This window comes from Mus musculus, chromosome Y, assembly GCF_000001635.26.
Source record: "Mus musculus strain C57BL/6J chromosome Y, GRCm38.p6 C57BL/6J".
In the NCBI taxonomy this organism is placed as follows: Eukaryota; Metazoa; Chordata; class Mammalia; order Rodentia; family Muridae; genus Mus; species Mus musculus.
The window spans coordinates 51,116,002-51,188,090 of NC_000087.7; the positions used below are offsets into that span (position 1 = coordinate 51,116,002).

At 37.9% G+C, this 72,089-nt stretch overlaps 1 protein-coding gene across 1 annotated transcript; it reads left to right on the forward strand.

The window, feature by feature from the left end:
- The first annotated feature begins 10,644 nt into the window (after positions 1-10,644).
- Gm21117 (predicted gene, 21117) lies at positions 10,645-35,285 on the forward strand. Its single transcript, XM_017318800.2, has 7 exons — positions 10,645-10,762; positions 16,100-16,166; positions 16,839-16,873; positions 31,764-31,881; positions 32,652-32,751; positions 34,798-34,896; positions 35,256-35,285. The coding sequence occupies exons 1-7, from the start codon at positions 10,645-10,647 to the stop codon at positions 35,283-35,285; spliced, it is 567 nt and encodes a 188-aa protein (XP_017174289.1).
- Positions 35,286-72,089: the final 36,804 nt, after the last annotated feature.

Sequence of the window (72,089 nt, forward strand, 5' to 3'; positions counted from 1 at the left end):
TGACCAGGGGCAAATGACTCTGCACTAAAAAACTAGATCTCATTCCCCATATTATTATCTGTTAACAGTGTGCACAAGAAGACCTGAGACCTAACAAAGTTGTCCTTTAGTTCCTCAGTTTGCTCACATCAGCATCTGTAAACCATTGCCAAGTTCAGAGGCTAAGAATCTGCATAGTATCTTTCACAGACCAAGTCCTCATCGATGACAGAAACTGTGGCTATGTACTGTGTTTATACTTTATTCCTCATGATGAAGGAAGAGCTGAAAGCAAGAAACTGATGCTCTAAAGGGCTTACCAAGAAACTTCCCTGGACAATATTGGTATGAATTAATACAATTTGACTAAAAGAGCACTTTGTCCACCAGGCTTGGAAGATGTAGAAAATGTAAAAATATTAAAGAGAAAAATGTAAAGCTGTACTTGTAATATAGTTAACAAAACACCCATGGAAGGAGTTACAGAGACAAAATTTGGAGCTGTGACGAAAAGATGGAGCATCTAGTGATTGCCATATCCAGGGATACATCCCATAATTAGCTTCCAAACGCTGACACCATTGCATACACTAGCAAGATTTTGCTGAAAGGATCCAGATATAGCTGTCTCTTGTGAGACTATGCCGAGGCCTAGCAAACACAGAAGTGGATGCTCACAGTTACCTATTGGAATGGGTCAAACGGCCCCCAATGCAGGAGCTAGAGAAAGTACCCAAGGGGCTAAAGGGAACTGCAACCCTATAGGTGGAACAACAATATGAACTAATCAGTACCCCAGAGCTCTTGTCTCTAGCTGCATATGTATCAAAAGATGGCCTAGTGAGCCATCACAGGAAAGAGAGGCCCTTTGGACTTGCAAACTTTATATGCTCCAGTACAGGGGGACGCCAGGGCCAAAAAGGGGGAGTGGGTGGGTAGGGGAGTGGGGGGATGGTATGGGCAACTTTTGGGATAGCATTGGAAATGTAAACGAGGAAAATACCTAATTAATAAAAAGAGAAATAAAAAAGACTTTATGGTTAATGAGAGTAAATTTTTGTTAAGATTTGTTCACATAGCCTGTCTTCCACTTAGCTCTATTTCCATAGCCAATGGAATGAAATTCTGCCAGGCCTTGTCTATCATCAATATGAGTGGATGTGCAACTACAATAGCCAAAACTAGAAGTTATCATGGAAGATCTCTTTTCTGAAGAAAAATTGAGGAAGAGTGGATTGGGGTAGCAGGAGTGGAGGAGAAGTCAGGGAGCAGAGAAGAGAAGGAATACTAGGTTTGGGATGTTGATTGATTAACTAATTTAAAAAATCAGCTCCAGGACAGATTATTTTCTGGTGTTAGAGAAAACTCAGCTCAACAATTATTATTAAGGAGAATTTTATTATCTGAGATCCTACAGTGAATTCGTATTGGTGTTTGTGTCTGTGTCTGTGTGTCTTGGTGTGTGAACCTACTATGTTGCTTAAAGTAGCTAGCAAAATATAATTTGTCTTTCATGAACTCACAAGCCAGGATTCACTTCTCTGACTACACGGCCATCTTAAAAAGTATCCTCCTGACCAAGCAGTTGTTATTTCAACATAAACCTGGGATTCAATCTACCCTGCTTCTAATTGGGACCAAATGTATAAGCCACATGTGTTTCTCTGCCAGACTACTAGTGGATGAGACCCTCGAGTATCAGATGCATACCATGTTGGAGAGGGTACAGAAGCTCCCATGCACTGACCTTATCAATAAATTAATGCTCAAACTTTTCTATAGAGAAAACTGCTATACTCATTTAAAATTAAGAAATCACAAATTGTACATCCCTTTAGGCACAGGAGTGGTATGCAATCATTTAAAAATTCCAGTGTGTGTAATAAAAGCCAAAATAATCAAAGTCACTTTACTGCTCTCTTTTACTTCCACAGAGATGGATAACTAGTATGGACAGTGAGATCTGTAAGTGGACTTCAAATGCTTACAACTTTCTTAGGTTTGTGCTGGCTTTCAGGTCTTCTTGTGTTCCCCAAGCTTCCTTGAAAATAGACAATGTCAAGGGAGAAACTGAGGTGACAACTACCATGCTTACACTGAAGGAAGACACAGTCTTATCATCTTGTTCATAAATTTACCTGAATCTTTGTTTTGGTATTCTATGACGGTCAACATTATAGCCACTGAAACTATGCCATGAATATTAATTCTTTCTGACTTCAAGGGCCATAATAGCATTTTACATCTCTTCTGAGAAAAGTGAAGAATTAAATCATAGTCCATGGTACCTGAAACCAGAGGATAGTGTCTAAGAAAACATTGCTATGGACACAGATGTCTAACAAAAACATAGGTATGGATACAAATGTCAAACAAATACTCATTTCTTTTATTACTAATACAAAAAAAAATGTGTGGATAACACAGATAATGAAAGACAGTGGGAAACAACGTAGAATTCTATTGTATCTTTTTTTATGATATGAAACATAACTCTCCCAAATTTTCTAGATTTTAAACCTTCTTTACATTCTGTCTCTGCAATATGCTATTTTTCCTTAGCTTGGCCATTCTGTCTGAGTTTTCTGACTAAGTACATTCTGGTGTCTGAGAAGCCTTGATCATCTGTTAAACATTTTCTCACACAGGTTACATGTATAGGGATGGTCAGCAATGTGGGTCAGCTGGTGCTTAATGAGGTGACATTTTTGAAGGAATGGTCTCCCACATTCAATACAGTTAAACAGGATTCTCTCCTGTATAAAATCATTCATGTTCAACTAAATTTGTATTATGATTAAAGGTTTTCTGGCAACAGGAACACAGATGTAGTTTTATTTCTTAGTGAGTCAGATAATGTATTTTAAAATCTGAACGGTGTTTTTCTGTGTGTGAGGGTGCATGTGTGTGTGTGTGTGTGTGTGATATGTATTCAGAATCCAAAGAGACCAGAAGACTTAGAGACACAAGTAGGTTTTTATTCTTGTTTTTTTTTTGTTCTTTTGTTTTGTTTTGTTTTGTTTTGTTTTCTAGACAAAGTTTGTTTGTTTACCCCTGGCTTTCCAAAAATCCACTCTGTAGACCAAGGTGGCCTCAAACTCAGAAATTCGCCTGCCTATGCCCCCACCCCCCAAATGCTGGGATTGAAGACCTGTTCCCACACTGCCTGACATTAGACAGTTTTTTTGTTAAACTATATTTGGTGCTATAAACAGAACGGGAAGTTTAACATGTACTGTTTAAGAATTGAGCCATCTCTTTCTTCACAATGCAAAGAATAACAAGAATGAATAAAATAGAAAAATATTGTATAATAGATATGAGGGCTTATCTATAATTGTTTAAGAGTTAAATAATAACAACAAAAAGTCAATCAGCTCAGTCTGGACATATGTATAGAAATTGCCAAGTAACTTTTAACAAAACACACAAGCAATTCAATGAAGGAAGGCTATAAATGTCAATAAATGATGGGGAGCCAATTGGACAATGTGATGAGTGTTCTTGGGTTTGAACTTTACTGCATCAAGAATTAACTAAAATCCAACTGACTGGGCAAGACATTAATGGATTTTTTTCTTAATAATTTGAGATGGCAAGATCCATTTTGAATCTGAATCTTTCAAGTGGGAAAAGTCACTTTAAACCTGGCACACACTTATATAAATGTTCTGCAACCTATATGAAAGACATGGAAGAAGAAAGTTTGTTTTCTTTGCCTGTTTGCCCTCATTGGGAAGCCCATTTCTTCACTGTCAATACAAGCCATTTTCAGTATTCCATAATACACTGGAGACTACCTGAGACAATCCACTTCATTAACTGAATAACTATGAGGTTCTTAGAATATCAGTTGGTAGACAGCTATTGTTGGATCACACCCTGTAATTCACTTTAAAGTATATTTAAACTACATTTAAAGTATATTATATAACAAAATATTATAAATGATAAAATATATTACATATAAAATAAATTATATATAATATATACACCATAGTTTTATAAAATTATGCATATATATAATTTGTGCTGTATGTTTTGTTTCACCCGAGAGCAGTGACACATAATAGGTAAAAGAGTCAGCCTCACACTCAATCTCAACTTCATACTGTATGTAAAATAATTCACAAGGGCAGGTAAGAACAAAAAAAAATTAGGAAAATTGGAGTATATGTATGATTAAGAGAGTTAAGAGTGCTAGATTTCATGGAAGAAATATTCATTCTAAGAGAAATAATTGATCCTCACTAAAATTAAGAACTTTCACGCTGAGCTGGATGGTGGTGGTGTGTGTTTTAAACCCAGAACTTGGGACACAAAGGCAGGTGAGTTTGTGGTAAACCTGCTGTACAGATTGATCTTGAGGACAGCCAGGGTTATGCAGAGAACTTGTATGTTAAAAAAACAAAGAAAACAAACAACCCCAAAACAAAAAATAACATAGAAAATATTTTATTTTTCTGTAGCAGTTCCTGATTCAACAGTGAGGAAGCAATCTAAATCAATTATAATCCAAAAGGCAATATCTCCCAGAGTATATTTTTCACTGTTACAGTCCAGGTTACACAATGTATACACAAAGGAAAGGAGTTATAGTTAACCAGTTAAACTAGTCAGGTGGTTAGCTTGTAGATGGCCAGCATTACAACACTGTAGAGTGTCTTCTTCCATGGGTTAGCATAGCCCATTCTACCTCAGATAAATAAATTTGTATATCGTCAAATATTAACATTCCTGAAGAAGAGAAAGGACTTGAATTTAATACTGAGTCAGAAGCAGTTGTTGTACCTGTCTGTGAATCATGGCAGGCTGCATACTGAGGAAATTATCAGTAACGAATTTAGGTGGAGAAACTGGGATAACCAGAGGTAGGCAAGTGGACCAGATAATTGGTTGTAAAATATCCAGTTTCCACTCTGATCCTGACAAGTCTAGTCGCCTGGAGATAAGTAAGGTTGAATGTACCAGAGAACACTAGTGGTCTTAGCAGCAGGAAAAATCTAAAATGAGACTGCCTGAATTCAAAAGGGAAATGTTAAAATAAAATAAAACAATAACAAAAAGCAATCTGACTTTCTCCAGCCCCTCTATGGTCCAGTAGCCTCCATGGCTTTTTAACACCAACAAACCACTCGTAAACACTACTGTTGGGCAGATTTGTGTGTTGCTATAAAGCTGCCTTGATCATTTGCTTTCTTGGGTGTTATCCTTCATGAAGTTATTTCTCTCTTTTCCTTCTCTGTAAAATATATAAGACTAAACTTAAAAGCATTTTCTGAAGTGATACATGAGTCCCAACCTCTCTATATAAGATCTGTTTACCATGAGTCAGCCAAAATAAACTCTGCCTGACATTCTTAGGTTGGATTCTGAAAGAGGTGGTTTCTGTTGTCACTGGGGTGTCACTTATTTCCCCATTCACTAGCAGCACCTAGAACATGGCACTAGGGTACAAAGGCCAGTGGAAGTCCTCCTCTCTCAACTCATGGATGTATTTTCATAAAAAAGATATTAATCCCAGCATCTATTCCACCTCTAGAGAACATGAATGCCAGCCTAGGCTCCTATACCTAACAAAACTCTCAATCACCATAGACGGAGAAAACAATATATACAACGACAAAGCCAATTTTACACATAATCTTTCCTTAAATCCAGCCCTACAAAGAATAATAGGTGGAATACAACAACACAGGGAGTGAAACTACACCATAGAAGAAACAAGAAAGCAATCTTACAACAAATCCACAAAAACATGCTTCCACCTCTAAGAATAAAACTAATAGAAAGTAACAATCACTTTACCTTAATATCTATTAATATGAAAATTAATATTACCATCATAACCTAATTGAATGAAATTCAAAATATGAGGAATTAGAAATTGTCCGTTTTTCATTATGTTGTTCCTAATTTGGTAAATAGGATTAATAAGTCCAATATTGTATAATCCATATAGTCTTTCTTCTTGTTTATACATAACACTGTATTGCTGTGTGCCACATAATGGTCTTGAAAACATGGTTCCCCTATCTCAGCCTCTGTATTAGTAGGATTGTTTATTTGATATTTTTACACTATACTATGGTTTTCAGAACAGCTTAAATTTTTCAAAACTCTTTATAAACCAAAATAAATGTAGACAATTAATTTGGGAGGTGGCTTATAAGAGAACAGCAAAGAGTGAGACTAAAGGCTTTGCTTGATATTTATTATTATTGTATAAATTCTGAAGAGGACTTTATAAGTTACTATTATTCTAAGGTGAATGCTTTTGAAAAAACATCACATCCAATAAAACTGAATTCTATCATCAACTAACTTCTGTGACACTCTCCAAGCAGAATAATTCTTCATTGAAACAGTTGATCAATGACTTCATGGATAGACCATCTTAATAAACACCCATTCCATAAGTGAATGTACCCTGTTACATGTGGCCTGAGAATGACAACAATCACTCAAATCAAATAGCTTTGAACATAGCAGGAAATTAGTATCCAAAAATCATGCCTACAGTTCATTCCTTGCCACAGCAGATATGTCAACTCTACCCTTAGTACTATGGAGGTAAAATACTTTGGTGATGTGAGGGACATTCAAGTACAGCCTTATTACAATGAAATCCAGTGTCCATAAATTGTTCTTCTTTTTTTCTTTTCTTTTTTTTTTTTGTATCACAGTAAGCCAAGATTTTTTTTTAATTTTACAATTATTATATACTTTCTTTGTTTACATTCCAAAAGTCCCCTCCCGCCTCCCCCCTTACCTCTCCTTGATCCCCAACATACCTACTCCCACCTACATTCCCTAGCAGTACCCTGAGCTGAGGCATATAACCTTCACAAAACCATAGGCCTCTCCCCCCACAAATGGCCTACCAGGCCATCTCCTGCTACACATTCAACTAGAGACATGAGCTCTGGAGGTACTGGTTAGTTAATATTGTTGTTCTTATTTAGGGTTTCAAACCATCTCAGTTCCTTGGGTACTTTCTCTAGCTCCTCCATTGGGAGTCCTGTGTTCCATCCAATAGATGATTGTGAGCATCCACTTCTGTATTTGCCAGTCACTGGACTATCCTCACACAAGACAACTTCAGGGTCCTGTTAGCATAATCTGTAAGTCAAGAATTTTAAGATCTCCTAAAAACACAACAAACAAACAAACAAATAAACAACAAACAAACCAAAAGACTATTTATGTTCACCAAAAAAACTAATAGTGATATATTATTTTAATATATCATACAGTTAATATATTTGGAGTTATTTATAATTTATGAGAAAATAGTATTTTCAGTATTGCTGCAGACAAATATATAAATTGATTGTTGTTTCTATCAAACAACATTTTTAATATTCATTTTTATTGTTACAATATTTTATAAATATTAAGGAACATGATAAAAAATGGAAGGTTTGATAGGTTTTGAGTGGGCATCAGCTGGAGGAGTTGGGGTACAAAATAAAAAGAAGAATGTGATGTAAGTCTGTTTACTCAAAATATGTTTTTAGATGTTAACAAATTCAGATAAATTGAAATTATGTATATTTTCTTATCATAATGCAATAAAAATTAAATCAAAATATATTTCTAGAACTGGTGGGATTGCTCAGCAGTTATGAGAACGGGCTATTTTTTACAGTTCCTGAGTTCAATTCCCAGCAACAACATGGTGGCTTACTACCATATATAAAGTGATCTGATGACCCCTTCTTTCATGAAGGTGAACCCATAAAAAGAGGACTCATACATTTTAAAAATGATAGACTTAAACACATTAAAATGTTTCTATTATTATTATTATTATTATTATTATTATTATTATTATTATTATTAAAGTGTCTAACTACTTCCTTTCATTTCTTTCCACCAAACCAGCCTTGGAAATCTAATGCACAAGTAGGAAAACACTGCAAGTTAATGGGCGGAATGCTCTTGGGTACATGAAATACACACTAGACTAGTTGAAAAAATGGAAAAACTAGCTGTTAAGGGCAACTTTTGGTTAGGCAGTGGTGGTTCATGCCTTCAATCACAGCACTTGGGAGGCAGAGGACAAGGATTTTTGAGTTCAAAATCAGCCTGGTGTAAGTTCCAGGACAGACAGTGCTACACTGAAAAACCCTGTCTTGAAATTTAATAATAATAATAATAATAATAATAATAATAATAATAATAATAATAATAATAATAATAAAAGCACCTATTCTATGCAGAGGACCAGGCACAAAGCACCCACATTGTGGCTCATAACATATGCACAATCACAGTTTCAGAGAAACAGTGCTCTCTTGCAGCGTCTGTAGGCAACAGAGGCATGAGAGAGAGGGGCTGCTCAGCCTAGCACATAAGTGAGAGAGGGGACCTGTGCAGCCAAGCATATAAGTGAGAGAGAGGCCCTGCCCAGCCTAGCACATAAGTGAAAAAGAGGGCCTGCAAGGACTAACATCTAAGTGAGAGAGAGGTCCTGGGAAGCCTAGCACATAAGAGAGAGAAGGGCCCTGGGCAGTCTAGCACATAAGAGAGAGAGAGGACATGTGAAGCCTAGCACCTAAGAGAGAGAGAGAGAGAGAGAGAGAGAGAGAGAGAGAGAGAGAGAGAGAGAGAGAGAGAGAGAGGACCTGCCCAGCCTAACTCCTAAGTGAGAGAGTGGGCCTGAGTGGCCAAGCACATAAGTGAGAGAGAGAGGGCCTGCACTGCCTAGCACACTCTTCTATCAAGCTGAGGACTAGGAAAGTAGAGAAAGGAGAGTACCAGGGGTTGTAGGAAATCTGCATGTTCCCTTCTGAACTCTTAGGGCAGCATAGACTCTTCTGGTGTGCGTGTGTACATGCAGAAGTCCACATTATTAAATGTTTATGCACATAAATAAATAAAAAACCAAAAATGCTTACAAGAGCCTCTACAGCTGAAATTAAGTAGAGCCATTTGCTGTATTTCATATGTTACATATTTGTTCTGGATTTTCAAGTTTGTAAGCACTTGTCAACCAACAAACTGGAAATCATTTGTCTTAAAGCCAGTAGATTACTCCCACCTTCTAAAAACTCCCTTCAAAGTACTTGGTATTCCGTGAACGCATGCGCAGGGTGTATTCAGCCAATCAGCACAGTCCTTTGGTGAGACCTATTTGCTCCAGCTGGCATCACAAAGGATCCTCTGAGGCTTCTGTCTGGGTGTGGCCCCTGACAACGGTTTTTTTTTTTTTTTTTGCCATTGAGGAGCTAAGCACAGAAGGGTGCGGTTTGGAAGGTGTTCTCCTCTTAGATGAGCTGTAAGTGATAGTCTGCCCTGATCAGGGTTGTTGGACAGTTAATCGAGGTGTGACAGGGTGGGGAATCTCAGGCCCAGGAGGCCACTATGTGAGGAAAAGCCTCCTGATCGCCATTTTCTGTGGAATCTGAGGGTGAATGGAAGGTGGAGGACCGTATTCATGGAAGAGGATCGAACAGGTCAGGGCCATAGAGAATTGGGAACCCTTGGAAGAGAAAAGCTTGGGGCCTGGGGATAGGATCAGAGAACCAGCTGCAGGACTGTGGGTCAGGGAACAGGGAGCCATTGGTGAGATGCCTTGGCGATTGTCCTGTGTGATATTCAGGATCCCTTAGAAACACACTGAGGATTCGTCCCTCCTCATTGTCTTCTCTATGGTGTGTTCCTTTGGTATAGACTGTATGAACATTGCAGACAGTAGAATGGCATAGGAAGATGAATGAAAAGAAGAAGAGGAGATAATTGTAAGAGATTCATAAGTCATTGGGGATGGATTCTGACCACAGATCTTTCTGTCTCAGTCTCCCATGTATTGGGATTAAAGACTTGCACCACCAAGTTCAGCTTTTTCTCTCAGTTTAGTTTCTGTAGGATGGGATCTATCTTTGTAGTTTCAGCTGGCCCGGCTTGGCCTGGCCTTGAACTTACAATCTTCAGATGTTTGAAATCCTCGGCTTCCCCAAATCCCTAATTTCTCCAATATAAGGTCTTTCTGTGTGGGTGGTGGTGGTAGTTCATGTTTTTTTGTAGACTTAGTGGTGGATCTTTTTGATATGAATATACAGTTACCATGTTCTTTATCTTTCTGGATAGAACTGTGAGTTTACGTTAGACTGAGATAAACTGGTAAACAGAATTGCTGATGTTTTGTTTAAAAATATTCTGTGGGAGATAGGACCAAAATTCAGATACCTCAAAGGTTAAAGGATGTTGCTCATCGTTTTTTGGGAGGAGGGGAGGACTCATAGGTTGAAGGTTGGCCAGTTTTTGTCTCTTTTTAAACTGAGAAATTGCAGACTAATAATTTAGGTTCTAAAGGAGGTTTTTAAAGAAGTGAGTTAAAGAAGTTTTTAAAACAAGTTGTGAGGGAGAGGGACATGATAAATGGGATACACGGAGGAAATGGTACGGGTAAGTGTATATATATATGCATCACCATATTGAATATGTACACAGAACTCTCTGATAAAGGCAATTGATTAAAAATATACATGTTAAGTAAAAAAAGAAATGATCTTTCATTGAGCTAAAATTATTATTTGATTTTTTGTTATTTTTAATTTTTTAAATGATAATTTTTAATCAGGTAACTAAGTTCTTTTTTTTTCCTTTTTATTTTTATTGTTTTTTTTTTTTTTAAACTAAGAAGACTACTGTGTTCTTATGAGAAGAATGGCTCTTAAGAAATTGAAGGTGATACCAAAGGAAGGTTACTTATTACTTTTGGACTTTGATGATGAGGACGATGACATAAAAGTTTCAGAGGAGGCTCTTTCGGAAGGTATCGCATTTCCAGTATTAATTGTGTCCTGCAGTTCATTAGACTTTACCTAGTCACCTGAAATGGAAGAAGTCTTTGTTAAGAGTTTACATATACTTCATTTCTAATTTTACCTATATCTCTCTATTCCTATATACAAGGTTTTGCAGCACATAAACCTACTCTTGGAACTATATCAGCATATGTTGAGAGAGAAGAACTTTCTTGATTTCGCCTCAAGAAAAGACATGAACATTGTTCGTATAATATGTTTGCCAAACATGAATTTATTTCATAAAACTTGCAAATAAATTATTTCCTTTCTTTTTCTATTATAACTTTTCCTTATTTACATTTCAAATATTATCCCCGTTTCTAGTTTCCACTCCAAAAAATCTCCTGTCCTCTCCCCTCTCCCCCATCTCCCCAACACATCATCTACCAATTCCTAACCCAGGTATTCCCCCATACTGGGGCATAGGATCTTTACAGGAACAAGTGTCTCTCCTCCCATTGATGCCTGACTAGTCCATCCTCTGCTACATAAGAAGCTGGAATCATATATCCCATTATTTGTTTTCATTGATTGGTGGTTTAATCCCATGGAATTGTGGGGTACTTGTTAGTTCATGTTGTTTTTTCTTTTATGGGCCTGCAAACTCCTTAAGCTCCTTAGGTATTTTCTCCAGCTCCATAATTGGGGACCCTGTGCTAAGTCCAAAGGATGTCTGTGAACATCCACTTTTTTATTTGTCAGGCATTAGCAGATCCTCTCAGGAGACAACTATATCATTCTCCTGCACCCAATCCCTTGTTGGCATCTTCAGTAGATTTGGTGGTTGTATATGGGATGGATCCCCAAGTGAGGCAGTCTCTGTATTCTTTTATTCTCAGCTCCAATCTTTGTCTCTGTAACTCCCTCCATGATAATTTGGTTCCCCATTCTAAGAAGGAACGGCATATCCACACTTTGGTCTTCCTTCTTCAGTTTCATGGGTTTTGCACATTTTACCTTGGTTATTCTGAGCTTCAGGGATAATATCCACTCATCAATGTGTGAATATCATGTGTGTTTTTTGTGATTGGGTTAACTCTCTTAGGAAGATATCATCCAGATCCATCCATTTGTATAAAAATTTCATGAATTCATTGTTTTTAATAGCTGTGTAGTAATTCATTAAGTAAATGTGCCATATTTTCTATATACATTCCTCTAAAGAGAGTCATCTGGGTTCATTTCAGCTTCTTGTTATTATACAAAAGGCTGCTATGGACAAAGTGAAGCATGTTTCCTTATTACAAGTTTGAACTTCTGGGTATAACCTTATCAGTTTATGAGGTCCCATTTGTCCATTTTTAATCTTATAGCACAAGACATTGGTAGTATTTTTTTTCAAGAATATCCCCCCTTTGCCCATGTATTCCAGGCTATTCCCCACTTTCTCCTCTATAAGTTTCAGTGTCTCTGGTTTTATGTGCAGTCCCTTGATCGACTTAGACTTGAGCATTGCACAGGGGATGAGAATAGATCAATTTACATTCTCCTACATGCGAACTGCCAATTGAACCAACACCATTTGTTGAAAATGCTGTCTCCTTTCCACTAGATGGTTTTAGCTCCTTTGTCAAAGATCAAGTGACTAAAGGTTTATTTCTCTGACTTCAGTTCTATTTCATTTATCTACCTGTCTACCACTATACCTGTACCATGTAGTGTTTATCACAATTGCTTTGTAGTGCACTTTGAGGTCAGGCATGGTGATTCCACAAGAGGTTCTTTTATTGTTGGGAATAGTTTTTCCTATACCAGGTTTTTGTTTTTTGTTGTTGTTGTTGTTGTTGGTTTTTTGTTGTTGTTGTTGTTGTTGCTTGTTTGTTTTTTTCAAATTCCAGGAGAATTTGTAAATTGCCCTTTCTAACTCAGTAAAGAATTGAGTTGGAATTTTGATGGGGATTATATTGAATCTATAAACTACTTTTGGCAGAACAGCCATTTTTACTATATTAATCCTTCCAATCCATGAGCATGGGAGTTCTTTCCATGTTCTGAGATCTTGTTTCATTTCTTTCTTCAGAGACATGAAGTTTTTATCATATATATCTTTCACTTTCTAAGTTAGAGTCACACCAAGCTATTTTATATTATTTGTGAGTATTGTGAAGGGTGAGTTTTCCCAAATTTCTTTCTCATCCTCTTTTTCCTTTGAGTAGAGAAAGGCCACTGATATGTTTGAGTTAATTTTATATTCACCTACTGCACTGAAGTCATATATATGGTTACGATTTCTCTGGTGCATTTTTGGGTCACTGATACATGCTATCATATATTCTGGAAATAGTGATATTTTGACTTCTTCCTTTCCAATTTGTATTCATTTGTTTTCCTTTTGTTGTCTAATTGCTCTGGTTAGGACTTCAACTACTATATTCAATAGGTATGAAGAAAGTGGGCAGCCTTGTCTAGTCCCTGATTTTAATGAGATTGTTTCATTTAGTTTAATGTTTCCTACTCGTTTGCTGTCTATTGTATTTTTTTTTTATGTTTAGATATGGGCCTTGAATTCCTGACCTTTCCTGGACTTTTATTATGAATGGGTGTTGTGTTTTGTCAAATGCTTTCTCAGCATCTAATGAGGTGATCATGTTGGTTTCGTCTTTGAGTTTGTTTCTATAGTGGATTAAGTTGACAAATTTCCATATATTAAACCATCCTTGCATTACAGGGATGAAGTCTACTTGACCATGATGGATGATCGTTTTGATGTATTCTTTTATTTGGTTTGCAGTGATTTTATTGAGTATTTTTGCTTCGAAATTCATAAGGGAAAATGGTCTGAAGTTTCCTTTCTTCATTGTGTTTTTGTATGGTTTGAATATAATTGTAATCTGGCTTCATAGAACAAATTCAATAGTGTTCCTTCTCTTTTGATTTTGCATAATAGTTTGAAGAGTTTTGGTATTAGGTCTCCATGTGTAAGACCCCGAAGATGGACCTCCTCTCAAGTCCAGTAAAGTCCCGGGATGAGCTGGCCAGCACCCCAATGACTTGAGAGAAATCCACACCTGATGCAAACTGCAAGAGGTTTTATTATCAGCTAGCTAAGGACAAACTCCTTCCACTGTGCAGGGCAGGGGCGTATGACTCTGAGATGTGACAGAAGAAGGTTTTTATTAGCTAGCTGAGGAATTGGGATGAGTTGGGAGGAGAGTTTGGAGGAGTTGGGAAGAGATGGGAGGAGTGTTCTTCTTTGCCCAGATGTCCTTGTCAAAACTCCAATTTTGAATCTCTAGCTGTAAGGCTCAGAAACCAAAAGGATTTTTGGTGGCTGTAGAGAACATAGAGTCTCTTTCTGGCTGTATTTTTATAAATCAGGGAAAACAATCTTGGAGAATGTCCAGGTGCTTTACCTTCCAGGGAGAAACGCTCTAAGTTGTGGTCTCACATTTCCCACTCCTTCTAGTACATAGTTCTGATCTTATAAGTTAGAAAATTAAACCTCTGGCCCAGCTGCCAAACAAAGCCAACATGAGGTCACAGCTTTAGGATATGTAAGATTGAGAACCTCAGAAGCCCATTGAATGAGACAAAAGAGCCTCTTGCCATTGGGAGGAGGGAGGGAGGGAGGTTCCTGTGCAGTGCCCACTGTGTGTGAGCAGTGCCAGGCCAGTGGGCCATGGCAGGCTGGATGCCAGAACTGGGCACATGCTGGAGGTGTGGCAGCAGGGCTTGTGAGAATCATCAGGGAAAGTCCTTTTGATCTGAGTTCAAGTTTGCCAGAATGGTGGCACCAGACCAGGACAGGTACTCCTGTTTGAAATTTATGTGGCACCAAGATGGTTTCTGGTTCGTATGTTTTTTGTTTTTTTTTTGTTTTTGTTTAAGTTTTTTATTGTGTTTCAACATTTCCAAGGCATCTTTTCTGACCAGTTGTAGGTCCTTCAAGTGAGCTAGTGGGAGTTCTGAAAAAGAAACATGAGGGTCAAACATTCCACCTGCTTCTGTTAAAGGGGGGGGGGTCCCCAGTTGAGGAGTTCGAATGGTGTAAGTTTAAATTTCCCTGTGGTGTTCCATACTCAGAACAAGGTGAAGGGAAAAAGAGCTGCATAATCTTTTCTGCAGGTCTCTAAAACCAATTTAGTCAAGGTTTCTTTTAATGCTCTATTCATGTGTGTTTTTGAGCTTTACTAAAGTTTCTTTTATGAGTGTGGATGACATTGCATTTGGCGTATAAATGTTCAGAATTGGGAATTCATTTTGGCAAATTTTAACATTGATGAATATGAAGTGTCCCTCCTCTTTTTTTTTTTTTTTTGATAACTTTGGGTTGAAAGTCGAATTTATTTGATATTAGAATGGCTACTCCAACTTGTTTCTTTGTAACATTTCCTTGGATAATTGTTTTCCAGCCTTTTACTCTAAGGTAATATCTGTATTTGTCCCTGAGATTTGTTTCTAGTATGCTTGGTCTTGCTTACACATCCTGTCTGTTATTCTATGTCTTTTTATTGGTGAATTGTGTCCGCTGATATTATGAGATATTAAGGAAAAGTAGTTGTTGCTTCCTGTTATTTTTGTTGTTAGAGTTGGAATGTGATTCATGTAGCTTTCTTCTTTTAGGTTTGCTTCAAGATCAATTTCTTGGTTTTTCTAGAGTGTAATTTCCCTCCTTATATTGGAGTTTTCCCATTATTATCCACTTGATGGGCTGGATTTGTTCGAGCATATTGTGTAGATATCGTTTTTTTTCACAGAATACCTTGTTTTCTCAATCTATTGTAAAATTTTTTGATGCGTCTAGTAGCCTTGTCTGGCATTTCTTTTCCCTTAGGGTCTGTATGACATCTGCCCTGGATATTATGGCTTTCATAATCTCTGGGGATAAGTTAGGTATAGTTTTGATAGGATTTCCTTTATAAGTCACTTGACCATTTTCCCTTAGTGCTTTTAATATTCTTCTTTTTCTTTTCTTTTTTTTTTTATTATGCATTTGGAGTTTTGATTTCTATATGATGGAAGAAATTTCTCTTGTGGTCCAAACTATTTGGAGTTTTGTAGGCTACTTGTATATTCATAGGCAACTCTTTCTTTAGGTTAGGGAAGTTTTCTTCTATAATTTTGTTGAATATATTCACTGTCCCTAAATTTGAAAAACTTACTTGTCATTGATACCTATTATCCTTAAGTTTTGTCATCTCCTTGTGCCCTGGATTTTCTCGGTGTAAATATTTCCTTTCTAAAATCTCTTCCAAAAATTTACATGGAGAGTTTTTCCAGATAAATTCAAATCGATAGTACTTTATTAACTATTACTTATATAGAATCCTTTCAAATGTTTCTGTTTTCTATTGTTAATACAGTAAAGAGCCCAGCATTTGATAAAAATGAGAATATATCGCCTCAAGCAGAAGCAGATGAAGATATGGGGTAACATTTTCAATATTTTTTGCCAGCTCAATAGATTACTTCATAAGTAGTGTTTGTATTACCTTCACTGGAGAAGTAGATTCAGGAAGATAGCAATACAAATCAGACACTGCTATATGTTGAGTTCAAGCCCAGCTTGAGGTCCTTCAGACCTTGTGATAACAAACACATAGCAACTAGTATAATATGACCACCTGCCTGAGATCTTCCAAGATATACACACAAAGAAAAGGAGAAAAATCATGAAAATAAGAGGGGGACCATCTGGCAAGAAGAAGGGTCTCAGCAAGAGTGGGAGAGTAATGAATAAACTACTGTGGGTGTAAATGTATGAATTGGTAAAAGTAAAGGATACAAGATCACTTTGATACTCCACCATGTAATATATACATATATATATATATACATACACATATATATATACATACATATACATATGTATATATATATACATACATATATATATACATACATATACATATGTATATATATGTATATATATATATGTATATATATATATATATATATATGACATTTGTTCTTAACCAAACATTATATATTTATTATAAATAATTAAAAGAAAGTTCTTTTTAAAGTTTTGTGTGGGTAAGAAAAATGCCTACCAGTCCACTATATTTCTTGCATTAATTTTTTATTTTCCTTTCTTCACAGAGATGAAGTAGACAGTATGTTGGATAAATCTGAAGGTATGTGTTTTTGGAGGTATTTGCCTGTTTTTTAAAGAGGTCAGAAGAGGGCATCAGATTTCTAGACTGTATAGCAAAAGGGGATAATTTTGGGTTCACAGTAATTGTAGTTTCCTTTAAAACACATATGAGATAACTTCTCAGCAAACATTCAGAATGCAAGATTAGCTGAAGATGTAGCTCAGTGGTAAATCACCATTTAAAAGTGATGAGTTTCATCTTCAGTGGCAAAAATAAACAAACAAAAACAAACAAAGAAACAAAACAAAACAATAACAATAAAAACCCCAAACAAACCAACAAATGCACCAAATTAACAAAAATCCTACCAAACAAGCAAAACACAGTTATAAGTCTTGCAAATGAAATGTTAGGTTGTCCAGTTTGCCAAATTAACTGCAAATTGTAAAATGAGCAAGAAACCCAGTTTGCTCTTGTAAGGAAACAAGCAAAACCAGCAATAAGCATTTTAGGAGCCTAAACTTAGGCATGATTAGAGAAGAAAAAAAAAATATACAGTGGCTACCACAAGAGAACAAACCTCTCAGAGGGGCTAGAGAGATGGCTGTTTTGGTAACGTGCTTTATTTGAAAGTATATAAATTAAGGAGGGGGTCTTAAATCGGCTTTAAAAATGCAGGCTGCAACCCAGTGAAAAGTAGTTGGAGACAGCTTGCTGGCTAGCCAGGCTAGTGGCATTGGTGAGCTGCAGATTCAGAGAGAATCTGTCTCATGTTTTAAATTTGGGTAGTCAGAGGTGGTTCATGCCATAATCCCAGCAGTTGGTAACCAGGGTGAGGTCCAGGACTACAACCCTGCCTTGAAAAAAAAAAAAAAAAAAAAAAAAGGAAGTTGGAATGTGATTGAGAATGCAGCAAATGTCTATTTGTCGCCCTCTTATGCATACTTATACTGGAATGTATATGCATCAGTTTTTTACAATACTCTTTATCTGATTTACACAATCCATTAAAATGATGGTTTTTGTCTTTTTGTTTTTTCTCTATGAGCAAATTGTCAATATTAAGAAAGTGTTATAATTTTGTAATCTCCACTGTATAGTACAAATAAACATCTTTCAAGAAAAATGATCAGCACACCTTAAAAGACACAAAGTCAGGGATGGAAAGATGGCTTAGAAATTAAGAGCACTTGTTGTTCTTGGACAGAACCAAGTTTTAGTTCCTAGGACCCACACAATGGCTCAAAACCATTTTTAATTCTATATCCATGGGTTTTGGAATTCTCTTCTAGTTTCTATGTGCACCACACATGCATGTTTATAAACACAAACATGCAAAAACAAATTACTTAAATAAATAAAACAATTGAAAATTACAAACAACAGCACCTTCATCTGAAACAAAGTAGGAGAGTCTTGTTTGGGATCCGTTTTATTTTAGCTTTCAAGTTAGTATTGTAAACTTGGAAAATGGAAAGCCTCTGGGTAGTAGTGGCAGCTAAAATACTACCTCCTTTTTGCTCTTCAATGACAGATGACTGATTGAGCCTTTCTCACTCTTAGTACACATGTGCAAACACTGCCAATCAGCAAGGGCCTTGGCTGAGATTGTTTTCCCGCTATCCAAACCCTGTTACCCAGTATGCTTTGTGGTAGTCATCAAGCCGAGTTCTTGTGGAAGCAAGGTTCTTGAGGAAGCATGGTAGGGAGAAGTCTCAGTAGAGGTAGTCAATTGTCTGTTGAAAGATGATTAATACTGTTTGAGCTGGGGGCCTGTGTGGGGAAGAAGGTGGAGGGGTGGAGGTGTTACTTTAGGAGTAAGGAGAGGAGGTGACCCTCACTGGACTCAGGAAGGTACTGCTTCCAGGCTCACAATCAACTTTTCCCACTTAGTTCTCTGCTGAGAAAAACAGAGAACTTCGCTAAGGGCAGGGGTTTGAACAGAATTATCTTCTAACAGAAAGCAGGAAGGCCAGGGAATTGGAGACCCTGGAAGTCTTCTTGGGGCTTGGGGAGGTGAGGAGTGAGTAAATTGGAAGTCAGTTAGTGGAGCCAACAGACTAAAACCTTCTTTTAGCTGCTGCTGCCTGCCAGGAATTCATTAAAAACGAACTGAAAACCAGTCTTCATTTACCTCTACCTGTTGTTAAAAGGGCAGATTCCCGAAATTTCTATGTATAGGCTCCAATTGCCTCAAAATACAGAGGCTCCTCTCAGCCTCAGAAGTGCTGGGACTTCAGACATAATTCAGGCCAGGTTGTTGTTATTTATTTGTTGTTTTGGTTTAGGACAGTAAGCTCTAACTCTATATCTCAGGATTGTCTGAAACCTCACCTGCAGCTTTGACTGGCCTTGAAACTGAAGTCCCCAGCCTTACAAATGTACCTGGGCCTGAGGAAATATGTGTTCTTTATTTTTTATATTTAAATTTTTGTTTGTTTGTTTGTTTGTTTGTTTGTTTTTATTCCTTTTTTCCTTGTTGAAGATTGAAACCAGAGCTTCTTGCTGTAGCAGTAAAATATTTTTCCAGCCAGAAAAACTTTATATTTTAGATCTGCTTTAGATTTGTATTATGATGAAAAAAATTGAGGAGCTTGGTTATGATAAAAGCAACCATGATTTCATTTGGAGATTGAGATGCAAACACATTTACTCTAATTTATCAAAACCCTAGCAACAATGGGACCAAAATTTAGATCATCCTGTGATTGCATGTAAACCCACTTGAAGTCACAGTTAAAGCCATCATATTATGTGTGTGTGTGTGTGTGTGTGTGTGTGTGTGTGTGTGTGTGTTTATTTACATTTCAAATATTAGTCATTTCCTGGTTTCACCCCAGAAATTCCCTTTACCATTCCACCCTCCCTCTGCTTCTATGAGCATGTTCCCCCACCCACCAACACCCATGTCCCTGCTCTGGTATTTGCCTACACTGGGACACCAAACTTCACATGACCAAGGACCTCTCCTCTCACTGATGTTTGACAAGGACATCCTCTGCTATGTATTTAGCTGGAGCCATGGTCCCCCTCTTTGTTTGCTGGCTTCGTCCCTGAGTGCTCTGGGGGGAGGGGGGCGGTCTGCTTGGTTCATATTATTGTTCTTCCTGTAAGATTACAAACCCCTTCAGCTCCTTCAGTCCTTCCTCTAACTCCTCCACTGTGGACCCCATAATCAGTCTGATTGTTGGCTGTGAGCATGAGCCTCTGTTTTTGCCAACCTCTGGCAGAGCCCCTAAGGACACAGCCTTATTAGGCTCCTTTCAGCAATCATTTGTTGGTATCCACAATAGTGACAGGGTCTGGTGTTTATATACGGGATGGATCCACAGGTGGGGCAGATTCTGAATGGTAGTTCCTTCAGTCTCTGCCCTGCACTTTGTCTCCATATTTCCTCCCAGTAGTATTTTGTTCCCCATTCTGAGAAGGACGGAAACATGCACACTTTTTTCTTCCTTCTTAAGGTTTATGTGGTCTGTGAATTACATTTTGGGTATTCTGAACTTTTAGGATAATATCCACTTATCAGTGAGTGCATACCATATTTTTTCCTTTGGGATTGTGTTACCTCATACAGGATGATATACTTTAGACATATCCGTTTGCGTGTGAACTTCCTGAAGTCATTTTTTCTTTATGGTCACTATACATTTTTATCACTATTTCTCTATAATACAGCTTGAGGTCAGGGATGATTCCCCCTGAAGTTCTTTTATTGTTGTGAATAGTTTTACAATATCCTGGATTTTCGTTATTCCAAATGATTTTGCATATTGCTCTTTCTATCTTTATAAAGAATTAAGTTTGAATATTGATGGAGAGGGCATGGAATCAGAGCTTACTTATGGCAAGATAGACATTTTTACTAAATTATTTGGGACACCAATCTATGGCCATGGGAGATCTTTCCATCTTCTGAGAATTTCAATTCTATCTTCAGAGACATGAAGTTCTTGTCCTACAGAACTTTGACTTGCTTTTTTCGTGTCACACCAAGGTATTAAAATATGAGACTATTGTGAAGAGTGTTGCTTCCATAACTTCCTTTTCAGCCTGTTTATCCTTTGAGTAGAGGAAGGCTACTGATCTATTTGAGTTAATTGTATATCCAATCACTTTGCTAAAGTTGTTTCTCAGGCTTAAGGGTTCTTTAGAGGATTTTTTTGGGGTCACTAAATATACTATCTTATTACCTATTAATAGTGATATTTTCATTTGTTCTTTTCCAATTTTTAACTTTTTGACCTCTTTTTGTTGTCTATTTAATCTGGCTAGAACTTCTAGTACTATAGTGAATAGGTAGGGAGAGAGTGGGAAGCCTTGTCATATATTAGTGGGATTGCATCGAGTTTCTCTCCATTTATTTTGATGTTGGATCCTGGTTTGCTACTATGTTTAGTTATGGGCCTTGCTTTCTGAATCTATCCAAGACTTCATCATGAAGGTGTGTTGATTTTTTTTTAAATGATTCCTCAGCGTCTAATGAGATAATACTGTGTTTTTTTCCTTGAGATTCTTTACATATTGGATTACATTGATGGATTCCCATATATTGAACCATTCCTGTATCCCTGGGATGAAGCCGCTTGATCATGAAGGATGATCATTTTGATGTGTTCTTGGATTGTGTTTAACAGGATGTTATTGAGTATTTTTGCATCAATATTTATTTAGTTAAATTGGTCTAAAGTATCCTGTCTTCATTGGGTTTTTGTATGGTTTGGGTATAAGAGTAAATGTGGCTTCATAGAACAAATTAAGTAGTGTTCATTTTCTTTTGTTTTTGCATAATAGATTGAAGATTGTTGGTATTGGTGTTTCATTGAAAGCCTGATAGAAATCTGTACTAAACCCATCAGATACGGGGCTTTTTTTTTTTTTTTGAGGGGGGAGCTCTTAATGACTGCTTCTATTTCTTTGGGGATTATGGGAGAGTTTACAGGGTTTATCTCAACCTGATTGAAATTTAGTACCTGACATCTGTCTAGATAATTGTCCAATTCATCCAGATTTTCCACTTTTGCTAAGTTACAGGCTTATATAGTAGGATCTGATGATTTTTTTGGATTTACTAAGTATCTGTTGTTATGTCTCCCTTTTCATTACTGGTTTTGTTAATGTTGATATTTTCCCTGTGCCCTGTAATTAGTCTGGCTTATGTTTTATCTATCTTGTTGACTTTCTCAAAGGTCCAGCTCCTAGTTTGTTTGATTTTATGTTATAGTTCCTTTGTTTCCACTTGTTTGATTTCAGCCCTGAGTGTGATTAGTTCCTGCCTTCAACTCCTCTTGGGTGAATTTCCTTCCTGTTATTCAAGGGGTTTTAGGTGTGCTGTCAACCTACTACTGTATCTTCTCTCCAGTTTCTATTTAGAGGCATTCAGAGCTATGAGATTCCCTTTAACACTGCTTTAGTTGTGTTCCACAACTTTCAGTATGTAGTAACTTCATTTTTTTTTAAACTCTAAAAAGTCTTACATTTATTTTTTTTTTATTTCTTCCCTACCTGATTTATCACTGACTGGATTTTTGTTCACCTTCTACGTGTACATGGGTTTTCAATTATTTATATTATTATTTCAGATCAGCCTTAGTCCTTGGTGATTAGATAGGATGTATGAGATTATTTGGATATTTTTATATCTGTTGAGGCATGTTTTGTGACTGATTATATTGTTAATTTTGGAGAAGGCGTCATGAGGTGCTGAGCAGAATGGACAATTTTTGTTCTAGAATAAAATGTTCTATAGATATCAACTAATGTATTTGTTTCATAACTTCTGTTAGTTTAACTGTGTCTTTTTTTAAATTTTTCTTTCCAGGATCTTTCCATTGATGAGGAGGGTTGTTGAAGTCTTCTGCTATTATTGTGTGTGGTGCAATGTGCATTTTGAGCTGTACTAAAGTTTCTTATATGAATATGGATGCCATTGCATTTGGACTATAAATGTTTAGAATTGAAAATTCATCTTGGTAAATTTTAACTTTGATGAATATGAAGTGTCACTCCTTGTCTTTTTTGATAACATTGGGTTGAAAGTCAAATTTATTTGATATTAGAATGGCTACTCCAAATTTGTTTCTTTGGAACATTTGCTTAGAAAATTGTTTTCCAGCCTTTTACTGTAAGGAAATGTCTGTCTTTGTCCCTGAGGTTTGTTTCTGGTATGCTGGGTCTTGCTTACACATCCAGTCTGTTTGTCTATTTCTTTCTAATTGGTGAATAGAATATGGTGATATTAAGAGATACTAAGACAAAGTCTTTGTTTCTTCCTGTTATTTTTGTTGGAATTTTGTTCATGTAGCTATCTTCTTTTAGGTTTACTTCAAGATTAATATCTTGCTTTTGCTAGCATGTGATTTCCCTCCTTATATTGGAGTTTTCCCTTTATTATCCCTTGAAGGGTTTGGTTTGTTCAAAGGTATTGTGTAAATATTGTTTTTTCACGGAATACCTTGTTTTCTCAATCTATGGTAAAATAGTTTTACTGCATATTATAGCTTTGGCTCTTATTTCTGCTCTCTTAGTGTCTGTATGATATCTACCGTGGATCTTATGGCTTTCATAGTCTCTGGGGAGAAGTTAGGTGTAATTCTGATAGGAATTCCTGTATATGTTACTTGACCATTTTACCTTACTGCTTTTAATATTCTTTCTTTGTTTTGTTCATTTGGTGCTTTGATTAATATATGATGGCAGGGATTTTTGTTTTTGTTGTTGTTTTTCTGGTCCAAACTATTTGGAGTTCTGCATGCTTCTTGTATGTTCATGGACATCTCTTTCATTAGGTTAGGAAAGGTTTCTTTTATAGTTTTGTTGAAGATATTCACTGGCCCTATAATTTGGAAATCTTACTTCTCATCTACACCTGTTATCCTTATGTTTTTTCTTCTCCTTGTGTCCTAGATTTCCTGGATGTACTTAATTTTACTTAATTTTTAAAATCTGTTTCAAAAACTCAAAATGGGCAGTTTTTCCAAAGAAATTCAAATTGATAGTACTTTATTAACTATTACTAATATTGCATACTTTCAAATGTTTACATTTTCTATTGTCAATACAGTAAATAATCCAGCAATTGGTAAAGATGAAAATATATCGCCTCAAGTAAAAGGAGATGAAGACATGGGGTAATATTTTCAATTCTTTTTCTTTTTTTCTCTTTTTTTTTTCTTTCTTTTTTTTTTTTTGCCAGTTCAATAGAGTACTTCAAAAGTAGTGTTTGTGTTACCTTCACTGGAAAACTAGATTCAGGAAGATCAGCATTTCAATGTCAGATGCTGATATATGTTAAGTTCAAGCCCAGCTTGGGATCCTTTAGACTTTGTGATCACAAACACATAGGAACTCATACAATAGGACCACCTGCATGTGATCTTTGACACACTCAAAGAAAAGGAGAAACATCATAAAAATAAGTAGGGGACTATCTGGGGGAAAAAAGGGTCTTGGCAATTGTGGGAGAGTTATGAATAAACTCCTTGTGGGGTGTAAACCTATGAATTGTTAAAAGTAAATAATCCAAGTTTAAGTTGGTAGTCCACCATATATTTTATATGCATATGACATTTGTTCCAAACCAAACATTATATATTTATTATAAAAAATTAAAGAAGGTTCTGTGTAAAGTTTTGTGTGTGGTAAAAAAAATGGCCTACCAGTCTACTATATTTCTTGCTTTAATTTTTTATTGTTCTGTCTTCACAGACATGAAGTAGGCAGTATGTTGGATAAATCTGGAGGTATGTGTTTTAGAAATATTTCCCTGTTTCTTGAAGAGGCCAAACGAGGGAAACAGATCTCTATAGAACCTATAGCATAGGGGGATAATTGTAGGCTTCACAGAAATTATAGTTTTCGTTAAAAAATACACACAGATAACTTCTCATCCAACATTCAAAACTAAAGATTAACTAAAGATGTAGCTCAGTGGTAAAGCACCATTAAAAGTTATAAATTTCATCTTCAGTGGTGAAAACAAAAACAAAAACAAAAAACCAGCAAAAAAAAAAACAAACCCAGCAAATTAAAAAAAAAAAAAAAAAAAAAAAAAAAAAAAGCACCAGAGAAACAAAACACAGCAATAAGACTAGTAAATGAAATGTCAGTTCGTCCAGTGTGCCAAATTAGCTGCAAATTGTAAAGTGAGCAAGAAAACCAATTTGCTGTTGTAAGGAAACAAGCAAAACCACCACTAAGCATTTTTGGAGCCTAAACTTAGGCATGATTAGAGAAATAGAAAAAGAAACCAAACAAACAAAAAACAAACAAACAAAAAATTGCAGTGTCTATAGCAACAGAACAAACCTTGAAGAGTGGCTAGAGAGATGGCTGTTTTAGTAAAATGTTTTTCTTGAAAATAAAAGTGGGGGCCTAGAATCCACTTCTAAAATGCAGGCTGCCAACCAGTGCTGAGTAGGTGGAGACAGCTTGCTGGCTAGCCGAGGTAGTGGCATTGGTTAGCTGCATATTCAGAGAGAACCTATCTCAAGTTTTAAGTTGGGTCAGTCAGTGGTGGCACATGCCTTAATCCCAGACGTTGGGAGGCAGAGGCAGGGAGATTTTTGATTTTGATGCCACCAAGGTATACAGGGTGAGTTCCTGGTTAACCAGAGCTATACAGATAAACCCTGACTTGAAAAAAAAAAACTGAAAATGAAAAAGAAATTTGGAATATAATTGAGAATAAAACAGATGTCTATATCTGGCCTCCTTATGCACCCATATACTGAAATGTATACACTCCATTTTTATCCTGAAACTATTTATGATTTACACAATCCATTAAAATTATGTTTTTTTTGTTGCTGTTTTGTTTGTTTGTTTGTTTGTTTTTCTGTTTCTGGAAATAGACAACATTAACAAAGTCATTTTTTATACTCTCCATTATATAGTAAAATTAAACATCTATCGTGAGAAATGGTCCAGCACACCTTAAAACACACACAGGATAGGAATGGAAAGATGGCTTAGAAATTAAGAACACTTGTTGCTTTTGTACAGAACCAAGGTTTAGTTCCTAGAACCCACATAATTCTCAAAATCATTTTTAATTCTAGATCCAGGGATTTTGGCATCCTATTCTAGTTTCTAGGGGAACTAGTCATACATGTTATATAAATACAAACATGCAAAAACACTTTAGTTTAAAAAAAAAACCAAAAAAAAAAAGAAACAAAAAAAACAAAACAAACAAACAAACCAAAAAACAATGTAGAGTTACATAGAACAGTCCCTTCATCTGAAACAAAGTAGGAGAGTCGTCTTTGGAGTTCATTTTATTTTAACTTTCAAGTTAGTATTGCAAACTTAGAAAATGGAAAGCCTCTGGGTAGTAGTGGAAGTTAAAATACTACCCGCTTTTTGAAGCTTTAATCACAGATGACTGAAAGAGCCTCTCTTACCCTTAGTACTCATGTGCAAACACAGCCAATCAGCAATGGGCTTGGCTGAGATTATTTTCCTGCTGTTCAAACCCTGTTACCCAGTATGGTGGCTACAAAGAGTTCTTGAGGAAGCAAAATTCTTGAGGAATCATGGTAGGATGAAGTCTCAGTGGAGGTAGTCAATTGTCTGTTGGTTAATCCTGGTTCAGCTAGGGGTCTGGGTGGGGATGAAGGTGGAGTTTTGGAGGTGTTTCTTCAGGAGTAATGAGATTAGGTGACCCTCACTGGACTCAGGAAGTTGCTACTTCCAGGTTCACAATCGACCTTTCCCACTTAGGCCTCTGCTGAGAAAAACTGAGAACTTCACTGTAAGTGCAAGAGTTTGAACAGACTAGCTCCTAGCAGAAATCAGGAAGGCCAAGGAAATGGAGACCCTGAAAGTATTCTTGGGGACTGGGGATGTGAGGTGTGAGTAAACTGGACTTCACTTAGTGTATGAAACAGACAAAACCCTCTTCTGTGCAACTGCTTCCCACCAGGAATTTATTAAAAAGAAACTGAAGACCAGTCTACATTTTAACGTGTTGTGAAAATGCCACATTGCCGAAATTTCTATATATAGGTTCCAAACTGCCTCAAATACTAGAGGCTTCTCTCAGCCTCAGAAGTGCTGGGAATTCAGACATAATTCAGACCAGGCTGTCTTTATTTATTTGTTGTTTTGGTTTAGGAAAGTAACCTCTAGCTCTATATCTCAGGATTGTCTGAAACCTCAATTGCAGCCTGGACTGGCCTTGTACCTGAAGTCCTCAGCCTCAGAAATGTAATGGGGCCCGAGGAATCATGCCTTCTTTATTTTTTATATCTAAATTTTGGGGGTTTTTATTTTTCATTCCTGAAGATTGAAACCAGAGCTTCTTGCTGTAGCAGTAAAATATTTGTCCAGCCAGGAAGAATTTTATATTTAAGATTTGTCTTAGATTTGTATTGTGATGAAAAAGGTTGAGGAGCTTGGTTGTGATAAGAGCAACTATGGTTTTATTTGGAGATTGAGATGCAGACACATTTACTCTAATTTATCAAAAAACTAGCAGGAATGGGAAAAATTTAGATCATCCTGTGATTAGATGTAAACCCACCTGAAGACACAGTTAAAGCCATCTGTGTGTGTGTGTGTGTGTGTGTGTGTGTGTGTGTGTGTGTGTGTGTGTGTGAGTGTGTATGTATTTATTTACATTTCAAATATCAGCCATTTCCTGGTTTAATCCCAGGAAATCCCTATTCCATTTGACACTTGCTTTGTTTCTATGAGCCTGTTCCCTCACCCACATACTCCACCTCCCTACCCTGGCATTTGCCTACACTGGGGCATGGAGCTTTCACAGGACCAAGGACCTCTCCTCCCACTGATGTCTGACAATACCATCCTCTGCTCTATATGCCGCTAGAGTCATGGGTGCCCCTCTTTGTTTGGTGGCTTAGTCCCTGAGTGCTCTGGTCTGTCTGCTCGGTTCATATTGTTGTTCTTCCTGTAAGGTTGCAAACCCCTTCAGCTCCTTCAGTTCTTCCTCTAACTGCTCCCCTGGGGACCCCATGATCAGTCTGATTGTTGGCTGTGAGCATCAGCCTCTGTTCTTGCCAAGCCCTGGCAGAGCCTCTCAGGAGACAGTCATATTATGCTCCTATCAGCAAGCACTTGTTGGTATCCACAATAGTGACTGTGCCTGGTTTCTGTATATGGGATGGATCCAAAGGTTGGACAGAATCTGGATGGTCATTCCTTAAGTCTCTGCCCTGATCTCCACATTTCCTATCAGGAATATTATGTTCCCCATTCTAAGAAGGACTGAAACACCTACACTTTTGTCTTCCTTCTTCTTCAGCTTCATGTGGTCTGTGAATTACATTTTGGGTATTCTGAGCTTTTAGGGTAATATCCACTTATCAGTGAGTGCATACCATGTTTTTTTTTCCTTTGAGATCACACAGGATGATATATTTTAGATCTCTCCATTTCATGAAGGCATTGTCTCTGTACCATTACCATACATTTTTGTATCACTATTTCTGCATAATACAGCTTAAGGTCAGGGATGATTCCCCCTGAAGTTCTTTTATTGTTGAGAATAGTTTTGGGATATTCTGGAGTTTTGATATTCCGAATGGTTTTGCATATTGCTCTTTCTGTCTCTACGAAGAATTGAGTTTCAATTTTGATGGAGAGTGCATGGAATCTGTAGATTGCTTTTGGGAAGACAGCCATTTTTACTAACTTAATCTATGACCATGGGAGACCTTTCCATCTTCTGAGATTTTTCAGTTTCTTTCTTCAGAGACTTGAAGTTCTTGTCATAGAAATCTTTCACCTGCTTGGTTTGAGTCACATCAAGGAACTATAATTTGTGACTTTTGAAAGGTGTTGTTTCCATAATTGCCTTTCAGCCTGTTTATCTTTTGAGTAGAAGAAAGGTACTGTTTTGTTTGAGTTAATTGTATATCTAGCCACTTTGCTGAAGTTGTTTTTCAGGTTTATGGGTTCTCTGATGGAATTTTTGTGGTCACTTAAGTATACTATTTTATTATCTGCTAATAGTGATATTTTGATTTATTCCTTTCCAATTTTTATTCCTTTGACCAATTTTTGTTTTCTAGTTGCTCTGTCTAGAACTTGTAGTACTATAGTGAATTGGTAGGGAAAAAGTAAGAAGCCTTGTCTAGTCCTGTCTTGTCTTATTTTAGTGGAATTGCATCAAGTTTCTTTCCATTTAATTTGATGTTGGCTTCTGGTTTGCTTCTATATTTAGGTATGTGCTTAAAATTCTTAATCTATCCAAGACTATTATCATGAAGGTTTGTTGAATTTTTTTCAAATAATTTCTCTTCATCTAGTGAGAACTGTGTGTGAATTTGCTTCAATATATGTGTGCATGTTTGGATGTGTGTGTCTGTGTGTGTGTGACAGATACATATATATGTATCTGATGAATCCGATTGTTTCATAACTTCTCATTAGTTTCACAGTGTCTCTTTTTCATTTCTTTTTTTTCCAGGACCTCTGCGTTGCTCAGAGTGGGGTGTTGAAGTTTCTCACTATTATTATATGGGGTACAATATGTACTTTGAGTTCTAGTAAAATTTCTTTATGAATTTGGTTGCCCTTGTATTTGGAGCATAGATATTCAGAATTGTGAGTTCATCTTTGATGAATTATCCTTTGATAAGCATGAAGTAACATTACTTACCTTAAAAAACAAAAAAAAGTACTTTGTGAACCTCCTCTTTTCACAGTAGGCCCTCTTGACTACTGAGGCTTTTTTTGTAACAGCTTTGAAGGAATTTTAAAAGGAAAAAAAAATAGATGTAAACAATTTCACAGTTCCATGTACTCATAGCTAAGTGATATGTATACAAAATTCTGTACATGAAACATATTTTCATTGATCCAGTGCTAATTTTATATTAAGTCAGTTTCTTTTCTAGGAGTCTTCTGTGCTTCCTTCTTTATATGGCACAGTGCAAAACTGAATTCTTTAATGTAACCCTTATAACTTATTTTTAAATTTTATGTTATGGTTATTGTTTTTTTTTTCTTTCACGTGTGTATGTGCACAACTAGTGTGTCTTGTACCTGAGGAAGCCAGATGAAGGCCTTGAATCCCCTGAAACTGAAGTTATAGGTAGTGAGCCACCTTGTGGGTTTTGGTACTCCAATCTCAGAAAGCTGGAAGGGAACCAGTGCTCTTAACTGCTGAATCATCTCTCCAATCCCTTCATTGTTTTTTTTTTTCTTTTTATGAAATGAATTATGTAACTGTAAGTGGAAGACAACTTACTAAACAATGAGAGAATGATACTCAGATTCTAAAGTATCTGTTTTAAATTATATGTAACTGAATGCTAAGTGAGCTTTCTCAGAAGACAGTAACTTGTCTTTGAGATATGGTGTCATTATGTAGTTCAGGCTGGCCTGCATTTTCCTATTTAACCTATGCAGTCTTTACACTGGAAATCTCCTGCTTAAGCTTCCAATACTAGGATCATACACACACAAAAAAAAACATCTTTACATGGCTTACTAAACAATGCTCCTAATACCTATTTTTGGACTTATTTATGTGTATTAGTGTTTTGCTTACAGTTATATATGTGCACCACATGTGTACCTGTTGTTCAGATATCAGTTGATTATTTCAGATACCTGGAACTGGAGTCAGATAGTTGTGAGCCACCATATGAGTGCTAGACACCAAACCTATGTCCTTTGCAAAGAACAGGAAGTACTCTTAACTGCTGAGCCATATCTCTACCCCCATGAAACAATATTATATTTTTAAAAAATAATATTTTGCTTCTTTCAAGTTACCCATTTTACCAAATTATTTTTTTTCAACTGAAGGATTTGCTCTATTTAGAGGAGGCAGAATAATCATTTAATAATCTGATTTTGTCTAGTACTATGTATGGTGAGAATATTAAACATGTACACCGAAATATAGCTTCATCCTAGTTACTGAAAGCTAACTGTGCATGCTAGAAAGGTACTAAACATTTTCTGAAGCATTACAATTTTCATGAACTGCAGCAGTTACTGATCAAAAGTTCCTACCATAATTTTCTTCAAGTGTTTTTTTAAAGGATATGTTCTGAAATATAATTACCAATTCACTTTAGAAATAATTTTATTTTGATTAAAAAAAAACTTGGAGATCATTGTTTTAAACATAGATTTTAACATTTTTATCTATTTTTATTTATATAGGTATTTTGCCTATAAGTATGTCTGTGAGTCATATACATATGTACCTGGTGCATGCAGAATTTAGAACAGGGCATCACATCCCCTGGAACTGGAGTTGGAGATATTTGTGCACATTATGTAGGTGCTAGGAATCAAACGCAGGTTTGATTCTGACAGGGTCTCATTTGTAGCTCTGACTGTCCTGGAACTCAGTATGTTGACCAGGTTAACCTGGAACACACAAATATCTCTCTGCCTTTTCCTCCAGAATACTAGGATTAACATGGGAACCAATATGACCGGTTGCCCTCTTATTTTAATTGAATATTTTAAACAATGGGTCTAACAGTTCTACAGTCAAGTTTGTTCTTTCAGTTGCATCATCTTTTTTAGATTTGGAAAAGAATTAGCCTTTATTAAAAGTGTTTCCCTATGAAGAATTAAGTATACTTTTGATCCTTTTTTTTTTTGTGCATTTGTTCTTTTGAAAACTGTTCTTGAAGCTCAAAATTATTTTCCTTACAGAAATTAAAATTCAGATAAGATTAGATATTTCTTATCCAAAATACATGGACTGTTTTTTTCTATGTTGTGGAACATTTCTGTAGACTTTACAGGTTGAACATCCTTCATCTGAACATACCAAACCCTAAGTATTCTAAAGTATGAAGCATGTTTGTGATATCTATCATTTAATTTTAAGTTTCCATAGCATTATTGAATGAAATTTATCTATATCTATTTTTACTTGAATACATGGAATCATCTAATTTTTCTTCAAAATGACTCTTTATTTTTAATATAGATGACATTTATAAGACGCTTCACATAAAGAGAAAATGGATGGTAACTTATGTCAAAGAATCTTTCAAATGCAGCAACCAGAAATTAGAAAGATTTTGCAAAACGAACGAACGAGAGAGGTAGAGTTGTTATATTTGTAGGGTCAAATGTGTATCATTTTAAAAATTATATGTGGCTGAAGTTTAAAAAAAATTATATCATGTCTGATTCTTTAGTAAAAATGTGTGGCTTTGATTTTGTCTAAACAGTTAACCCTATAACATCATGCCTTCAAGCAAACTAAATCTAATTCATAGAAATCTATGAAAATTTTATTTTCTGCTTTAAGTCAATGTTAATGAGATTTAAATTTTAATTTACATTCATTGTGGAAATACAGAAGTCTTGCACATAGTCTTAGGAATGTAATTTATGGATTATTATGTTTAACAATATTCAAAAGGAACAACTACAATTACATATGCAGACAATTTGTATATTTTATTTGACATGTTTTGCACTGTCTTTACTAAGGCAATGTATGAAAAATAAATTAGAACTTATATTTGGTAGAAAATAATGAAAAAAAAACACATTGAAATATAATTAAATTTTGTACATGTATATATATATATATATATATATATGTGTGTGTGTGTGTGTGTGTGTGTGTGTGTGTGTGTTACGTGTGTGTTGTGTGTGTTTATATTTCTTTAATTTTGAAAAGCTAAAACGTAAATGAAAACCTCTCTGATAATATGTTAGGGGAAAAATCTATAATGATTTCCCATTAGATATTTTATACTGCTATTTTTCTTTTTATAGTATGAAATGTTCAATTGAATTTGTTCTGAGTGTTCTTTTTCATATTGGTATGAAATGTGCCTGCTTTTGTTACTGTGCTTTACAGGAAGAACATCAACAACAAATTTTGTGAGCAGTATATAACTACATTTCAGAAGTCTGATATGGATGTACAGAAATTCAATGAAGAAAAAGAAAAATCAGTGGTTGGTACCATAAAAAAAACTTAATATTTAACCTAGTATTACTAAGTAGGAATGGAACAACTAGCCTTGAGTTGAGCATATGAAACTAAATTAAGTTCCATTATCTATCTATCCTTGCTTCTGTTCTAGTCTTACTGAGATATAAACTATTGATTGCATACTATATCAATGAAAACGACTAGGCATTTTATGGTATACCAGATCATAAGTTTTCAAGAGGCAGACATTTGCAGAAAGATCAAGAGATGATTACCAGTGACTACAAAAAAAAAAAAATAAAACAAAAAAAAAACAAAAAACAAAAAAAACCACAATATATCAGAGTTCAAAGAAGAGAGAAAGCTTATTTATTGGTTTCACCTGGACTCTGTTGTTTATATTAAAAAACCAACTCAATTTGGTAAATCAGTTCTTACAGTCCTAAATTTAGTAAAGATTTAGTAATAACAGAGGATGGAAACAAACAATCTCAACAGCCCTGGAAGAATTTTCCTGTGGAAGAATATCAGCAAACAATTTTAGATCACGTCTCCATTACTCTACCTGTAGAGTCATCACCTGGTTTCCAAGTAAGATCTGAGACAACGATAATCATATTAACCATTTTATTTTATTTACTGGTTAATAGTTTGGAAAGTATTCAATTTGAAAGGAACAGCAAATTCATTCTTGCCTCAGAAGGCATTGAGGAACCTGCCATTATGAGTCAGTTCTGGAAAGAGATAGGAACTAAAGATAAATAATAAATACTCCAATTGAAGACAGTTTTTAAACATTGGACTCTGGATGACATTTCAAGGGAAAGTGATCATCCCTGTAAATAAGGAGTCTAAAGACAGAACAGCAGGGTACTTCAAGATTTGTAATTCTGCATATGGCAGCTGGTGAGAGGGAGCCAGTAAAGGAAGAGAACCACTGGTAGAAAGAAAACTACCATGAGTGAAGGAAAGTTTTAAAGAAGAAAAGATCCCTAAATGTGTCATATGCTGCATGTGGGCCCAATAAGATTGATTTACAGGGCTGGAAGATGGTTTAATTGGTAATCTTTCTCCCGTGTAGGCATGGAGACCCCAGCTTATATTCCCTGCATTGGGATGAATGCCCACACCACCACCACCAACAACAAAATAAACAACAACAAACTAGCAACACTAAAAACAAACCACCACCACAACAACAAAAAAAAGTTGGTGTGGTTGTGAGCATTTTAAAACAACCAATCTCAGATTTAGTTCAGAGAAAAGAAGATCTCCAGATCTTTGTAGCCACCAGGTGTAGCATAAATGATGAGCTCTAGGTTTAGTGAGATTCTGTCTCTGAAACAGTACTGTGAAATCAAAGATGACACCCAATATTAACCCTTTGTCTCCAAATGTATGCAGGTGCACTTTTTTTAAAGATAAGCATTGCAAATTAGAGGTAATTTTACTTAATTATGATGATTTGAGTACAAATGTGAGGTAAAAAATTGATCACAGTGAATAAAGGGCAAAACAGGATTGTAGTAGCCCAAGGTGAAAAGGTGTAAAGGGCTTGTCTTAATTTTTTTTTAAATGCAAATTATCATGGTTGTGCGCAACCCTAAAGAATACAATGAGAACTTTATGTTACTACTTCTATGTGTTGCTTGAGATTGGAATCTAGAGAAAACCAATCTAAGCTTCCAAGACTAGGATTTTACCGAGTTCATGTATACATGGTGCATGCCTATAAACATAAGAACTTGGGAGGCTAAGGCCAGTCTGTGCATTATGAAAAACTCTTTCACATTAAAAAAAAATTCCTACCCCACAATTGGTAGCATAATGTTATTTCATATTATTGTAAATATATATATATATTTAGTCAAAATAGTTGTTAAAATTTTAAATCAGTTGGAAAACTATACCTTTTAACTTTCATATAGAATTATTTTTGCTCACATAAATGTTTTAGTATTAGATATACATTTAGTGTTTTATTGTTAGACTAACATGCATGTTGCATGGCAGTAACAACAAAAATAAACAGAATTGTTATACTAAGGTTTTCCTTTTACATTTGTAGAATAGTTGTCAAAAAGAACAACAAGCATTGAAACTGTCCAAATGTAGTCAGAACCAGACCCTGGAAGCAGTTAAAGAAATGCATGAGAAGTCCATGGAGGTATGTTGCACATGGTCCATAAAATGACCTTAGGAATCTAAATATGTTTTAATAATCATAAAGTTTTAACTACTTATTATTTTGAATTATTTCTTACTGAAATGACTGCTATTATCCATAAAATCCTAATGGCTTTGTATGAATTATTAAAGTTATGAAATGATAAAATGGGAATTTGACCTCAGATGTACCTCATACTTTAATAACACTATAATTATCCTGCTTTATTAAACATAACCCTAACACTAACCCTAATCCTAATCCTGACCTTAACCTTTACCCTATACATCATCTGCACAGAATCTTTCATATTTGTATCCTTGGGAATTTATTTAATAAGAGGTACTTTTCTGTTTTAGGTTTTGATGAACTTGGGGACCAAGTACTAAGATATGCTTTTTGGTGTAGATGGTGAACTGAGAAAAAAAAATGTCTATGTTTGAAAGAGCCATCATGGAGAATAATCTGAAGTTCTCTTCTACTTTCCCATCTTCAGAAAAATGAAGCATGAAAAATTTTCACTTGCTGGTATATATATATAAAACAAATAAAAAAATCTCTAACTTTTTTGTTTCCTATGAAACAGAGTTTTAAAGTTTCTTTAATCCTTGTTATTCTGATGATTCTGAGAAGGAAGTTAATCCCAGTGATGTGATTACAAAGTTAACTAGCAGTTATACCTTTAGAGTTAAAATAGAACTTCTTTATTTTTAAATATCTTTAATCATTTTCTTGTTTAAGTATAAGTGCATCTTTATATTAACTTCCAAAGGAAATCTAAATGAATATGTGAATGGTATATAGTCCCGTGGACTGAAATTCCACACACTAATATAGTTGAATCATTTATAATTTATTCTTATACTTTTTTTAAAGTCGAGATTTTATTCTTCTCCTAGTTCCCCCTCTTACTGTTCCACACCCCATATCTCCTGCCTATATGCCCCCATGCTCCCAGGGCCCCAAGCCCACAATCCCCATCTCCAAGAGTATGACACCACCATCCTGTCCCCTCTCCACCAGACCTCCCTGCTCCCTGGGGCCTGAAGTCCCTTGAGGATTAGATGGACCTCATCTGACTGAGTCCAGACCTGGCAGTCCTTTTCTGTATATGTGTTGGTGGCTTTATATCATCTGGTGTATGAAGCCTGGTTGCTGGCTCAGTGTCTGAGACATCCTGGGAGGTCCAGGTTATTTGAGATTGTTGGTCCTCCTACCGGGTAGACCTCTTCCTCAGCTTCTTCCAGCTTTTCCCCAATTCATCCACAGGGGTTCCCAGCTTCTGTCTATTTGTTGCATATAAATTTGAGCATCTGACTCTTTCACCTGCTGGTTTGGTCTTTCAGAGAGCAGTCATGATAAGCCCATTTTTTGTGAGCACAGAATAGCATCAGTAATAGTGTCAGGCCTTGATGCCTCTCCTTGAGCTTTATCACAATTTGGTCTTGTCACTGAATCTCCTTTTCTTTAGGCTTTTCTCCATGTTTTTTCCTTGCAGTTCTTTCAGACAGGAACAATTCTGGGTTAGAGCTTTTTACTGTGGGATGGTAACTCAATCTTTCCACTTGATGTCCTGTCCCTCCACTGGAGGAGGACTCTACAAGTTCCCTCTCCCCACTGTAGGGCATTTCTTCTAAGGTCCCTCCCTTTGAGTCCTTAGGGTCTCTCACCTCCCAGGTCTCTGATATAACCGAGGGTTTTCTCACCTCCTACCTCAAAAAGTTGCCTGTTTCCATTCTTTTTGCTTTTCCTCAGCACTTCAGTTATGTTCCCCACACACATAATACCTGATCATGTTCACCTTCTTGTCCCATTTCCCACCCAGGCTCTTTCCTCCCCATCACTGTAGTGATTTTTTTAACCTTCTTAACATTTAAAATTGTTTTCATTCATACAGATAATTGAAATTTATTTATTTTTTGATTCATTATCTTATTAGTTTCCAAAGGTAAGAGATACAAATAAAGAAGGTACATTGGGTTGATTTTATTTCACTTCATTTCATTTTTGAAATAGGCACATAGTATGTTGTGTATTGTCCAAGAAGTTCTAGAATGTTTAGGTTCCAGGTGATCTCAGCATTCCATGTAGGTATTACTACAGGTATGTGACAACATACCTGGCTTATATTGTTCTTAAGAAAGTAGTCCCACAAAAATTTCCTATAAACACTTTAAAATTAACATTGCTCTCAGAGATGAAAATATTTCCTGTTAACTTACAAAATTCATAGAAAGTATATTTCTTTCTTGAAAGAAACTAAACTGCTAACTTCAAGGCAGGATAAAAGGACTGATTAGCCCCCTCTCTCTGTTCTAGGCCCAACCTCTCTGTTCCCATTGTTCTTGTTTCTATAGCTCTGTCTCTCTCTTTGTTTTCAGCTACCCCTCTATCTGTTCTTTGCCCCACATTTTTCTGACCTAATGGTTTTGTTTCTGCCTCTATGCCTCTATACCTCCCCCATTTCCTCACTCCTCTACCCTCTCCCAATCATTCCCTTTATACCAGGTCTGTTCCGTGGTGTAATTTCTGAAGGTCACAACATGCATGGGTCCAGCAAATGTATTCCCTTGCCATGTAATATTTCATAACACTAACACATTAAAAGCAACTGACAAAATCTATAAATATTAGTTTGAGACATTGATTTTTGTATTCCCAAAAAGGAATCAAAACAACATTTCATTTGGCTTGGCCTTCAGATAAATTCAGATAACCTAACCTTACCTAATCACTAAGAATGCTAAATTATGCACTTGCTTTTCTCCTTGCAACAATGTATGTCCATCAGTGCCCTTTGACACAAATAAATCCACAAACTTGCTCCATTGACAAGAGCATTGCTCATTTAATCCTGTGATAACAAAAGCAGGTGCAGCAGGAGCAGCATCTGCCCTAGGTCCTCTCAGGAGCTCTTTCTTTTATTCACTCTCAAGAATCACTAGAATTTCAAACAAAAACTATCTGCAGCTGGGGACAGACATGAGATTAAAACAAAACAAAATAAAAAAAAACTACACATATAACATTGCTGGGTTTTTATAGGAAGCAAAATTCTCATACATTTTTTCCTATAAGGAGGATGGAGGATCCTACAACTCAGAAGCAAATAAAACTTCCAAGTTTTAGGAAGCTCAGAAAGTGCTAGGTTTGCTGAGGCCCTCCCAAAGGCAAGAAAAGAGGAACACAATTGCTGGGGTGATGTTTCGCCTACCTCTTCCTGGTAAAGAGAATTCAACACAGTTGAATTCTTTTCAACAGCTTAAGAGCAGGAATGCCTCAATGCTACAGGAACCCCAGGAACCCAGGGAGGACTGCTTAAATACACCCCAGCACTGGGGAGGGCTATGCGTCCTGCTAGGGTTGGTCAGTCTGCAGACATGTTAATTTGCATGCACCCACTCAGGAGGGGTTGGTGCCAGATTTGGTCTAGCACCTGCTCAGTGGTGTTGTTTACTGTGATGGTGTACCGGAGACCAGCACCATCTTTTAGGTGCTGGCTGCCTACAGCATGAACAGATTTTTTTTTTAACTACTTGCTTGGACTGATCTTCCCCTGCTTTGTGGGCCCAGCCTGCTAATTCTGTTATCTACTGTATTTGTCTGACTCATTTGGGATAAGGATTTACTTGGACCCAGCTTCATTTGTCACATCCACTTTTCAAGTATAAAAAAAAATCACATACTCCATCTACCAACATGGGAGACATTATTTTTTGATATGCAGTTTTCCCCAACAGTGGAATGACAAGACGACCAGAGCCATCCCTTAGGACAGGGACAAATGATCCAAAAGTTACTATTCTCTAACCTAGGACAACCAGTGTCAATAATTTTATATGTCTCTGCAAACCTAGATTATGGCTGATCAACTTCATTGAGTCAGTGGTAGCACTCAGAGTGGGCATACAGGCTAAATGATAACTATATATGTGAACATCCTTCAACTCTGGCCAGATGTACCCCTAAAGCCCATTTTTACATTTCCTACTGGAAGCACATCTTATGAACAACCTGGCACTACAAGTGCAAAAATGGTGCTCCTTCAAAAGGAGCCTTCTGCATCAGACTGTCAACTAGGGACCTGGAAACATTCTAATTTCAATATCACTAACTTAAGAAACCCCTGACAGAATACTGGCTGGCAGATTGGAAAGGGCACGATCACAGGGTCTGTGTTAAATGTCAAGAGAGTTTCTATCATGCATTAAGTGACATCCAGATCTTCCATTCTTTTCATGAGGAAATAAAAATTAGCCCATTTCTCATTGCTCCCATAGCAAGAAATCTGTTTTTGGTCCTGTTGCCACAGACCCTCTGGGTCCCTCTTTCTGCATGGAAAGAGTCACTAGTCCGAGATGGGCAAAGAGTCTGCGAATGACAGAAAGATGAACACGTGAGATTGTGTACTATCTGAATGTCATTTGTCAAATTGAGCATCAAACTTTTTATACACAAGAAAATAGGGAAGTTAGGTGACACATTGGCAAAGTACAAATGAGGTTACTGGGTGCTTAATGGCTCTTACACAAAACAGAGGAATGTAAACACAAAGACAGGCAGGAACTGGTCAATAAAACAACTGAGACAAAGTCAGCCCTATCTAAGGTCACCTAAAGTCTTAGAAGCCAGGTGTGAGGTCTTACACTCCTAGGGCAATGGCTTTCACACCCAAGTCATATTTCTAATTAGGGAGTTTGGCTCTAGCTAACCATCTCATTACCCTAAAACCACAGCCAGATCTACTGCCTAAACCATTGTAAATTCCTGTATGTGGGAGTGATTTGGCTTTTATTCTAAGTGATAGTGTAATACCAAAGGCAATTCTGAATGTCACTGAATAGGCAACATTGAATTCCAAACCCATGGTCAGCTCAAGGACTTTCTAGGACATTGGAACACTGGCAAAGGCTTAGCTATGTCAGAAATCAATCTTAAAAGGCACTTATAATAAGATATTACTAAAAGAGAGCACATGGATCTGTACACCAGACTAACAAGGGGATAGGGTATGAATATGTGGGTTATGAGAATGCCAAAGCTCCAGGAGTTGAGTTCATTTTGAAACTCTTTGACTCATGAGTGCTTCCAGGGCTCTTGGACTGCCAAGCAGACTTCACTACAGTGTGCATGTGCGGCATCCTGGTAGACACTAGAGTCCAGTAGCTAAGGGTGTATTTTGGCCATGCATGTGAAAAAACTAACATGGAAGAACTATGGCCTGGATAGATAAAAAAAAAAAAAAGAACTGGATTCCTGTAATCCTTTGTATGAGACAAGGTTCCCCGGTCCTGCTACAAATCTTGACTCACTAAAACTTCAATTATTGGGACTAGGAGTGGTAATAGCACATGTGTTTAAACCTAAGCACTCCAGAGTCAGAATCCTCTGTGATTTTGAGGCTAGCCTGGTTTACACAGTGTGTTCCAGATTACTCTGACCTACATAATGAGATCCTGGACAAAACCAAAACCAAAATTGAACTAATACTTAAGTTGTTGGGGAAAACTGACCTACCTAATGGAAGGGTGATTTAAACTTCAGCTGGAAGCCCCACATGCCTGGGCCAAACATTCTTTAATGCAGTCACTTGGGAAATTCAATGGTGTGGATTCCCAAACCACTTTGAACAAAACATCTATTCCTTGTCTAGTTTCTCTAATCTCTGACAGGACCGAAAAAAAATGTCAATGCAGGTATCAGGTACCATGCCCTTTGTGGGCTATACTGGATATGTTGGGTACACAGCCTCGATTATACTTTTTCTCACCTAATCAGGATTGTGTGTTTTGGGGACTAGCTGTACAATTTTCTTCCTGTTCCAACTTACCAGAGGGGACCATTTAGAAATCTAAAGTACTAGCCAGGTGGTGGTGGCACTCGACTTTAATCCCAGCACTTTGGAGGCAGAGGCAGGCAGATTTTTGAGTTCGAGGCCAGGCTGCTGTGCAAAGTGTGTTTCAGGACAGCTGGGGGTATACACAGAAACCCTGTCATGAAAAAAAAAAAATCTAAAGTACTGGTAGTCGCAAAGTAAATGGTGTGCCCTTGAAATTGGCAACTAAAAATAAAATGAATGGCAATCTGAGTGTAAAATTGATTAACATGATCCAGCTACCTGGACAGAGTCCTGAGGCTACCAAACTCCCATGTATATGTGAAACCATATTAGCAGTATAAGACACAGTTTAAATAATTATTAGTATAATATTATTTTGTGACATAAAATTATTAACTGTACAATACAAGAAACATTGAATTTATTACTACTATAACTCCAAAAGCCCTTAATATACATTTGTATAATAGTATCCTCAGAGGATTGAAACCTTCCACCCTACAGGAAGCTCCTTAAGCAGAGAGATAAACAACTCAAAAGAAATCCAGGAAGCTCTTTAAGCAGGAAGGCAAACACCTTCAAAGAGCTTCAAGGAGTCCCTCAAACTGACAAAAGTCAGTAGGCTTCTCCCTGCCAGAGAAAGGAATAAAAGCTGAGAGTCCCTCTCATATGCAGAAAGATGAGGTACAAAAGAGAAATATGAGGCCAAGGCTTAGAGCATTTCTCCCTGGAAGGTAAAACCCTGGACAATCCCCAACCTTGTTTTCCCTAATCTCTAAAATACATTCAGAAAGAAGCTCTTTGTTCTCTATAGCCAGCAAAAAGCCTTTTTGTTTCTGTGCCTTACAGCCAGAGATGTGATAATTGTAGGAAGACCTATAGGGATATGGAGATAGAGAGGATATGCAGACTACTCCCCACCCATAGCCAAGTTTACTCCCAACTCCTCCCAACTCTCCCCATCTCCTCCGAACTCTCCTCCCAACTCCTCCCAATTCTTCATCTAGCTGTTAAAACCCCCTGTTCTTACTGCTCAGGGTCAAACTCCCCTGCCCTGCAAGGCAGAAGGAGTTTGTCCTCTGCCACAGTCCCTCTGGTCTCTTGTGCCTGCGTAAGAAAGGGTCTCTAGAGTAGATGGGCAGAGATAAGATGTAGTGACAGACAGTCGAACACGGAGAATGGTGTTGGATCTGAATGTATTGTACTGGTTGAGCTTTAGACTTATATAACAACGAATTATCAGAGGATACAAATTACAAAAAGACAAGATACACTGAAATTCACCAGTTACAGCAGAAAGGAATTTACAGGGACTAATTAAATGTTTATATTAGGGATAACAAGCCCTGTCTAGGATCAGCCTAATGTCAGGCAAGAATTTCACACTTTAAGGTTAAAAGCATCAGGGGGTTGTTAACTCTTGACAGGCCTTAAGAGTAATGTGCTATCACAGAGCTCTAAATTCTTAGGTCTAATAAAATTTATCTTGTCTGGAGAGTTTCTCCTTAACAGGGTAGTATATCAACTTATACTTGACATGGAATGAAGCCTGTAGTAAAAGATTTCTATCTCAGTGAGACTTTTAGTCTCTATCTGTAAACAGCTGAGTAAAATGGCAAGTGCTTAATTGTTTACTGAATGGGTTAAGTTCCTTGCTGCTATCTGGAATCTAAGAACACTGGGAAAAGGCTTTAGCTATGTTAGAATACAATCTTAAAAGGCATTTACTATAAGGTGATGCTTAATAGAGTGCACGTGAATCTATACACTAGATTAATGTGGTGGAAATTTGAATATAATGGGTTAGGGAAAGAGATGCCATAACTCTGGGAGGAAAATTTCCCTGGACTCTTATCCTCGTGAAACAGCTTCCAGGCTTTTTGCCTGACAAACCGATCCAAACTGGAGAGTTGGCTTTCGCCAGAATATCCAGCAGGAGAGTCCTAGAAATTCATTTCTCATGAGCAGCTTTTTGGCATTTCTGCCTCACAAGCTGACTCCACCAGAGTATCCTGACAGTCCTCAGCTAAATTTAGTAAAAACTCTTGAATTTGGCATCAGGGGGGGTTTTCTCTTGAGTCTTTGGGGTGCTGGCCAGCTCATCCTAGGACTTGAGTGGAGGCCCAGCTTTTGGTGGTCTTACATGTGGGTGCTCATTTGCTGAGATTTGTGGCCTACCCCAGTTCTCAGAAATCCCCGCTGAGAGGTAAGATCCTGCCTTTGTCTATGTCTTTGTCTATGTCTTTGTCTGCAGGCTTTTTTTGAATTTTGTATTCTTAGTTTACAGTAGCCTGTGCACATGAGAGCAACAAATTCCCTGTCTGGGATGGAGGGGAGTGTTACTGACAGACGTGTCAGGAGTAACTGCCTGCCAACCTGGAAGACATCCCAGAAGGTCTGAGGGAGCTCCAGGGATGCCTGGGTATTTCCCATCGGGGAGCCAATTGAGACTGTGCTCACTCACCCGTCTGTTTCTGTTACTAGGTGCTAATTGAGTGGTGCTCACTCAACCATCTGTTTCTGTTACTGTGTGCCAATTGAAAGGTGCTCACTCAGCAATCCATTTCTGTTACTGGGTGCCAAGTGAGAGTGTGCTCACTCAGTCATCTGTTTCTGTTACTGGGTGCAAAGTTAAGAGTGTGCTTACTCGGCTGTCTGATTGGGTACTGGTTGCAGTTATCGTAAATTATTGTGTGTATATCTTGTTTGTCTCCCTGAATGTGACTCTGACAATGAGACAGACTCTTAGCACTCCCCTCGTATGAGTCTTGTGATTTGGACTGAAATTAAGACTAGGATTCACAACCCGTCTGTAGATGTCAGAAAGAGATTTTGAAGAACTTTCTGCTCTAGGGAATGGCACGCTTTTGGTGTTGGTTTAACACCAGAGGACACTCTTGATTTGATTGTGATTTCTGCCCTTAAAAATGTTGTTTAGGCAGAGGGGACCAGGGTCTCAACCAAATCAAGTGCCATAGAATCTCATCTAAAAAAATTTAGCCAAGGATCCCCCCCATCCTTGTTGAAACCTTGAGTTCAGTGGAAAAAGCCAGACTCCTGAGACCTAACTCTCTGCCACTCAGAGAAAAAAAAAAAAAAACTGAGATAAAAATAGTGGAGTCTGAACTGCAACCCTGGCTCCCACAAAGATATATCCAGAGTTAGAAGAACCTCCACAATGGCATAACACCCTACCACGATATCCCCAACTCGTCCCCTCCCAGACCTCTCAACATGTCTGAGGTGCCGCTGGAGATGTGGGGGTGGGACCAGCAGCTGGAACCTGAGGCTGTTGAGCTCGGAACCTAGAGGAAACAGACTGCACAGTGCTGCCTTTATATACTTACGGCCCTCCTCCATCAGAACCCAGACAACTGCAGTCCCTTTAGTACTGGCCATTTTCCTCTATTGATCCTATAATTTGAAGGCATATCATGCCCCCTTTTCTGGAAATCCCTCTAGCCATACTCATCTAATGTAATCTCTCATGTTCTCTCATCAGCCCACTAGGGATAACTGTCAACAGAATTTGAGCATTCTTTTCACCACAGAGGAGAAAAAAAAGATACTGCTGGAGGCAAGAAAGAACATGCTAGGGGTCAATGAATGGCTGTCACATCTTCTGAATGAAATAGATGCAGGCTTGCCTCTGACAAGTCCTGACTGGGACCCTGAAAGTCCTCACAGTAGGGGGCAGTTGACAGTTTTCCTCTGGGCTCTAGTAACAGGGCTGAAAGGAGCTGGCAGGTGCCCCACTAATTTGGCCAAGGTAAGAGGGATCCTACAAGAGGAAAAGTAGCACCCAGCAGTGTTTTTTTTGAGCACCTCTTAGAACCATACAGGCCTTACACTCACTTTGACCCTACATCAGAGGGCCAGCAGGCAGCGATGGCCATGGCTTTCATTGGCCAGTCTGCTTCTGACATTAAAAGGTTACAGTGTCTATAGAGTCTGCAAATATTATCTTTGAAAGATCTGGTTAAGGAGACAGAGAATGTGTACTATAAGAGAGAGACTGGAGAAGAAAAAAGAGAAAGAGTAAAGAGAGAGTCTGAAAAAAGATAAATTATACGAGATAGAAGGCTGTAAGAAATTTAACTAGGGTTTAGACATAATTCCAGGTGATAAGGAATATTATAGAAAGGGAGGAGGATGTAGGCATACAGTGTACCTGGGTAACACAGCACCAAGAAGATGTCAAAACTCCAGAGGACCTTCGCAACCACCTCTAGATAAGGACCAATAAAAAAAAATGGACACTGGGCAAAAGACTGCCCCCCCCAAAAAAAAATAGATATAAGTCCTCCCAAGGTCCTTAACCCAGATGACAATGCCTAGGGCAGATGGGCCTCAGGCCCCCCTCCCCGAGCCTAGGGTAATCCTAACTGTGGAGGCGACCACAACATATTTCCTTGTTGATACCAGAGCAGAATTTTTAGTCCTGAAAGAGCCACTGGGGAAATTGAAGAACAAGAAAACTGTAGTAATAGTGGCTACTTGTCAGAATCCATACTCTTGGACCACTGATAATAAAGTTGATTTAAGAAGAAGCCAAGTAACTCATTACTTTCTCATCATTCCTGAATGCTCCACCCCATTGTTGGGGAGAGACTTACTATCAAAATAAAAGCCCACATAAGTTTCTTTTCAGAAGGAACTTCAGTCTCTTGGATTCCACCATCTCTATAATTTTAGCTTGAAAATCAGAAAACTAATATAGATAAAGTGAGCCTCAAACCTGTTAGAGAAAAGTTCTAGAAGGGAACTGGTTAGAGAGATATCCTCAAGCCTGGCCAGAGACTGCAGGTATAAAAATGACAAAAAGGGTGCCCCCATCGTTGTGATGCTCAAAGCTGGTGCGACTCCTATTGGGGTATGATAATACCCCATGAACAAAGAGGCCTTCAAGGGCATCAGACCTCACCTCAAAAGGCTCTTAGAACTGGGTGTTTTATTCCCTTGTCAGTCTTCCGGGAATACTCTGTTGCTAACAGTTAAAATTCAGGCTTCGCCCCGGGAAAGCAGCTAAGAGGTGACCCGCTAGGGGCATACTGGGCAATAAATTTTACTGACGTTAATCCAGCCAAGTACAGTAATAAATATTTATTAGTTTTTTTAGACACTTTTTCAGGGTGAATGGAAGCCTTCCACACTAAGAAGGAGACCACCAATGTCATGGTAAAGAAGATATTAGAGGAAATTTTCCCAATATTTGACATCCCTAAGGTAATTTCATCAGACAACATCCCCTCCTTCGTTGCTCAGATAAGACAATTGCTTATAGACCCCAGATTTCAGGACAGGTAGAGCAGATAAAGAGAACATTAAAGTAAACCTTAACTAGATTGGCTTTAGAGACCAGCAGAAAAGATTGGACAACACTCCTAACCTTCGCCTTGTTCCCAGGGAAATTTATACTTACACCCTTTGAACTCCTCCATGGGAGACCTAATGAAGCAGGGAGAATGTTTGACCTGGTGTTCCTTTTTCCCAACCCCTGCCAGCTCACTTGAAGGCCCTATAACTGATCAAAAATGATTCCTGGGAATTGCTGAAAAAAAAATCAAACAAAGACACACAGACACACAGACACACACACAGACACACACACACAAACAAACAAACAAACAATACATAGGTACCAGGAACCACAATGGGACCACATCAATTTCAAATAGAGCATCCTATCCTGGCCTGACACCACCTTTCTAACAACCATAAACCCAGACGAAAAGGACCCTAACTGGTGCTTGTGACAAGCTCTGCTGCTGCTCCTCCAGCCTGTGTCTGGCTCCTCCTATTGGCCCACCGAGGCCCACTGACCCAGCCCTGCTTGCACTAACTGGCCTTGGCTCAGGAACTGAACCTCCTCCCTCCATCCCACCTCTGGTGAGAAACTCTTTAGTCTCATTAAAGCGCTTCTGGGGCTCTCAATGTAACAAATTCTGAAGATGTGACCTCATGTTGGCTTTATTTGACAGCTGGGCCAGAGGTTTAATTTTCCTAGTTCTAATATTAGAACTATTTACTAGAAGGAGTAGGGTATGTGAGACCCTGTCTTATAGCATTTATCCCTGGAAGGAAGAGCCCCTGGACATTTCCCAACCTTTTTTTTTTCCCTTGATCTCTAAATAAACATCAGAAAGAAGCTCTTTGTATTCTATTGCCAGCAAAAGGCTTTTTGTTTCTGTGCCTTACAGCCAGAGATGTGATAATTGTAGGAAGACCTACAAAGATATGGATATAGAGAGGAGGTGCAGACTACTCCCCCACTATACCCCCACCTATAGCCAACTCTCCTTCCAACTTCTTCCAATTCCTCAGCTAGCTGTTAAAGTCCTGTAATGTTACTGCTCAGGGTCAAACTCCCCTGCCCTGCATGGCAGAAGGAGTTCCTCCTCAGCTACCTGATAATAAAACCTCTTGCAGTTTGCATTAGGTGTGGTTTTCTCTTGAGTCTTTGGGGTGCTGGGCAGCTCATCCTGGGACTTGAGTGGAGGCCCAGCTTTGGGGGTCTTACAGAGTCTTGGTGAAGTTGAGACTAGTTGTCTGAAAGAAGCAGAAACAAGAGGGAGCTGGAGCTACCTTGCCTGGAAGAGGTTTAGATCCACTGAGCTACATTGAAAGGATTCTCCCCAACCTGTTGAGCTGTCTGCTCTATTCTCCAGGTTCCCGTTTTTGTGGACCATAGTGGGGTGGGCTTTGGTGGTACAGCTGTCCCTGAGTCATTTCTGCTCCTGTAAGTAACCCCTCACACTTATTCCTGTAAGGAATCCCAGTAAAACTCATTCATCAACCAATTTGGAATTCAGCAACATTTATAGCATAACCAGTTCTAATTCCACCACAGTTAATGCAATAGCCAACATTTGGCCTTAATTATTACAGATTGATTATTTTTGCTTGTTTATTGTGTATAAGAATAACTCAGTGAAATTCTACCTTTCTCCCATATGGATTCAGTCCTTGAAATCCAGATGCCAGGGAGCAAAAAAAGAAATTTGACTTGCTGAGCCTTCTTGCCAGCTCTGATTTTGCCAACTTTAATGCTTATAGCAGAAACATGGCCTAAAGTCAAAATATTTGTATTTATTTATTCAAATTCATTTGTTTATTTAATATATTCGTGTGTGCCTATTCTCATGCCACAGTACACAGGGTTTTTGGGCATTGCAGTTTTTAGTGTCTTTTTTGGGGTTCTATTTTTTTTAAGGTTATTTTAGAGTTTTAGGTTTTTTTTTTTCATTAGTTTGTTTTATATTTTGTTTCTTTGTTTCATTTGTTTTTTTAGTAAGACTTCTTGAGTTCTCTTTAGAATTTTAGATTTTTTCTTTAGGGTTTGTAAAGTTTTAATTATGTCTTTTAGGATTTTTTTTAAGGTTCTTTCATATAAAAAATAATTTTAGGGTTTCCTTAGTGTTTCAGGCAACTTTTTAAAGACATGTTGTTGTTGTTGTTGTTGTTGTTGTTGTTGTTGTTTGTTTTGTTCTTCTGTTTTGTTTTTTGTTTTTTTTTTGTTTTTTTTTGCTTTTACAATTTTTAAGGTCTTTTTAGGGTTCTTGAGATTTTGGGGAATTTTAGGGCATTTTAAATTGTTTTTAGAATTTTTAATGGTCTTTTTAGAGTTCCTGTTTTTTGTTTGTTTGTTTGTTTTGTTTTGTTTTGTTTTGTATTTTTGTTTTATTTTTTGTTTTGTTTGTTTGTTTAAGTATTTTCGGGTCTCCTTTCTGTGATGTCCAATGGCTTTAATCCCAGCATATGGCAGGCAGAGGCAGGCAGATTTCTGATTTCAAGGCCAGCCTTGTCTAAAAAGTGATTTCCAGGACAGGCAGAATTACACAGAGAAACACTGTCTTGAAAAACCGTAAAAAGTATATAGATAGATAGATAGGTAGGTAGGTAGATAGGTAGATAGATAGATAGATAGATAGATAGATAGATAGATAGATAGATAGATAGATAGATAGATAGACAGATAGATAGATAGATATAGATAGATAAGATAAGATACATAGATAAGATAGGTAGGTAGGTAGGTAGTTAGGTAGGTAGGTAGGTAGATGATAGGTAGAAAGGTAGATAGGTAGATAGATAAATATAAAGTATTTTAGGTTATTTTAAAAGCTTTTTAGGTCTCTTTTAGTGTTTGGTTAAAGATTCTAAAGTGTTTTAGGGTTTTCTTTTTTAAGATTTTAGGAGTCTTTTAGGGAGTTTTAAGTATTTTAGAGTTTTTAGGATGGGGGGCTTGAATGACAGGGATTTTATGTAGGGTTTTAGTTTTTTATGATTTAAAAATATTTCTGGATTTTTTGGGATTTTAGGGTTTTCTTGAGGTCTATATTTGGAGAGGGATGGATGTTTCTTGATTTCCTTTGAATTTTAAAGTATTTTAGGGTATTAGGGTCTTTTAGGGCTTTTAAAGGATTTTAGGATTTTTTTTTTAATTTCTATTTTTTTAAGGCTTTTGTTTTGTTTGTTTGTCATTGTTTATTTTATTTTATTTTTTAGAAATTTGGTATATTTTGTTAGGGCTTTAGGGTCATATATATATACATATACATACATACATACATATATATATATATATATATATATATATATATATATATATATATATATATATACACATATATATTTATTTTCTTTTTTGGTTTTCTTGATTTTTTTAAACTTTCAGTGTTTTTTGGGTCTTTTGCAATTTTTATATTTGCCTCTCACCATTTGTTTATCTCAGATTTTTACTGGCCTTATTGTTTCTGACTGGATCCTGTTCCTCCAACGAGCTGATTATGAACTGGTTGTGGTGGAGCTTCCGGGAATCAAAGTTGTCGATGGTTGTGGGACTGGATCTGGAGCAGTGGCTCTGGCCCAGGCCGAGTTTTCGGCCAGAAGGAAAATGTATCTCTACCAGGGCAAGACAGATATGGTTTGCTTTCACTGGGCCCCTTGAGGTCCCAGGTAGGCACAGTATTGTGGCAAGCGGTATCTCATCTGTGAGCTTGGCTATGACAGACCTCCTAGTAGTCAAGATATCTCTGTATGTGGGAGGAGTTCTGGAGCACCAGCTCTGCTGCAGGGAAGAGTTGTGGCATCATGATAAAGTCTTATCCCTCTGGAATGATAAGACAAAAAAAGCTTTCCTTCTACTAGTTGCCTTGGTAATAGTGGTTGATCACAGCAATAATACAGCAATTGCTAACTCCCCTTTATGTTCATTATGATAAGTAATATATTAGGTTTTCTATCTTTCTGCAAGAGAATACTATCACTCAACCTCACACATGCACGAAATTATATAAAAATGGCCTCAAACCCGTATGAGAGCAAAACTATGTTAATTACCTTATTCCAAATCTGTGTTAACTCACCTAACAAAACACTCTCCTTCCATCCATTTTCCTCCAAATGCCTTGATTTCAGCTACTGCTACAAACACACCAGTAGTGACCCACCTGACAGGCCGAAAAGCCTAGACATGGTCCCGAGGCGAAAACTTCACGGAAACTTAGTCTCCTGTATTCATGGTAACCTGTATAATGAATGTTCCAATGTCCTTGCTTTAGTCGGTAAATGGATCTGTGTGCTTTCCCTTAATATTGCTTTTTTGTAAGTGCCTCTAAGGATTGATTTTGACATATTGCTAAGTTAGATACCTCACCTAGGAATTCCTGTCCTAGGCATTCCTTGAGCAAACTATGGTCTTTGAATTCACCAAGGATGCTGCCTATTCAGTGACATTCAGATTTACCTCTAGTACTGTAAGAGAGATAATGAAAGAAATCAGGCATTACTATCTGTTCCACAGAGTTAGAATTCTCAGGGCAAACTACTACCATATGCAAGAATTTACTATTATCTAGGAATAAGAAAGGTTGTGTTATAAGAAGAAACCAGAATATATAATTAGAACTATAGATATTTGAGCTTCAAACATACACAGGAATTTGCAATGACCTAGGGGCCCGAGGTATTATATGATAGACTAGAAGAGGAACTATTGCAAGGGCACAAAACCATTGCCTATGACTTCTAAGATTAAGCAAACCTTAGGGAAGGCTACTTTTGATCCCAGTTTTTAACATTGAATTTTATCCCAATTGGTCCCTGACAGTCCTTTGTAGGCATTCCTCTATTTTATGTAAAAGTCACTTATAAGACTATTGCTCCCTTTGAGACAAATTACATTCAGATCCACACTCCTTTGTGTCCTGTCTGTTTCTCAGCCTCTCTTCTTGTTAAATCCTTGCCCACCTTTACTCAGAATCCAAGATATGCCCATGGAGCAAGGACCCAAGTGAGGTTTGTCTGTGGCAAGCTACCTTTCAGTTGACTAAAATTATATCATATATATATACACTCCAGCTCTATTCAGGTACCCCAGGAGAAGGCATTAGATCTCATTATGGATGGTTGTGAGCCACCTAGTAGTTACTGGGATTTGAAATCTGGACCTTCAGAAAAGCAGTCAGAGCGCTCAACCACTGAGCCATCTCACCAGCCCTATATACCACATTTCATCTATTAAGTTCATAATGGAAAAGAAACGGTTCCATTTCCTAGCTATTGTGAATATTGCAATAAACATGCATTGAACATATATCAGATGTAGGACGTGGGATCTTTAAGTATTTGTCTTGGTGTGTGACAGCTAGACTATCTCATAAGTCTAGTTTTGAAAACCAGTGTACTAATTTACACAGTGCTGCCCATGTTTACATACCACCATGGATACATATGGGAGAGGAAGTAGTCAATTGATCCCCATTTGTAGAAAATGCAATCCTGTCCTTAATAGTTTCAACAGAAAACTTATATACAAACAGTTTCAGCAAATTGGAGTGATACAAAGTCACATTAAAAAATCAACATATTTATATATGCCATCAATGAACTTGCTGAGAAAGAAATAAAGGAAGTAAAAGCCAATTCCTAATAACATTTTTTTAAAAATAATAGGAGCTGGGAAATAGTTAAGGGGATATTGTGCTTGCCACACAAATGTGAGGAAAAGAGTTCAGATAACCCAGTACCCAGTGGTGAGTGAGTGTGTCTGCTCACCTATACTCTGAGCAGAGGAAGACTGGAAATCCTGGGTCAAGCTGCCTTGCTAGACAACCCAAACCCTGCTCAGTAAACAGAGTGAAAGTCATCAAATTACACAGCTTTAACATGTGGTCTGTACATGCACATGCACACACATGAACATATACACTTACATATATGTACAGCTTCATACATGAAAAAACATTATATATACATGCCATTAAGATCCACCTCCATTCTCCCTCATCCACTCTACACACACACAAACACTCACACACACACACACACACACACACACAGAGAGAGAGAGAGAGAGAGAGAAAGAGAGAGAGAGAGAGACAGAGACAGAGACAGAGAGACAGAGAAAGATAGACAGAGACACAGAAAAACAGAAAGACAGAGACTGAGAGAAAGAGAGAAGGGATGAGGAGGAGTCATAAGAAGATACATTGTAAGAAAACATTAAGACAGGACAAACAAGAGTGTCTTACTGTTCCCACAAAACTCTGCTAGGAGAAATAGCATAAAAGCACAATGGTGTCATCAATACAGCTCCAGTCATGAAAAAGAAAGTACACCAAGGCCCTATTAAATATCCAAACCAACATTTTGTTTGACTGACTTTCAGTGTCAAGCTTTTAACATGCCAAATGTCAAAAGATATTAATTTAGTTTACAAAAAGACTTGGTCTTATGTCTTTCCTGGTCATTCAGTTGTTTGTTCATGTAAGAGAATAAACTTAAGAAAAGGAATAGATTTTAAAAGCTTTATTAAAGAATATTAATTACTGTGTTAAATGCTACAAACCTATTCAGTTATTTTCATTATTACATTTACAATGAATAAAAGTCATTTTATTTGAACAACATTATAATGCTGTTATTAATAATGATATGTTTAAAAACATATCCAATATTTAGAAAAATTCACAGAAAACTTTTCAAAACATAAGTCAAGTAATCACCTTCATAGATTTAATTTCAAAGTGAAAAATTGAACTTTCTTTTCAATATCACCATGCTTATATCAAGCATTTCTCCATTTATAAACCACTACTCATTTTGCCTTTATAGATTATCTGAAAGAAACATAGTAACAGTAACTTAAATCCAGAAAGCTATTTTGTTCTGACATTAAGATTGCACAGCTAATTCTCAAAAGGTGTATATTATCTGAATCGATACATATAATTTCCTACCCATTTTACCATGCAGCAAGTTCTTCATGCCTAGCAGGATTGTTCTGTTACTTAAATTCAATGTTTTCAGAGATAGCAAAAGACCAACTAGAAATTCAGATAAGAATAGTTAATACAGAATTAGCCAGGAATACAAGTTACCCCAGATTGTAGGAGAAGAGTGGATATTCTGACAGCAAATAGCTTTTAAATATAAACTCCTGAGATAAGTTGGAGTTAAAAAAAAAAGAGAGGGGGTGGTAAAGCATTCAAGAATTCCAAGAAGAAAGAACTTATGGCATAGCACTGAGGCAATGGCACAAGGAAATAACTGGTTGATAGAAAGTGTCCATGAGTTTCTGAATGATGCAAGCCTTTATTGCTGCATAGCCAAAGGGAAACAGAAATCCTTCACAAAAATCAAAGAGAGGAGCCAAATAAACACCTTTCATCCAGCAAGATCAAAAACTGCTCTTAGAAAACTGGCAAAGTGTACAAAACAGGCAAAACAAGTTTCTGTGTCAGTAAAGTAGGATCTTCACTTATAGCCTCAATTTTACACTTTCTCAGTGTACCAATTTCTATAAAACATGACCTTTCAAAGAATCAGCTTGACTAAGTGTTTAATAAACAATCCTGTGCAACTATATTCCAGCTGCATCATTGGACATAAACTGAATTTTCCATGTGTTGCCACTGATGTGAGCCATTATCCTGTTGTGCTTCAGGAGATTTATATGACCTTCAACAAGCAATCCAAATATGAAAATGAATAAGAACCCAACTTGCTAACTGTGACAGACAAAACAATTCTTTAAGGCCACTAGTGCTACATTCAGGAGTCCAACTTTGTCTGTGTTCTGAATCTAGTCAAAAACAGTTAAAATATTGGAAATAAAACTTGCATCTGTACTATAAATAGATTACTGTTTTGCCCTTATTCTCTGAACAATAAAATGTTAATTGCACAGTAATATTTCAGTAAGTATTAGTCATTCAGAGATGTCTTTCAGCATCCAGTTAGACTCACAGTTGTCACAAATTTATCTAGGAGAGTTCGTTTTTAAAATACAGAATAATATCTGTGATATCAATTCCATGCATTCTTTGCTCTATTCAAATACTATCACCAGTTCTTTCCCTAGCAAGTATGCCAGTGTTTGTCTATCCCCATAGCCTCTGAGGAGGAATTGTATGGATAAAACTTACCCATTCATTTATGAGATGGAAACTGACGTCACTGAAAATCTCACTGACTACCACAGGTTATAGGGATCTATCCTGGTGTAAAATGGACTTGAGATCACAGCCTCCTAAGAACATGTCCATTATTTCATATCATGCTCTGACTTCAACAATTCCTTGTCATGACCCCTTAGAGTGGGCACCAGACCAGGTAGCACTCTGAACCCTAAAGAAGAGAGTCCTCGGGGTCCTTCCTCATTCAGAAACTTTGGACGATTGCCGTGCTAACTGAAGCAGAACTGCAAAGTGAGGCAGCCTAGGATTGGCCAGTGCAAGAACAAGGACAACCAATCTACAGGTTCCAGATTGGCCTGTGCAGGCAAGAGGGTAGCCATTATCTAGGCTCGGGACAGGCCCGAGAAGGCATGAGGACAGCCGTTCTCAAAATTTGCTTGATTCCTGAGGCCACTGTTACTTATATTCTGTGCGATTTGCCTTACGATATGTCCAAAATTTTCAGGAGAGAGCATCACTCTTAAAGGATGCTGCTTCATTGTTTCTTTCTGCAAGTCACCATTGGCAAGTCCATTCCTTGCCCCTTTAAGGGTCAGTCGCCCATTTCATGTTTCTTGAACAATTTTCTTAATGATTAAATGGCAAGACATGTGGAGAGATGGCAGCGAGCCTCAGCACAGACTTGACCCTATGACCACAGACCACAGGTTTCCCTGCTTCTAGAGCCTGGTACTGCCTTCAGTGTCGCCCAAAGAAAGGTGATACCCTACCCCAATCGGGGAATAGCCTGGGGCCCACTTCACTGACCCCCAGCTGTATTTAACACCTTAAGCCAACAGGGGAAGCATTTGACCAGCAGAGACCCGAAGGACTTTGTGCCTCCAGGGCTCCTTATACAGAAACGGCACAAGTTCAGGTGCCTAAAGCCCTATGAAGACCACACATTCAAAAAAATCTGATGCTCATGTTGCAGACGAGCTACAGAAACCCAAAGCTCTTATAAAGCGTTTAGCCATTTACACGACCCTGGGCCCTCTGAAGGAGCTAAAAGAGAACAAAAAAAAATGATCAGTTACACTTTCTCTGATGTTTCCTGAGTTCATGAGTAACCCACTGAGCAGGGTACCAGACAATCTGTTTTACCACCTTCCACCAGAAAATGAGTGGCCTCATCTGCTGTGTCCATGCATAGATAGGTGAAAAGAAGCCAGCCTATGTCCACTGGGTTTGAAGAACCTAGGGATTTTGACCAGTCGGGTGCCAGAGTGCCTGCAGCATCTTCCAAACACAGGGCTGGAGATACCAGTCACAAATTCAAAGAAGATAACACAGTGCCTGGGCCATCGTCTGCTGGACAACAAGGACAGGTAATTTCCCCACACATTCAAGGTTCCCTACACCCTTCCCAATCTAACCAAGGAGATCTGGGATCTTCAAATTCTCAGGGCAGGTCCTTATGCACCAAAAGTTTTGAGAACTAACGCAAAGTTTCCAAGACTCTATGGGACATTGCACATCTGCCCAGGCATCCCATAGACTTCCCACGTGTGCTTAAAAGAAATTCATAAATGCCTCCTCTTCCAGAAGGAGTTCAAAAGTTTGTTCCCTACCCTACATAAATGTATTCTTTCCAATTCTCCTCCAAAGCATTTTGGAGAAGAACTCTCTTGTCAAGCAACAGGCCCCATCAGACAAAGAGGACTCCAAACCTTCTTCGCCTAACGGTAATGTCAGTGATGTCTTATTAGTCCCTAATGCATCAAGTCCCACCTCCTCTTCCCAGGAGAATTCAACATGTTTGACAGATGCCAAGGCGGGGCAGAGAGCTAAGTCCTCTCAAAATGACAGCCAAAGATGTTCCCTTTCTCCCCCAAAGTGCCATATGCAATCTGCTTTTAGTAAAATGAGTTTGAGAGCGGACCCTGCTGAACAAGGGGGTTTCAAAACTTCCCCATTAAACCAAGAGGGATTTCAAAGTCATTTATCATTATAAAATGGGCTCATGTCATCTCTTACAGTAAAAGGGAATTAAATGCACAACTTCCTAAGTGAGCCTCACACAGCTCATACCTGCCCAAGCAGAGAGAAAAAAATTCCACAAGGAGCTCAAGTACTTTGCCATTCATGGAATTGCACTTGAGTGTTCCACACATACTCAAGATGTGGTAGAATCACTTAAGTCCTCCAAAGGGACTCTACTTTACTTCTGCACAAAGTGAACTAGAACCATAGGCAACTTCCCCAGGGGTTATGATAAATTCTCATTCTGTCAGGGGGCCAAGAAGATTATCCCCCTCTATGGAACAGATTCAAAGACAGTTCTTAAGTTTTCTCTACCACAGAAAGGAAGATTATATCATTCTCCTGCTATGAAATGTGAAACATTGTCATTCTAGTAGAAGACTGAAAGATGCTCTGTCCAAACAATGGGTCTTCAGAAAGTCCTGATCTGATCAAGAATTATTCAGATATCTCTTATCAGCCAAAAGAGCCCTCTTGATTTGTCAGCAGGCCCCAAACACCTGAGAGATTATTCCAAAACACTTCCAGTGAGCTAAACAATTTCAATATTTGTCGTAGAATACACAACTAGGAGGATATCACCCTCTCAGCTGCCACTAGGCACACTAGAGGCTGTGAAGAATTCCCCATATATGTCCAAGTTTCTAGGATTTCCAAAACCTGTACAGGACTCTCTGCATACTACTCTATCACATAAAGGGACTGTAGGACAGGATAAATCTACAGAAGAGAGTTCTAGCCACAGTCCCATCTTTAGAAATGGCTCATGGATATGATACATCTTCAAAAGATGTTCTAGGACAGATCCTATCTGTAAAGAAGGGTCTGGATCCAATCCTATGTGAACATGGTGCTATCGGATGTGATTTGCACGCACAGGAGTCTGTAGCATCCTGTACAGCCCAAAGAAGGGAATTCCATGTATTCTACCTGTGCACAAGAATTCATATGATCTCCCCAAACTTCACAGGAGACTATGAGAACTTCTCTATCTCTCAAGAGGATCAGCCCTCTTCTCCAAATACACATTCTTATCCACCTGCACAAGGGCTGTTGGTCCTTCTCCATGCCTGCATAAGTCTCCATAATATATTCCAAATGCCTGAAAAAGCTCTGGATTTTACTTCATCTTCCAAAGGGCCCTTGGAACCTGTTTGCCCATCAAGTAGTCTATGACACCTGAAATATCTACACAGAAGTTGTTATCCAATTCTCTAGCTGAAGAAAATTTTCTTGGAACTTCCACTGTTACACAAGGAGGTCTAAAAATTTCACTAAATGCCCATGAGGCTCTTAGACCTTTTACACATGTCCATGAAGCTCTAAGAGAGGCCACATCTACGCAGGTATCTCTAGGGCCTTCTCCTAATTCTGAAGCTATTGTCAAGACTTGTACATATACACAAGGAAATTTAGACCTTCACCATCTGTGCAAAAGGTCATATGTCTATCATATCTGAACAGGGTGCTTTACAATTATTTCCATCTACCCTAGAGTGTTTATTTTCCTTGTCTTGTCTGGTTGAAAGCAGTAGACATTTGCCCTCTACCAAAGTGATCCACAGGCATCCAGTTTCTAGGAATTAAAAAAAAAACAAAAACAAAAACAAAAAACAAACAAACAAACAAACAAAAAAAACAGGTTAATTGTTGATCCTTCTGAAATAGGACACTTCAGAAATTCTGTTAAAAGGTAATACTTGCATCATGTCCTGCTGAGAAAAAAACAAAAAAAAAAAAAAACATCAAAAGCTACAACTATTCCTCAGGTGAGTCCCACAACATCTCTATCCAAAATACCTTGAAATGTTCAACAAATGACCAAGGGACTGTGGAAACTTTCTTGTCTACCCAAGAGCATGTTGCCCACTTACATACCTTATAAACAGACTCTGCATTCTTCAATATCTACACTAGGGTATTTCCATTTGCAAAGAAATGTTGAAATGTCATCACTGGCACAAGGAACACTAGAGTCTTTATATCATCCCACAAGGATAGGTACAAAATACAAATCAGAATAAGACATTCTGTGACAGTCTATATCACCACGGGGGACTGTAGAACCATCACAAAGTAATACAAGGGCTTTAGGATCTACTCAACATGCTCATGGGAAGGCTCAAATATTTCCATCTACTCAAGGAACTGAGAAACATTCTTTGTCTCTTAGAGGGGCTATGGGACTACCCAAATCTGAAACTAGGCCCTAAAAAATTCACCATCTGAACCAGGACCTGAGAAAATTTTCAGTTTTTTTTTTTTTTTGGGGGGAAGTCTTCTACAGGTTCTCTATTTTTGTAAGATACCCTGTGACATCTACCATTTGATACAGAGGTTCTTACATCTTCTCCATCTAACCAGGGGACTAAGAAAACATTGTTATCTTCCAAAGGGAATGTGAAACCTTCATCAACTGCAACACATGCTCAGAAACCTCCATGCACAATGACGGGAACTTTAACAAATGTCAGATGTAACCAAGGGCCTCTAGAAGATTCTGTTCCTGTCCAGGTGAAGGAGGGATTTTTACTTCTATCTCAGGAATTCTAAGAGCGTTCAGCACCTTTCCAAAAGAAGCTATGGTACTTGTCACACATGGTAGAATCTCTAGATACCTTGCCATCTTTCCATGGGACTACAAATCCTCTGCCTTCTACAGAGGTTATGTGACCTCCCAAATCTGAACCTAGGAAGTCAGAAACATCTCCATCTGAAAAAAATTCTTCATCCACCAGGAAAACTAAAAAAAAAAAAAAAAAAAAAAAAAGAAAGAAAAACAAACAAACAAAAAACAAAAACAAAACAAAACAAACAAACAACAACAACAAAAAAACATTGTTATCTTCCCAAGTGACTGTGAAACCTTTGTCTTCTGTACCATGTGCTCAGAAATTTCCATTAATTACATCAGGTACTCCAACAACTGTGAGATGTAAACAAGCAGTTCCAGAATATTCTATACCTGTCCAGGAAACTTTGGATTTTTTGCTGACGATTCCCGGGGTTTCTAGAACATTCAGCATCTTTCCAACAGAAGCGAGGGAACTAGTCAACATGGTAGAATCTCAGGATACCTCACCAATATTCCAAAGTACTACAGTCCCTTTGCCACATCCCTCAAGTCATACAGGATATTCACAACCTGACCAATGATCTCAGGAGAATTCTTTAGAAGTCCCAAGGGATCTAGCACCTTTGAAGTCTACCAAATTTTCATATCTGTTGAGGCATGTCTAGGCCTTTCACTATATGCTCAACAGTCTATCCAGCAGTCATCATCTTCCCAAAAGATTCTGGGAACATCAGAGTGTGCCAAGTGTATTCATTAACATTTTTCTTTCGTCTCAGGTTCTTTGGGAATGTATTCATGTGTCCTATGGATGACAGGAACATTGCTACAAGTCCCAAAGCCTATTGGACATTCCTCACCAATACAAGCATGTCAATCCCCTCCACCATCTATGAAAAGAAACTGTGACAACTTGTATTCACAAGCAACTCTTGTAGCATAAATCTCTCCATTGTTCTCACCATCTACTCAGGTGAATGGACAAGCTTACCTCAATCAAGAATCTACTTTGGGACAGCCCATAGCTGCCCAGGGAGTTCAACAACTTTTGTTGTCCAGCCCAGGTTATAAAGAAAGTGACAAGCAGGAAATAGGAATTTTTCCATCTTACCAAGTACTTCTGGGAATTTCCTTACCTGCAGAGGGAATGGTAGGATCATGACCATCTGTACAAAGGGTTCTGGGAACTTCCCTATCTGTCCAAGAGTCTCTGTTCACACCCAAACAAGAACCTGTAGGTACTCTGCATCTCTAACAAAGTCTTTCAAATATCAATCTACACACTAGAGGGCTCTCAAATTTTTTCCATGTGCTCAACATACAATGTTCATCATGTTCCCCACACTAATGAACCTCTCCTTTCTAGCCAGAAAAATCAGAAGAAATTTTTATATTTGCCAGGTTATCCAGAACACTACCTATCTGCACCAGATGGTCAGGGGCATATAATACCTACTCGAGTAGCTGTAATACTTTTGCTTACTTCTCAAGGGCACAAGAAAAACTTAACAATTGCAATGGAAACTTTGCATTTTCAAAGTTCTTTGTCATCCATTCAAAGGAATCCATTACCTTTGTCAGATTCCATAGGTATATTGGAATTAAGACAATGTAAACACACAGAGACTTTTTTGGACCCTTTGCCTCAAGTGAAGAAGGATGCCAGATCTTCTAAATCTGCTTTCCCTACTGTAGGAAATTAGTCACCATCACCTCGAGAACCTGTGAGACATTCATCTTTTCCTAAAGGAGGTATAGAAATGCTCTCAACTGGTCTAGGGAATCTAGTACCTTTGCAATCAATCCAGGGGCCTTTGACACTTTATATCTCAGCCCAGACAATGACACATAACTCAGGATCTGCCAATGGGGTTGTACTGCATTCAGCTTCTTCCCCAGCAGTTTCAGAAAGAAATGAATATTCTCCATTTACCCAAGGGACTTCAGAAAGTTCCAAAAGATCTGGATTGCATCTGGATCTTACTACATCACTACCGGTAACACAATCATCTTCAAGATTTGAACAAGGAATTGTGGAAACTTGCTTATCTGAACAAGGGACTAAATTTAAAGAAACATCTATAGGGTTGTATGCTTATGCTCAGGATACTATGGGGCATTCTTTATCTGCACAAGCCACAGTATGAAAGTCCATGTCTGCAAAGCAGACTTGGAAACTTTGGCTACCACTACAGGACCTTTGGGGTCTACACAAGTGACTCTTGTAGTCTCAGAGTCATTGTCATCTGATCAGAGGCCTCTGGGAATTTATTTAACTTCAACGGGAACTCTAGGCTCTTCGTCTTCCATAGAGGCTTTTGGAATATTCCTTTCTGAGCAAGGGTCTCTAAAACAGTCCACATCAAAATTAGGGTCTGTAGAAACTGTGACATCTTCTCCAAAGACTGTGCATCATCCAACATATTGCCAGGAAGCTATGAGATTTTCTCCTCTTTCTAACATTTTGGACAAAAATCCCCAGCTTTTTCAAGGTTCATTGGTCTGTTCCTACCTCGCCAGAAATCTCAAAAATCCATTTCATCATTCATCACGAGATGTAACATACTCATCATCTGTACTAGGTACTCAGGATCACCCTCTTTCTAGTCCAGAGTTTCAAGGATATTTTCTGACCTCTCTAAAGTCTAAGGAATGTCCCACAGCTGCAAAGAGAACTTTGACTATGCAAATTTCTTTGTCATCCATCCAAAGGTATGTAGAACCTTTGGCAGAATCCACAAGGATATTGGGAATGGGACAATGTAAAGACACAGAGACTACTGTGGGCCCATTGCCTCAAGTAATGAAGGATATAGAAACTTCTCCATCTGCTTTGCCTATTCTATGAACTTTGCCACCATCACCTCAAGAATCTGGTAGACATTCATCTTTTCCTAAAGGTGGTGCAGAAATATTTCCATCTGGTCCAGAAATTCTAGGACATTTGCAATCAGCCCTGGGGCCTCTGGCACTTTCCATCTCAGCCCAGGCAATGACACATCACTCAAGGCCTACTGACAGGGCTCTACTGCATTCAGCTCCTTGCCCAGCTATATCAGAAACAAATGAATATGCTCCATCTTTCCGAGAGACTTCAGACACTTACAGATGTGCTGGACTGCATCTGAATCTTACTACATAGCTACAGATGACACCATCATCTTTGAGATCTGAGTAAGGAACTGTGGGATTCTTGTCTATCAGAAGAAAGGTGTCTGAAAGTGACTAAATCTAAAGAAAGTACTATAGGGTATTCCACATCTGCTCAGGCCACAGAGGGGCATTCTTTATCTGCACAAGCCATAGTAGGGAAGTACATATCTGAACAGTTGCAATTGGAAATTTGCCTGTGCAAAGTTCTTTGTCTGGGCACACTGTGCAGACTGTGAGAACTTTGCCTCCCACTCCAGGACCTTTGGGGTCTACCAAATATACTCAGGTGCTACCAGAATCTGTGTCATCTGATCAGAGGCCTCTGTGAGTTTCTTTAGCTTCACAGGGAACTCTAAGTTCTTCATCTTCCCAAGAGGCCTTTGGACATTTCTGTTCTACCCAAATGTCTCTAAAACTGTCCACATCTAAACAAGGGACTGCACAAAATGTTTTATCTGCTCAAAATAGTTTGAATGCTCCAACTTCTTTGCAAACAGATATGGGATTTTTTCCAACTTACTAACATTTTGCATAAAGATTCCCAGCTTTCCCAAAAAACACTGGAATTTCCCTACCTAGTCAGAAATGTCAAGTTTCCATTTGTCCTTCACCATCATATGGAGGACATTTCACACCTCTACTAGGTGTTCAGGAGCATATTGTACCTATGTGGTTTTAGAAGCTTTTCCATCTTTTCAAAAGCCCAAGAAAATTTTCAGGACAGAAGAGGGAACTTTGCACATACAAAGTTATTTTTTCTTCAACCATATAAATCTGGAAAATTCAACAGGTTTCACATGGATATTGACACACACACACACACACACAAAAAAAGACTCACAGAGTAGTTTAGGGCATTTGCCTGGAGTGATAGAGGATATAGAACCTTCTCATTCAACTTCAGTGACTCTATGAACTTTGCCACCATCACCTCCAAAAACTTTTAGACATTCATATTCTACCCAAGGATGTGCAGAGACTTTCCCATTTGGCTAAGGGTATCTAGCACCTCTGAAATTTACCCAGGGGCCTCTGAAACTTTCTATCTCATCATAGGCAGTGATGAATACATACCAATGATATGAATGTTCTTCTAATTCTCTAGGTCTTTCCTCCTCAGAACAAGGGACTCCAGCATCTTCAGATTCTCCTCTTGGAGGTGTGAGTCCCTGCCTCTCTGCACAGGAGACCTTATGTCTCTCCACATGTCCACAAAGGTCTACCCAAGATTCTACATGTTCCAAAGGCTTTTAAATCCTTCTTTACATAAACAAGGTATAGGAACTCAGTCCACATCTACATACTATACAGTAGAAGACTCACCAACTTCCCAGCTGTGTCAGGGATATACTGACCCTGCTCCAAATAAAGCAAGGACTTTTAGATCTATCCAAGGACCTCTGAGTATTTCAGGAACTGCATAAGGCTCTATAGAACCTTTGCCATCTCCCCAGGGGACTCTAGGATATTCATCATTTGCATCAGGTGGACAATCATTTTCAACAGCTACCCCAGGACATGTGATATGCAGTGACTCACCAGTGTAACTTGCAATTTCTGTCCATCTTAGTTCCTCACTTTTTTCCTTAAGCATTTTGAATCCATTCATTTACACATAATCACTCTAAACCTACAGAGGGGTCTTAAACTTCATGCTACAGACCAAATTATTATTTGATTACTCCACAAATGGTCCAACAAACAGATCCATATGCTTCAGATGCTTCAGGATCTACTCATTTTTCCAAAGGAGTCATGGTAATTTCTTTATCTGGACAGGGAACACTATGACCTGTATCATCTGCCCTAGAATCTTTGACAATGCCCTCATCTGCTCAAGTGAATCAGAACCTTCTTTATCTATTCTAGAAGTTGTAGGCCCATGCCTATCTTCTACAGGAAAATCTGGAAGCTTGTCATGTACAAAAAGCAAGCCAGGAATAGCGAATGTTTCACCAGGAGCTTTGGAAATTTCACTATCTACCATAGTGAGTCTAGGGTTTCCTTTATCTGTCCAATTGGATTTGAGTGATACAACCTGGATTTTTTTCCTCAGAGACTTTCTCTGTATGCCCATGGTATAGTAGGACTATCAACACCTGCACAATGACCTTCAGACACTTCCTTTTTATCACAAGAGACCCAAAAACCGTGTTTGGAAAAAGAGGCTTTAGGTTATTCACCATCTGATCCTAAAGATCTTGGACTTTTTGCCGAGGACAAATTATAAACATGGCCATGTATGCAAAACCATTCAGATATAACACCTGTCACCAAAGAGATCATAGCATCTTTGTCATCCATGCAAGATACTCTCAGATAGATGGGTGGATGGATGGATGGATGGATGGATGGATGGATGGATAGATGGATGGATGGGTGGATGGATGGATGGATGGATGGATGGATGGATAGATGATAGATAGATAGATAGATAGATAGATAGATAGATAGATGGATAGATAGATGAGATAAAAGAGATAGATGAGATAGATAAGATAGGCTGAGAGGTAGAGAGGTAGATAGGTAGATAGATAAAATATACTATATATAAAGCACTTTAGGTTATTTTAGAAAGCTTTTTAGGGCTTTTTTAGGGTTTGTTTAAAGATGCTAAGGTTTTTGAGGGTTTCCTATTTTTAAGGTTTTAGGTATCTTTATGGTGTTATACGTATTTTAGAGTTTTTACAATTTTAGGGGGAATTGAATGACTTAGGGACTTTATGTAGGGTTTTAGTTTTTTATGATTTTTAAAATAATTTTGGATTTTGGGGGGTTTTAGGGTTTTTTGGGGTTTATTTTTGGGGGGGTTGGATGTTTCTTGAATTCATATGGATTTTAAGGTATTTTGGGTTATTAGGATTTTTTAGGGCTTTTAAATAATTTTAGGATTTTTTTTAAACCTTCTATCTGTTTTGTTTTGTTGCTGTTGTTTGTTTCTTTTTGGCTTATGGGTTTGTTAAAGGTTTTAGTTTTTTTGGGGGGGGGCTCTTTTTAGAGTTCTAGAAATGTGTTTGTTTGTCTTTTTTTTTAATTTTGGGATATTTTGTTAGTGTTTTATATTCTTAGTTTTAGAATTTAAATGTATATAGTTTTCTTTTTTTAGGGTTTTGTTGATTTTTTAAAGCTTTCAGTGTTTTTTGGGTCTTTTCCAATTTTTCACTTGCCTCTTGATATCTGTTTATCTCAGATTTTAACTTGGCTTATTGTTTCTGACTGGATCCTGTTCCTTGTATGAGCTTGTGTACTGGTTGGGATTCAGCTACCAGGAATCAGGCTGTCTAGGGTTGTGGGATGGGATCTGGAAAAGTGTCTCTGGCACAGGCCAAGAAGTGGGCCAAAAAGAAGATGTGTCTGTAGCAGGGCAAGACAAATAGGTTTTGCCTGCACAGGGACCCTGGAGGTCCCAGGTAGTCCAGGTATTGCTGCAAGGGGTATCTCATCTGTGAGCTTGGCTATGACAGATCTGGTAGTCAAGGTATCTTTGTATGTGGGAGGAGTTCTGGAGCCCCAGCTCTGCCTCAGGGCTGAGTTGTGGCATCATGACGAAATCTTATCTCTCTGGAATGATAAGACAAAAAAAGCTTTCCTTCTACTAGTTGTCTTGGTAATAATGGTTTATCACGGCAATAATACAGCAATTGCTATACACCATTTTATATTTTTTATGATATGTATTCTACTTTGTTTTCTATCTTTCTCCTAGATAATAATATCACTCAACCACACACATGCATGAAAATATATAAAAATGATCTCAAACCCGTATGAGAGCAAACCTATGTTAATACCCTCATTCCAAATCTATGTTAACTCACCTAACAAAACACTCTCCTTCCATCCATTTTCCTCCATGCCTTGATTTCAGCAACTGCTACAAACACACGAGTAGTGACCCACCTGACAGGCCAAAAAGCCTAGACATGGTCCTGAGGCGAAAAATTCATGGAAATTTAGTCTCCTGTATTCATGGCAACATGTATAATGAATGCTCCAGTACCCTTGCTTTAGTCGGTAAATGGATCTGTGTGCTTTCTCTTAATATTGATTTATTGTAAGTGCCTCTAAGGATTGGTTTTGACATATTGCTAAGTTAGATTCCACACATATAAATTCCTCTCCTAGGCAGTCCTTGAGCAAACCATGGTCTTTGAATTCAGTAAGGATGCTGGCTATTTGGGTACATTCAGATTAACCTCTAGTATTGTAAGAGAGACAGTGAAAGAAATCAGGCATTACTAACTGCTACATAGAGTTAGAAATCTCAGGACAAACTACCATATGCAAGAATTTACCATTATCTCGAAATAAGGAATGTTATGTTATAAGGATCAAGCAGAATAGATACTTAGAACTATAGATAGTTGAGTTTCAACCATGCACAGGAATTTACAATGGCCTAGGGTGGAGGGGTACTATATCATAGACTAGAAGAGGAACCATTGCAAGGGCATGAGACTCTTGCCTATTGCTTCTAAGATTAAGCAAACCTTGGAGGGGGGCTGCTTGTAATCACAGTTGTTAACATTGAATTCTATCCCAATTGGTCCCTCCCAGTCCTTTGTAGGCATTCCTCTATTTTGTGTAAAAGTCACTTATAAGACTAGTGCTCGCTTTGAGACAAATTACATTCAGATCAACCCTCTGTTTGGTCGTGTCAGTTTCTCAGCCCCTCTTCTTGGCTAATCCTTGCCTACCGGTACCCAGAACCCAAGTTATGCCAATGGATCGAGGACCTAAGTGAGGTTTGTCTGTGGCAAGCTACTTTTCCTTTTACTAAAATTACATCATATATATATATATATGTGTGTGTGTGTGTGTGTGTGTGTGTGTGTGTGTGTTTATGTGTATGTGTATGTGTTTGTGTATATGTATATACATACACATATACATCAATACATATACATATATATACATTATACACATATACACACATACATATACACATATATATATATGTGTGTGTTTGTGTGTGTGTACATATGATATATATGTACAGCTTCATACATGAAAAAACATTATACATACATGCCATTGAGATCCACCCCCATTCTGTCTCAGCCATTCTACACACACACAAACACTCACACACACACATACACACACAGAGGGAGAGAGAGAGAGAGAGAGAGAGAGAGAGAGAGAGAGAGAGAGAGAGAGAGAGAGAGAGAGAGAGAGAGAGAGAGAGAGAGGGACATGGAGACGTAGACAGAGATGGAGACAGAGACAGACAGAATAAATTTGGAAATCACCCAGACAACAGTGGATTTTTCTATTACACATTGCAATAAGTTAAACCAATAAAAGCATATTTGTGAAAATGCTCTAAGGAATCTTATTGCTTTGTACTCTGACAAAGAAAATGAACAGAATTTAAAAGCTTTATTAAAGAATATTAATTACTGTGTCAAATGCTACAAACCTACTATTCAGTTATTTTCGTTATTAAATTTACAATGAATAAAAGTCATTTTGTTTGAACAACTTTATACTGCTGATATTAATAATGATATTTTTAAAAATTCACAGAAATCTTTTCCAAACACAAGTTAAGTTATCATCTTCAGAGATTTAATTTCAAAGTGAAAAATTGTAATTTCTTTTCAATATTATCATGCTTAATGCAGACATTTCTTCATTTATAAACCACTACTCATTTTGCCTTTATAGATTATCTGAGTGAAACATAGCAACTGTAACTTAAATTAAGAAAGCTATTTTGTTCGGACATTAGAAATGTGAAGCTAATTCTCAAAAGGTATATATTATCTGAATTGATACTTATAATTTCCTACCCATTTTACCATGCAGCAAGTTCTTCATGCCTAGCAGGATTATTCTGGTACTTAAATTTAATGTTTTCAAAGATGTAAAAAGACCAACTGGAAATTCAGAAAAGCACAGTGAATACAGAATTATCCAGAATACAAGTTACCCCCTATTGTAGGAAATGAGTGGATATTCTGACAGTAAATGGCTTTTAAATATAAACTACTGAGATAAATTAGAGTTAAACAAAGAAAAGGGGTGCTAAAGCATTCAGGAATTCCAAGAAGAAAGAACTTATGGCATAGCATTGAGGCAATGACACAAGGAAATAATTAGATATTAGAAAGTGCCCCTGTGTTTCTGAATGATGCAAGACTTTATTGCTGTGTAGCCAAAGGGAAACCGAAATCCTTCAGAAAAATCAAAGAGAGGAGCCAAATAAACACCTTTCATCCAGCAAGATCAAAAACTGCTCTTAGAAAACTGGCAAGGTATGCAACAGGCAAACAAAGTTTCTGTGTCAGTAAAGAAGGATCTTCACTTATAGCCTCAATTTTACACTTTCTTAGTGTATCAATTTCTATAAAACATGACCTCTCAAAGAATCAGTTTAACTAAGGGTTTAATAAATCATTCTGTGCAACTATATACCGGCTGCATCATTGGACTCAAACTGAATGGTCCATGTGTTGCCACTGATGTGAGCCATTTGCCTGTTGTCCTTCAGGAGAATTATATGACCTTCAACAAGCAATCCAAATATGAAAAAGTAATAGGAACCCAACTCACTAACTGTGACAGACAAAGCAATTGTTTAAGGCCACAAGTGCTATTTTCAGGATTCCAACTTTGTCTGTGTTCTGAATCTAGTCAAACACAGATATAAGTATTTGAAATAAAACTTTCATTTGTACTATAAAGAGATTACTAAAGTTCTGCCCTTATTCTCTGAACAATAGCATATTAATTGCACAATAATGATATTGCAGTAAGTATTATTTAGTAATTTAGAGATGTCTTTCAGCATCCAGTTATCACAGATTTATCTAGGAGAGGTAGATTTAAAATTTGAAATAATATCTGTGATATCTATTCCATGCATTCTATGTTATATTCAAATATTAACACCTGTTCTTTCCCTAGCAAATATGCCAGTGTTTGTTAAGCCCCATAGCCTGTGAGGAGCAAGGGTATGGATAAGCCTTTCCCATTCAGTTATGAGACAGAAACAAACATCACTGCAACACTCACTGATGACCTTAGGTTAGAGGGATCTATCCTGGAGTAAGATGGACTTCAGAGCATAGTCTCCTAAGAACACGATGTCCTTAATTTCCAACCATGCTTTGCCTTCAACAATTCCTTGTCATGAACCCTTAGAGTGGGCACCAAACCAGGTAGCACTCTGAACCCTAAAGATGAGGGTCCTCTGGGTCCCTCCTCATTCAGAAATTTTGGATGATTGCCCTGCTAATATGAGGTAGCTCAGGACTGGCCAGTGCAAACAGGAGGACAGCCAAACTGCACACTCCAGATTGGCCTGTGCAGGCAAGAGAACAGCAATCATCTAGGCTCGGGAATGGCCTGAGAAGGCTTGAGGACAGCCTTTCTCAAACTTTACTTGATTTCTGAGGCCACTGTAACTTATATTCTTTGTGATGTGCCTTCTTATATGTCCACAATTCTCAGGAGGGATGCTGCATAAGCGTTTCTTGTTACAAGTCACTTTTGCCAAGTACATTCACTGTCCCTTTAAGGGGCAGTCATCTATTTAATGTTTCTTGAACAATTTCCTTAATGATCAAATAGCAAGACATGTGGAGAAATAGCAGTGAGCCTCAGCCCAGACTTGACACTATGACCATATACCACAGGTTTCACATCCTCCAGTGCCTGGAACACCCTTAAGTGTAGTCCAAAGAATAGTGATACCCTACCGCAACTGATTTCACAGCCTCCATAGCCTTGGACTCCCTTCACTGTCCCCCAACTGGATTTTACACCTTAAACTAACAGGGGAAGCAGTTGGCCAGCAGAGACTCGAGGGATTTTGTGACTCCAGGGCTCCATATACAGAATCGGCACAAGTTCAGGTGCCCAAAACCCTATGAAGACGAGAGATTCAAAAAAAAAAAAAAAAAAAACCTGATCTCATGTTACAGAAAAGTTACAGAAACCCAAAGCTCTTATAAAGCATTCATCCAATAACAGGACCCTGGACCCTCTGAAGGATCTAAAAGAGAACATAAAATGGACATTTACACTTCCTCTGAGTTTTCCTGAGTTCACGAGTAATCCTCTAACCAGGGATACCAGACAATCTGTTTTACAGCCTTCCACTAGAAAATGAGTGGCCTCATCTGCTGTGCCCATGCATAGACAGGTGAAAAGAAGCCAGCCTATGTCCACTGGGTGAAGAACCTATGGATTTTTACTAGTTGGATGCCTGAATGCCTGTAATATCTTCCAAACACGGTAATGGAGATGCCATTAAAAAGTTCAAAGAAGATCACACAGTGCCTGGGGCATCTTCTGCCTACTCTTCTGCTGGCCAACATGGACAGGAATTTTCTCCAAACATTCAAGGTTCCTTACACCCTTCCCGATCTAGCCAAGGATATCTGGGATCTCCTAATTCTCCCCAAAATGCTCAGGGTCTTTCCTTATCCAGCCAAGAGGTAATGGAACTATCCAAATTTTTCCAATACTCTATGGGACATTGAACATCTGCACAGGCATCTCAAAGACTACTCACTTGTGCTGACAGTAAAATCATAATGCCTGCTCTTCCAGAAGGCTTTCCAAAAGGTTATCCATTACACTACATGACTCTCTTCTTTCCAATTTTCTTCCAAAGCATTTTGGAGAAGATCCCTCTGGTCAAGAGGACCTACAACAGGAGTGTAAGTCACATAAAGGGGGCTCTAAACCTTTTCCCCCAAGGGTAATGTCAGTGATTTGTCCCAAAAGTATCATGTCCCACATCCTTTCCCTAGCAGAGTTGAAAATGTTTGCCAGCTGCCAAAACAGGGCAGAGAGCAAAGTCTTCTCAGAAAGACATCCAAAGATGTTTCTCTTTCCCCCCAAAGTGTCCTATGCAATCTGTTCCTACTAGAGTTATTTTGAGACCTGACCCTCCTGACCAAGGGAATTTCAGTCATTCTCCATGAAACCAAGAGGCCTTTCAAAGTCCTCTACCAATAAGAAATGTGCTCACATCATCTATTTCAGTCCAAAGGGAAATACATGCAATCACAATGTCCCAAGTGAGCCTCACACCTCTAATAAATGCTCAAGGAAAGAGAAAAATGTCCACACCTACACCAGGAGCTCAAGGATATTTGCCATTCCAAGAATAGGATCTTGTGAGTTCCATACATACTCAAGACGTGGTAGAAATTCCTGAGTCTTCCAAAAGGCCTTTCGCTTCTGCACATACAGGAAGTGAACTAGAACCATCAGCATCTTCCACAGGCAGTCTGAGACCTTCTCAATCTTTCAAAGGGCAACTTAGAGTGGACACCATACCAGTTAACACTCTGAACTCTAAAGAAGAGGGTCCTCAGCATCCCTCCAAATTCAGAAAATTTGAGCTGCCCCAAACTTTATAGGAGACTATTAGATCTTCCCTATCACCTCAGGAGGATCAGCCTTCTTCCCCAACTAAACAAGATACTATAGATTCTTACCCCCCTACACAAAAGCCTGTTGGTCCTTCTTCATGCCAGCATAAGTCTCTAGAAATTTTCAAATGCCAAAAATCCTCTGGGTTCTAATTCATATTCAAAAGGCCCCATGGAAGCTGTTTTGCCCATCAAGCTGTCTATGACACCTGAAAATTCTATACAGAAGTTGTTATCCACTTTTCCATCTGAAGAAAAGTTTCTTGGAACTTCCACTAGTACACAAGGAGGTCAAGAAATTCGACTACCTGCCCATGGGGATTTTATACCTTATACACCTATCCATGATGCTCTAAGGAGATGCCACTTTCATTAGTAGACAGGGAGGTAGTGAAATTTCACTACCTGCCTATGAGGCTCTTAGATCTTTTACACTTGTCCATGATGCTCTAGAAGAAACCATATCTACACAGGTATCTCTAGGGCCTTCCCCTCATTTTAAAGCCAAGGTTAAGACTTGCACACTTACAAAAGACATATTAAGACCTTCCCCATCTGTGCAGAAGGTCATAGGATTTGTGATATTTGAACAAGGTGCTTTACAATTATCTCCATCTACCCAAGAGTGTTTCTTTTCCATGCCTTCTCTGGTAGGAAGTAGTAGACATTTTCCCTCTACCAAAATAATACAGTCATCCAGTTTATAGAAGAAGAAAAAAAAAAACAGGTTAAGATTTGATCTTTCTAACAAAGGAGACTACAGAACATTTTCTAAAAAAAAAAAAAAAAGGGGG

Excerpts from the sequence above, each read along its gene's own strand:
- Gm21117 (XM_017318800.2), top strand. The coding sequence starts at position 10,645 with ATGAGAAGAATGGCTCTTAAGAAATTGAAGGTGATACCAAAGGAAGGT. Across the intron at positions 16,874-31,763 it reads TATGTTGGATAAATCTGAAG|ATGACATTTATAAGACGCTT; the intron begins GTATGTGTTTTT and ends TTTTTAATATAG. Across the intron at positions 32,752-34,797 it reads AAGAAAAAGAAAAATCAGTG|AATAGTTGTCAAAAAGAACA; the intron begins GTTGGTACCATA and ends TTACATTTGTAG.